The sequence below is a fragment of the Mustelus asterias genome, unplaced genomic scaffold (assembly GCF_964213995.1).
Source record: "Mustelus asterias unplaced genomic scaffold, sMusAst1.hap1.1 HAP1_SCAFFOLD_2550, whole genome shotgun sequence".
Classification (NCBI taxonomy): Eukaryota; Metazoa; Chordata; class Chondrichthyes; order Carcharhiniformes; family Triakidae; genus Mustelus; species Mustelus asterias.
The window spans coordinates 1-52,759 of record NW_027592495.1 but is presented as its reverse complement, the minus strand read 5'-3'; the positions used below and the strand labels follow the sequence as shown (position 1 = coordinate 52,759).

Genomic DNA, 52,759 nt, shown 5'->3' with positions numbered 1-52,759 from the left:
CCCAGGACAGGTACAGCACGGGGTTATGATACAGGATAAAAAGCTCCCTCTACAACTGTCCCCGGATCTAACAATCCCAGGACAGGTACAGCACGGGGTTAGATACAGAGTAAAGCTCCCTCTACACTGTCCCCATCAAACACTCCCAGGACAGGTACAGCACGGGGTTAGATACAGAGTAAAGCTCCCTCTACACTGTCCCCCATCAAACACTCCAGGACAGGTACAGCACGGGGTTAGATACAGAGTAAAGCTCCCTCTACACTGTCCCCATCAAACACTCCCAGGACAGGTACAGCACGGGGTTAGATACAGAGTAAAGCTCCCTCTACACTGTCCCCATCAAACACTCCCAGGACAGGTACAGCACGGGGTTAGATACAGAGTAAAGCTCCCTCTACACTGTCCCCATCAAACACTCCCAGGACAGGTACAGCACAGGGTTAGATACAGAGTAAAGCTCCCTCTACACTGTCCCCATCAAACACTCCCAGGACAGGTACAGCACGGGGTTAGATACAGAGTAAAGCTCCCTCTACACTGTCCCCATCAAACACTCCCAGGACAGGTACAGCACGGGGTTAGATACAGAGTAAAGCTCCCTCTACACTGTCCCCATCAAACACTCCCAGGACAGGTACAGCACGGGGTTAGATACAGAGTAAAGCTCCCTCTACACTGTCCCCCATCAAACACTCCCAGGACAGGTACAGCACGGGGTTAGATACAGAGTAAAGCTCCCTCTACACTGTCCCCCATCAAACACTCCCAGGACAGGTACAGCACGGGGTTAGATACAGAGTAAAGCTCCCTCTACACTGTCCCCCCATCAAACACTCCCAGGACAGATACAGCACGGGGTTAGATACAGAGTAAAGCTCCCTCTACACTGTCCCCCCATCAAACACTCCCAGGACAGGTACAGCACGGGGTTAGATACAGAGTAAAGCTCCCTCTACACTGTCCCCATCAAACACTCCCAGGACAGGTACAGCACGGGGTTAGATACAGAGTAAAGCTCCCTCTCCACTGTCTCCCCATCAAACACTCCCAGGACAGGTACAGCACGGGGTTAGATACAGAGTAAAGCTCCCTCTACACTGTCCCCATCAAACACTCCCAGGACAGGTACAGCACGGGATTAGATACAGAGTAAAGCTCCCTCTACACTGTCCCCATCAAACACTCCCAGGACAGGTACAGCACGGGGTTAGATACAGAGTAAAGCTCCCTCTGCACTGTCCCCCCATCAAACACTCCCAGGACAGGTACAGCACGGGGTTAGATACAGAGTAAAGCTCCCTCTACACTGTCCCCCATCAAACACTCCCAGGACAGGTACAGCACGGGGTTAGATACAGAGTAAAGCTCCCTCTACACTGTCCCCCCATCAAACACTCCCAGGACAGGTACAGCACGGGGTTAGATACAGAGTAAAGCTCCCTCTACACTGTCCCCATCAAACACTCCCAGGACAGGTACAGCACGGGGTTAGATACAGAGTAAAGCTCCCTCTACACTGTCCCCCATCAAACACTCCCAGGACAGGTACAGCACGGGGTTAGATACAGAGTAAAGCTCCCTCTACACTGTCCCCATCAAACACTCCCAGGACAGGTACAGCACGGGGTTAGATACAGAGTAAAGCTCCCTCTACACTGTCCCCATCAAACACTCCCAGGACAGGTACAGCACGGGGTTAGATACAGAGTAAAGCTCCCTCTACACTGTCCCCATCAAACACTCCCAGGACAGGTACAGCACGGGGTTAGATACAGAGTAAAGCTCCCTCTACACTGTCCCCCATCAAACACTCCCAGGACAGGTACAGCACGGGGTTAGATACAGAGTAAAGCTCCCTCTACACTGTCCCCCATCAAACACTCCTAGGACAGGTACAGCACGGGGTTAGATACAGAGTAAAGCTCCCTCTACACTGTCCCCCATCAAACACTCCCAGGACAGGTACAGCACGGGGTTAGATACAGAGTAAAGCTCCCTCTACACTGTCCCCCATCAAACACTCCCAGGACAGGTACAGCACGGGGTTAGATACAGAGTAAAGCTCCCTCTACACTGTCCCCATCAAACACTCCCAGGACAGGTACAGCACGGGGTTAGATACAGAGTAAAGCTCCCTCTACACTGTCCCCATCAAACACTCCCAGGACAGGTACAGCACGGGGGTTAGATACAGAGTAAAGCTCCCTCTCCACTGTCTCCCCATCAAACACTCCCAGGACAGGTACAGCACGGGGTTAGATACAGAGTAAAGCTCCCTCTACACTGTCCCCATCAAACACTCCCAGGACAGGTACAGCACGGGATTAGATACAGAGTAAAGCTCCCTCTACACTGTCCCCATCAAACACTCCCAGGACAGGTACAGCACGGGGTTAGATACAGAGTAAAGCTCCCTCTGCACTGTCCCCCCATCAAACACTCCCAGGACAGGTACAGCACGGGGTTAGATACAGAGTAAAGCTCCCTCTACACTGTCCCCCATCAAACACTCCCAGGACAGGTACAGCACGGGGTTAGATACAGAGTAAAGCTCCCTCTACACTGTCCCCCCATCAAACACTCCCAGGACAGGTACAGCACGGGGTTAGATACAGAGTAAAGCTCCCTCTACACTGTCCCCATCAAACACTCCCAGGACAGGTACAGCACGGGGTTAGATACAGAGTAAAGCTCCCTCTACACTGTCCCCATCAAACACTCCCAGGACAGGTACAGCACGGGGTTAGATACAGAGTAAAGCTCCCTCTACACTGTCCCCATCAAACACTCCCAGGACAGGTACAGCACGGGGTTAGATACAGAGTAAAGCTCCCTCTACACTGTCCCCCATCAAACACTCCCAGGACAGGTACAGCACGGGGTTAGATACAGAGTAAAGCTCCCTCTACACTGTCCCCCATCAAACACTCCCAGGACAGGTACAGCACGGGGTTAGATACAGAGTAAAGCTCCCTCTACACTGTCCCCCATCAAACACTCCCAGGACAGGTACAGCACGGGGTTAGATACAGAGTAAAGCTCCCTCTACACTGTCCCCCATCAAACACTCCTAGGACAGGTACAGCACGGGGTTAGATACAGAGTAAAGCTCCCTCTACACTGTCCCCCATCAAACACTCCCAGGACAGGTACAGCACGGGGTTAGATACAGAGTAAAGCTCCCTCTACACTGTCCCCCATCAAACACTCCCAGGACAGGTACAGCACGGGGTTAGATACAGAGTAAAGCTCCCTCTACACTGTCCCCATCAAACACTCCCAGGACAGGTACAGCACGGGGTTAGATACAGAGTAAAGCTCCCTCTACACTGTCCCCATCAAACACTCCCAGGACAGGTACAGCACGGGGTTAGATACAGAGTAAAGCTCCCTCTACACTGTCCCCATCAAACACTCCCAGGACAGGTACAGCACGGGGTTAGATACAGAGTAAAGCTCCCTCTACACTGTCCCCATCAAACACTCCCAGGACAGGTACAGCACGGGGTTAGATACAGAGTAAAGCTCCCTCTACACTGTCCCCATCAAACACTCCCAGGACAGGTACAGCACGGGGTTAGATACAGAGTAAAGCTCCCTCTACACTGTCCCCCATCAAACACTCCCAGGACAGGTACAGCACGGGGTTAGATACAGAGTAAAGCTCCCTCTACACTGTCCCCCATCAAACAATCCCAGGACAGGTACAGCACGGGGTTAGATACAGAGTAAAGCTCCCTCTACACTGTCCCCATCAAACACTCCCAGGACAGGTACAGCACGGGGTTAGATACAGAGTAAAGCTCCCTCTACACTGTCCCCATCAAACACTCCCAGGACAGGTACAGCACGGGGTTAGATACAGAGTAAAGCTCCCTCTACACTGTCCCCATCAAACACTCCCAGGACAGGTACAGCACGGGGTTAGATACAGAGTAAAGCTCCCTCTACACTGTCCCCATCAAACACTCCCAGGACAGGTACAGCACGGGGTTAGATACAGAGTAAAGCTCCCTCTACACTGTCCCCATCAAACACTCCCAGGACAGGTACAGCACGGGGTTAGATACAGAGTAAAGCTCCCTCTACACTGTCCCCATCAAACACTCCCAGGACAGGTACAGCACGGGGTTAGATACAGAGTAAAGCTCCCTCTACACTGTCCCCCATCAAACACTCCCAGGACAGGTACAGCACGGGGTTAGATACAGAGTAAAGCTCCCTCTACACTGTCCCCCATCAAACAATCCCAGGACAGGTACAGCACGGGCTAGATACAGAGTAAAGCTCCCTCTACACTGTCCCCATCAAACACTCCCAGGACAGGTACAGCACGGGGTTAGATACAGAGTAAAGCTCCCTCTACACTGTCCCCATCAAACACTCCCAGGACAGGTACAGCACGGGGTTAGATACAGAGTAAAGCTCCCTCTACACTGTCCCCATCAAACACTCCCAGGACAGGTACAGCACGGGGTTAGATACAGAGTAAAGCTCCCGCTGCACTGTCCCCATCAAACACTCCCAGGACAGGTACAGCACGGGGTTAGATACAGAGTAAAGCTCCCTCTACACTGTCCCCATCAAACACTCCCAGGACAGGTACAGCACGGGGTTAGATACAGAGTAAAGCTCCCGCTGCACTGTCCCCATCAAACACTCCCAGGACAGGTACAGCACGGGGTTAGATACAGAGTAAAGCTCCCGCTGCACTGTCCCCATCAAACACTCCCAGGACAGGTACAGCACGGGGTTAGATACAGAGTAAAGCTCCCTCTACACTGTCCCCCATCAAACACTCCCAGGACAGGTACAGCACGGGGTTAGATACAGAGTAAAGCTCCCTCTACACTGTCCCCATCAAACACTCCCAGGACAGGTACAGCACGGGGTTAGATACAGAGTAAAGCTCCCTCTACACTGTCCCCCATCAAACACTCCCAGGACAGGTACAGCACGGGGTTAGATACAGAGTAAAGCTCCCTCTACACTGTCCCCCATCAAACACTCCCAGGACAGGTACAGCACAGGGTTCGATACAGAGTAAAGCTCCCTCGACACTGTCCCCCATCAAACACTCCCAGGACAGGTACAGCACGGGGTTAGATACAGAGTAAAGCTCCCTCTACACTGTCCCCATCAAACACTCCCAGGACAGGTACAGCACGGGGTTAGATACAGAGTAAAGCTCCCTCTACACTGTCCCCATCAAACACTCCCAGGACAGGTACAGCACGGGGTTAGATACAGAGTAAAGCTCCCTCTACACTGTCCCCCATCAAACACTCCCAGGACAGGTACAGCACGGGGTTAGATACAGAGTAAAGCTCCCTCTACACTGTCCCCCATCAAACACTCCCAGGACAGGTACAGCACGGGGTTAGATACAGAGTAAAGCTCCCTCTACACTGTCCCCCATCAAACACTCCCAGGACAGGTACAGCACGGGGTTAGATAGAGAGTAAAGCTCCCTCTACACTGTCCCCCATCAAACACTCCCAGGACAGGTACAGCACGGGGTTAGATACAGAGTAAAGCTCCCTCGACACTGTCCCCATCAAACACTCCCAGGACAGGTACAGCACGGGGTTAGATACAGAGTAAAGCTCCCTCTACACTGTCCCCCATCAAACACTCCCAGGACAGGTACAGCACGGGGTTAGATACAGAGTAAAGCTCCCTCTACACTGTCCCCCATCAAACACTCCCAGGACAGGTACAGCACGGGGTTAGATACAGAGTAAAGCTCCCTCTACACTGTCCCCCATCAAACACTCCCAGGACAGGTACAGCACGGGGTTAGATACAGAGTAAAGCTCCCTCTACACTGTCCCCCATCAAACACTCCCAGGACAGGTACAGCACGGGGTTAGATACAGAGTAAAGCTCCCTCTACACTGTCCCCCATCAAACACTCCCAGGACAGGTACAGCACGGGGTTAGATACAGAGTAAAGCTCCCTCTACACTGTCCCCATCAAACACTCCCAGGACAGGTACAGCACGGGGTTAGATACAGAGTAAAGCTCCCTCTACACTGTCCCCCATCAAACACTCCCAGGACAGGTACAGCACGGGGTTAGATACAGAGTAAAGCTCCCTCTACACTGTCCCCATCAAACACTCCCAGGACAGGTACAGCACGGGGTTAGATACAGAGTAAAGCTCCCTCTACACTGTCCCCCATCAAACACTCCCAGGACAGGTACAGCACGGGGTTAGATACAGAGTAAAGCTCCCTCTACACTGTCCCCATCAAACACTCCCAGGACAGGTACAGCACGGGGTTAGATACAGAGTAAAGCTCCCTCTACACTGTCCCCATCAAACACTCCCAGGACAGGTACAGCACGGGGTTAGATACAGAGTAAAGCTCCCTCTACACTGTCCCCATCAAACACTCCCAGGACAGGTACAGCACGGGGTTTGATACAGAGTAAAGCTCCCTCTACACTGTCCCCATCAAACACTCCCAGGACAGGTACAGCACGGGGTTAGATACAGAGTAAAGCTCCCTCTACACTGTCCCCATCAAACACTCCCAGGACAGGTACAGCACGGTGTTAGATACAGAGTAAAGCTCCCTCTACACTGTCCCCATCAAACACTCCCAGGACAGGGACAGCACGGGGTTAGATACAGAGTAAAGCTCCCTCTACACTGTCCCCATCAAACACTCCCAGGACAGGTACAGCACGGGGTTAGATACAGAGTAAAGCTCCCTCTACACTGTCCCCCATCAAACACTCCCAGGGCAGGTACAGCACGGGGTTAGATACAGAGTAAAGCTCCCTCTACACTGTCCCCATCAAACACTCCCAGGACAGGGACAGCACGGGGTTAGATACAGAGTAAAGCTCCCTCTACACTGTCCCCCCATCAAACACTCCCAGGACAGGTACAGCACGGGGTTAGATACAGAGTAAAGCTCCCTCTACACTGTCCCCATCAAACACTCCCAGGACAGGTACAGCACGGGGTTAGATACAGAGTAAAGCTCCCTCTACACTGTCCCCCATCAAACACTCCCAGGACAGGTACAGCACGGGGTTAGATACAGAGTAAAGCTCCCTCTCCACTGTCCCCATCAAACACACCCAGGACAGGTACAGCACGGGGTTAGATACAGAGTAAAGCTCCCTCTACACTGTCCCCCCATCAAACACTCCCAGGACAGGTACAGCACGGGGTTAGATACAGAGTAAAGCTCCCTCTACACTGTCCCCATCAAACACTCCCAGGACAGGTACAGCACGGGGTTAGATACAGAGTAAAGCTCCCTCTACACTGTCCCCCATCAAACACTCCCAGGACAGGTACAGCACGGGGTTAGATACAGAGTAAAGCTCCCTCGACACTGTCCCCATCAAACACACCCAGGACAGGGACAGCACGGGGTTAGATACAGAGTAAAGCTCCCTCTACACTGTCCCCATCAAACACTCCCAGGACAGGTACAGCACGGGGTTAGATACAGAGTAAAGCTCCCTCTACACTGTCCCCCATCAAACACTCCCAGGACAGGTACAGCACGGGGTTAGATACAGAGTAAAGCTCCCTCTACACTGTCCCCATCAAACACTCCCAGGACAGGTACAGCACGGGGTTAGATACAGAGTAAAGCTCCCTCTACACTGTCCCCATCAAACACTCCCAGGACAGGTACAGCACGGGGTTAGATACAGAGTAAACCTCCCTCTACACTGTCCCCATCAAACACTCCCAGGACAGGTACAGCACGGGGTCAGATACAGAGTTCAGCTCCCTCTACACTGTCCCCCCATCAAACACTCCCAGGACAGGTACAGCACGGGGTTAGATACAGAGTAAAGCTCCCTCTACACTGTCCCCATCAAACACTCCCAGGACAGGTACAGCACAGGGTTAGATACAGAGTAAAGCTCCCTCTACACTGTCCCCATCAAACACTCCCAGGACAGGTACAGCACGGGGTTAGATACAGAGTAAAGCTCCCTCTACACTGTCCCCATCGAACACTCCCAGGACAGGTACAGCACGGGGTTAGATACAGAGTAAAGCTCCCGCTACACTGTCCCCATCAAACACTCCCAGGACAGGTACAGCACGGGGTTAGATACAGAGTAAAGCTCCCTCTACACTGTCCCCATCAAACACTCCCAGGACAGGTACAGCACGGGGGTAGATACAGAGTAAAGCTCCCTCTACACTGTCCCCATCAAACACTCCCAGGACAGGTACAGCACGGGGTTAGATACAGAGTAAAGCTCCCTCTACACTGTCCCCATCAAACACTCCCAGGACAGGTACAGCACGGGGTTAGATACAGAGTAAAGCTCCCTCTACACTGTCCCCATCAAACACTCCCAGGACAGGTACAGCACGGGGTTAGATACAGAGTAAAGCTCCCTCTACACTGTCCCCCATCAAACACTCCCAGGACAGGTGCAGCATGGGGTTAGATACAGAGTAAAGCTCCCTCTACACTGTCCCCATCAAACACTCCCAGGACAGGTACAGCACGGGGTTAGATACAGAGTAAAGCTCCCTCTGCACTGTCCCCCCATCAAACACTCCCAGGACAGGTACAGCACGGGGTTAGATACAGAGTAAAGCTCCCTCTTCACTGTCCCCCATCAAACACTCCCAGGACAGGTACAGCACGGGGTTAGATACAGAGGAAAGCTCCCTCTACACTGTCCCCATCAAACACTCCCAGGACAGGTACAGCACGGGGTTAGATACAGAGTAAAGCTCCCTCTCCACTGTCCCCATCAAACACACCCAGGACAGGGACAGCACGGGGTTAGATACAGAGTAAAGCTCCCTCTACACTGTCCCCATCAAACACTCCCAGGACAGGTACAGCACGGGGTTAGATACAGAGTAAAGCTCCCTCGACACTGTCCCCATCAAACACTCCCAGGACAGGTACAGCACGGGGTTAGATACAGAGTAAAGCTCCCTCTACACTGTCCCCATCAAACACTCCCAGGACAGGTACAGCACGGGGTTAGATACAGAGTAAACCTCCCTCTACACTGTCCCCATCAAACACTCCCAGGACAGGTACAGCACGGGGTCAGATACAGAGTAAAGCTCCCTCTACACTGTCCCCCCATCAAACACTCCCAGGACAGGTACAGCACGGGGTTAGATACAGAGTAAAGCTCCCTCTACACTGTCCCCATCAAACACTCCCAGGACAGGTACAGCACAGGGTTAGATACAGAGTAAAGCTCCCTCTACACTGTCCCCATCGAACACTCCCAGGACAGGTACAGCACGGGGTTAGATACAGAGTAAAGCTCCCGCTACACTGTCCCCATCAAACACTCCCAGGACAGGTACAGCACGGGGTTAGATACAGAGTAAAGCTCCCTCTACACTGTCCCCATCAAACACTCCCAGGACAGGTACAGCACGGGGGTAGATACAGAGTAAAGCTCCCTCTGCACTGTCCCCATCAAACACTCCCAGGACAGGTACAGCACGGGGTTAGATACAGAGTAAAGCTCCCTCTACACTGTCCCCATCAAACATTCCCAGGACAGGTCCAGCACGGGGTTAGATACAGAGTAAAGCTCCCTCTACACTGTCCCCCCATCAAACACTCCCAGGACAGGGACAGCACGGGGTTAGATACAGAGTAAAGCTCCCTCTACACTGTCCCCATCAAACACTCCCAGGACAGGTACAGCACGGGGTTAGATACAGAGTAAAGCTCCCTCTACACTGTCCCCATCAAACACTCCCAGGACAGGTACAGCACGGGGTTAGATACAGAGTAAAGCTCCCTCTACACTGTCCCCCATCAAACACTCCCAGGACAGGTGCAGCATGGGGTTAGATACAGAGTAAAGCTCCCTCTACACTGTCCCCATCAAACACTCCCAGGACAGGTACAGCACGGGGTTAGATACAGAGTAAAGCTCCCTCTGCACTGTCCCCCCATCAAACACTCCCAGGACAGGTACAGCACGGGGTTAGATACAGAGTAAAGCTCCCTCTTCACTGTCCCCCATCAAACACTCCCAGGACAGGTACAGCACGGGGTTAGATACAGAGTAAAGCTCCCTCTACACTGTCCCCATCAAACACTCCCAGGACAGGTACAGCACGGGGTTAGATACAGAGTAAAGCTCCTTCTACACTGTCCCCATCAAACACTCCCAGGACAGGTACAGCACGGGGTTAGATACAGAGTAAAGCTCCCTCTGCACTGTCCCCCCATCAAACAGTCCCAGGACAGGTACAGCACGGGGTTAGATACAGAGTAAAGCTCCCTCTACACTGTCCCCATCAAACACTCCCAGGACAGGTACAGCACAGGGTTAGATACAGAGTAAAGCTCCCTCTGCACTGTCCCCCATCAAACACTCCCAGGACAGGTACAGCACGGGGTTAGATACAGAGTAAAGCTCCCTCTACACTGTCCCCCATCAAACACTCCCAGGACAGGTACAGCACGGGGTTAGATACAGAGTAAAGCTCCCTCTACACTGTCCCCCATCAAACACTCCCAGGACAGGTACAGCACAGGGTTAGATGCATTGTAAAGCTCCCTCTACACTGTCCCCCATCAAACACTCCCAGGACAGGTACAGCACGGGGTTAGATACAGAGTAAAGCTCCCTCTACACTGTCCCCATCAAACACTCCCAGGACAGGTACAGCACAGGGTTAGATACAGAGTAAAGCTCCCTCTGCTCTGTCCCCCCATCAAACACTCCCAGGACAGGTACAGCACGGGGTTAGATACAGAGTAAAGCTCCCTCTACACTGTCCCCATCAAACACTCCCAGGACAGGTACAGCACGGGGTTAGATACAGAGTAAAGCTCCCTCTACACTGTCCCCCCATCAAACACTCCCAGGACAGGTACAACACGGGGTTAGATACAGAGAGTGACGCTCGCTGGTCGTGTTTTGAGGTACTAACCTCTGTCTCTCTCTCTCTCTCGCTCCGCCCCCCCAGGTCAGTGGGCGGACACTTCTCGCCGTCCCCAGACGAGACGACAGCTCAGCCGGCGCCCGGATCTGTCATGGCGGCTGCTCTCGGCGGAGCGCTGGTGGTCGCCTTGGCCGGGGGGGCCTTGGGGGTGGCCCTGTACCGCAAGGTTCGGGGCGGGAGGGGGCGGGTGCACGCTGGCAACTGGAGGCTGGCGTGACTCTCCCAGCTGTTCCCGCCACCCCCCCCAGACTCGGACCCCCTTCCCTCGCCAACAAGAAGCCAACAGACCACCCGGACGCCCAATCACAGAGCACAGTTATTTTATTGGCTTGAACAGAGGGAGTGGGGAATGAAGAGATTGGCCGGGTTGGAGCTCCCCCCCGCAGTCTAATATTCTGGAATGTTCCATCGGCGTTCCAAGGCACAGTGTGAATCCACCCCCCCCCCCCCACAAGTCTTCTCGCTTGGTTGAGTCTCCAAGATGGCGGCAGGTTTGACCTTGTGGAGGAGTCGGCGGGGGTCAGGGGTGAAGGGTCAGTCCTTGCCCACCGTGGCTGCCACCTCATGGTAGAAACGGGCCACGAAGTCAGGCTCCATCTCCTCCAGCCGGGCCACCAGGCTGTTACGTTCCACCTCCGTCCATCCCTCAAACCAGCGACCCCACAGACGCAGCTGGCAGTGGAAGAGTGTGGGGGGCCTCTCTCCCAGCCCCAGCCCCCCCAGGTCGTCCAGCAGCGACCACACCTTACCCGGCACCGCCCGCCTCACCAGCTGGCCCAGGAACACCTCCCGCTGGGCCGCGGTCCAACCCCCGAACCAGTGCAGCACGCAGCGGATCTCCTGCGACGTGACGTAGGAGCCGGGGCTCGGGACAGGCTCCAAGCTCGCCGCGTCGCACATCATCCGGCTGCAGAGAGAGAGGGGGAGGGGGAGAGAGAGAGGGAGAGGCGGTCAGTGTCGGGGTGACAGAGAGAGACAGACAGAGAGAGAGGGAGAGGGTCAGTGTCAGGGTCACAGAGAGAATGAGGGAGAGAGAGAGACAGAGAGAGGGTCAGTGTTGGGGTCACAGAGAGAATGAGGGAGAGAGAGAGACAGAGAGAGGGTCAGTGTTGGGGTCACAGAGAGGGGGCGACACAAAGAGAGAGAGACGCAGACACGGACAGAGATGGGGGGAACAGACAGAGGCACACAGACACACAGGCAGAGACACACACACAGGCAGAGACACACACACAGGCCGACACACACACACAGACCGACACACACACACAGACCGACACACACACACAGACCGACACACACACACAGACCGACACACACACACAGACCGACACACACACACAGACCGACACACACACCGACACACACACACACACACCGACACACACACACACACACACCGACACACACACACACACACACCGACACACACACACACACACACCGACACACACACACACACACCGACACACACACACACACACCGACACACACACACACACCGACACACACACACACACCGACACACACACACACACCGACACACACACACACACCGACACACACACACACACCGACACACACACACACACCGACACACACACACACACCGACACACACACACACACCGACACACACACACAGACCGACACACACACACAGACCGACACACACACACAGACCGACACACACACACAGACCGACACACACACACAGACCGACACACACACACAGACCGACACACACACACAGACCGACACACACACACAGACCGACACACACACACAGACCGACACACACACACAGACCGACACACACACACAGACCGACACACACACACAGACCGACACACACACACAGACCGACACACACACACAGACCGACACACACACACAGACCGACACACACACACAGACCGACACACACACACAGACCGACACACACACACAGACCGACACACACACAAAGACCGACACACACACACACCGACACACACCGACACACACACACACCGACACACACACACACCGACACACACACACACCGACACACACACACACCGACACACACACACACCGACACACACACACACCGACACACACACACACCGACACACACACACACCGACACACACACACACCGACACACACACACACCGACACACACACACACCGACACACACACACACCGACACACACACACACCGACACACACACACACCGACACACACACACACCGACACACACACACACCGACACACACACACACCGACACACAGACACACACACACACCGACACACACACACACCGACACACACACACACCGACACACACACACCGACACACACACACCGACACACACACACACAGACCGACACACACACACACAGACCGACACACACACAGACCGACACACACACACACAGACCGACACACACACACACAGACCGACACACACACACACAGACCGACACACACACACACACAGACCGACACATACACACACACAGACCGACACATACACACACACACACACAGACCGACACACACACGCACGCACACACAGACCGACACACACACACAGACCGACACACACACACAGACCGACACACACACACACAGACCGACACACACACACACAGACCGACACACACACACACAGACCGACACACACACACACAGACCGACACACACACACACAGACCGACACACACACACACAGACCGACACACACACACACAGACCGACACACACACACACAGACCGACACACACACACACAGACCGACACACACACACACAGACCGACACACACACACACAGACCGACACACACACACACAGACCGACACACACACACACAGACCGACACACACACACACAGACCGACACACACACACACACAGACCGACACACAGAGACAGAGATGCACACACACACAGAGACAGAGACGCACACACACACAGAGACAGAGACGCACACACACACAGAGACAGAGACGCACACACACACAGAGACAGAGACGCACACACACACAGAGACAGAGACGCACACACACACAGAGACAGAGACGCACACACACACAGAGACACACACACACACACAGAGACACACACACACACACAGAGACAGAGACGCACACACACACAGAGACACACACACAGAGACAGAGACGCACAAACACACACACAGGAAGCCACAGTATTTATATGGCTGGTTCCAGTTCAGTTTTTGGACAATGGTAACCCCCAGGATGTGGAATCATAAAAATCCCGACAGTGCAGGAGGCGGCCATTCGACCCATCGGAGCTGCAGCGACCACAGTCCCACCCTATCCCCATAGCCCCGTGTATTTACCCTAGCTCGTTCCCCCTGACACTGAGGGGCAATTTAGCACGGCCAGTGCACCCTAACCGGCGCGTCTTCCGGACTGTGGGAGGAAACCCACGCAGACACGGGGAGAACGTGCAGACTCCGCACAGACCGTGACCCGAGCCGGGGATCGAAGCCGGGGTCCCTGGTGCTGAGAGGCAGCAGCGCTGACCCACTGTGACACCCCAGGTGAATGTCAATGGAAGTTTCTGTTCAGGGGAATAACTGTGCTCACCATTAAATAAACAAAACTCCTGAAGCTGTCTGTCTCTCTCTCTCTCTCTTCCAATGGGGCCCCTGCACACACTGTGTGTGTGTGTGTCTCTCATTGGGGTGGCAGGGACTGATGGGGGGGGGGGGGTGGCCTGCCCCTTTAAGTGATACACACACACACACCCTGGCGGAAACAGCCGAAGGTCCACGGAAGTTGCCGAAGTCTGGGGACCGGAAGTGGGGCGAATGATGGGGAGAGCGGAAGTGGGGCGAAGCGGGACCAGACGTTGGTCGATGCGGGACCGGAAGTGGGTGGAAGCGGGGCCGGAAGTGGGGCGAAACGAGGCGACCGGAAACGTTTAAAAAACAATTATTTTGTAAACCATAAAATAAAGGATTGTTCGGCTGTGGTTAATGAATGTTGTCGGACCCGGAATAAAAGGGAGGGAGGAGGGAGGGGGCCTTGATTTATTGGGTGACTTTTATCCTTCAGGTAAACAAGCGACGGAAATTGCCGAGTGTTTCCGGAAATTGCCGAAGGAGGATCTCTGCCTCTCTCTCTCTGGGGGAAGATATAAAATCGGGGCGGGACAATTGGGGGGAGGTAAAGATTGGAAAAATAAGATGTAAACAGTCGGGCTTTCCGGAGATAGCCGAGCTCCTGATGTTTGTGGGGGGGCGGTGACCTCTGCAGCCCCTCCCGCCCCTGTCAGGGGACGGCCTACAGCCGGAAAGAGCCGAAGGCTCTCCGGAAAGAGCCGAAGGCTGGAGACGGTGATGTCACTGGCTCCGCCCCCCCACCCGCGGCGGCCCACCGCCGGAAAGAGCCGAGTTCGGAGGGGGTGTCTGTGACGTATCTCTAGCCCCGCCCCTCCTCGACGCGACCTGCGCTTGGAGCAGCCCGCTGCCAATCACCACCCTAGTCCCGCCCCCCCCCCCTCCAGCGGAAAGAGCCGAGGACCGGGGGCTCTGTGACGTCACAACGCCGTCCCTCCGGCCCCGCCCCGCCATTGGAGGAGCGGCTGTCAATCACCGGGTTCAGCAGCCTCACTCCAGGTTCAAGTCCAACAGGTTTGTTTGGGAGCGCAAGACACGAGCTTTCGGAACAGGCTGCTCCTTCTTCAGGCGAGGGAGTTGTGCTCACAAACAGGGCACACAGAGACACAAACTCAATTTATAAAATAATGGTTGGGATGCGAGTCTTTACAGCTAATCAAGTCTTAAAGGTACGGACAACGCGAGTGGCCGCTTTTAAGGTCAAACCAAATAAACAAACTCAAGTTAAATCAGGACAAAGTAAAAAGGGGGCAGCTCCCCAAAAGGAGGGGGAACAGCCCGCACAAAAATCAAAGTACAAAGGAAACTTAAAAACATCAAATCGTAATGCGATTATTAGGGTCGATCACGCACCCCAACCCCTGCGTGGAAGGCGTCAACCGCGCCCACCGCACGCTCCCTCTCCGGGGACACCTGGTCGCGAAGGTAGCCGCGGTAGAGGGGCAGACAGTCAGGGTGGACGGCCCCCCTCGATCGCCCGCTGCCTGGACTTTGTAAATGGCGCGTTTCGCCAGGAGTAGGTTCACGAGGAGGTCGCCATCCCGACCCGACCCTCTCCGCGCCGGGTGTCCGTAGATCAGGAGCGTGGGACTGAAGTGCAAACAAAACATCAATAAAAAGGTTCTTTAGGAAAACAAAAAGGGAGTGCAGCCTAAGACACACAACACAGACGTGGTCCACGGACTCCACAAGGCCACAGAAAGGGCAGTCTTCGGAGCCCGTGAACCCTACGGCTGTACAGAACTGCTGCATGCATCACCCTCCACCCCAGGTCCCCGACGTAATTGTGGGAGATCCGTCCGTAGACAGACCTCCACCGGGGCGAGAGGCTTAAGCACAGGTTAAAGAAATGTGTATTGTCTCCAGATAGGACAGTTAGTGAGATTTTGCAAGTGAGATTTCAACTCGGCCAACATTGTCTACCTGATACGCTGCAGGAAAGGATGTCCCGAGGCATGGTACATTGGGGAGACCATGCAGACGCTGCGACAACGGATGAATGAACACCGCTCGACAATCACCAGGCAAGAGTGTTCTCTTCCTGTGGGGGAGCACTTCAGCGGTCACGGACATTTGGCCTCTGATCTTCGGGGAAGCGTTCTCCAAGGCGGCCTTCATGACACACGACAGCGCAGAGTCGCTGAGCAGAGACTGATAGCCAAGTTCCGCACACATGAGGACGGCCTCAACCGGGATCTTGGGTTCATGTCACGCTATCTGTAACCCCCACGACTTGCCTGGGCTTGCAAAATCTCATTTTGGTAGATAGCTAGGTGATGCATTTTGGTAGATTGAACCAGGGCAGGATTTACTCAGTTAATGGTAGGGCGTTGGGGAGAGTTACAGAGCAAAGAGATCTCGGGGTACATGTTCATAGCTCCTTGAAAGTGGAGTCACAAGTGGACAGAGTGGTGAAGAAGGCATTCGGCATGCTTGGTTTCATCGGTCAGAACATTGAATACAGGAGTTGGGACGTCTTGTTGAAGTTGTACAAGACATTGGTAAGGCCACACTTGGAATACTGTGTACAGTTCTGGTCACCCTATTATAGAAAGGATATTATTAAACTAGAAAGAGTGCAGAAGAGATTTACTAGGATGCTACCGGGACTTGATGGTCTGAGTTATAAGGAGAGGCTGGATAGACTGGGACTTTTTTCTCTGGAGTGCTGGAGGCTGAGGGGTGATCTTATAGAGGTCTATAAAATAATGAGGGGCATAGATCAGCGAGATAGTCAATATCTTTTCCCAAAGGTAGGGGAGTCTAAAACTAGAGGGCATAGGTTTAAGGTGAGAGGGGAGAGATACAGAAGGGTCCAGAGGGGCAATATTTTCACACAGAGGGTGGTGAGTGTCTGGAACGAGCTGCCAGAGGTAGTCGTAGAGGCGGGGCGGCACGGTAGCACAGTGGTTAGCACTGCTGCTTCACAGCTCCAGGGACCTGGGTTTGATTCCCGGCTTGGGTCACTGTCTGTGCGGAGTCTGCACATTCTCCCTGTGTCTGCGTGGGTTTCCTCCGGGTGCTCCGGTTTCCTCCCACAGTCTAAAGATGTGCGGGTTAGGTTGATTGGCCATGCTAAAAATTGCCCCTTAGTCTCCTGAGATGCGTAGGTTAGAGGGATTAGCGGGTAAATGTGTAGGGACGTGGGGGTGGGGCCTGGGTGGGATTGTGGTCGGTGCAGACTCGATGGGCCGAATGGCCTCTTTCTGTACTGTAGGGTTTCTTTGATTCGATTCTATGAATTCTGTCTTTTAAAAAGCGTTACATGGGTAAGATGGGTGCAGAGGGATATGGGCCAAATGGGGGCAATTGTGAATAGCTTAGGGGTTTAAAAAAGAAAGGGCGGCATGGACAAGTTGGGCCGAAGGGCCTGTTTCCATGCTGTAAACCTCTATGACCCTGTAACCGTCCCCACGTTTGGCCTGGGACTTGCAAGTTCTCACTAACACATCTCTTTAACCTGTGCTTCACCCTCTCTCCACTCACATTGTCTGTACCTTTGGAGACTTGATTACCTGTAAAGACTCGCATCCCAACCATTATGGTGTAAATTGAGTTTGTGTCTTTGTATGGCCTGTTTTGTGAACACAACTCCCATTACCTGATGAAGGAGCAGCCTGTTCCGAAAGCTAGTGGCTTGTGCTACCAAATAAACCTGTTGGACTTGAACCTGGTGTTGTGAGGCTTCCTTCCTTACCCATCTCCAAGAACATGTCCCTCCCAGCGGAAAGAGCCGAAGGCTTTCCGGAAAGAGCCGAGGATGGGGGTCTGTGACGTCACTATCTCCGCCCCCTACCCTACTCGGCCTGCCATTGGAGAACCCTGCTGTCACTCGGCACACAAGTCCCGCCCCTCCCAGCGGAGAGAGCCGAAGGCTTTCCGGAAAGCGCCGCGGATGGGGGTCTGTGACGTCACTATCTCCGCCCCCTACCCTACTCGGACTGCCATTGGAAAGTCCGGCTGTCAGTCACCACACTAGTCCCGCCCCTTCTAACGGCTTTCGGGGGAGCGCCGAGGACGGGGTCTGTGACGTCACTATCGCCGCCCCCTACTGGACGCTGCCTGCGATTGGAGAACCCCGCTGTCAATCACCACACTAGTCCCGCCCCTCCCGGCGGAGGGAGCCGAAGGCTTTCCGGAAGGCGCCGAGGACGGGCGTCTGTGACGTCACTATCTCCGCCCCCTACCCTACGCGGCCCGCGATTGGGGAAGCCCGCTGTCAATCACCACGCTAGTCCCGCCCCTGCCAGCGGAGAGAGCCGAAGGCGACTCCGGAAAGCGCCGAGTGCAGACAGACACCGCCGCCCCTTGACGGAAAGAGCCGAGGTGGGTTCCGGAAGGAGCCGAAGGAAGCGGCCCCGCCCCCCCCCCCCTCCTCCTCTCCCTCCCCGGAGCAGCGCGAGATCAGGGAGAGGGAGGACAGGGGGTGGGTGGGGGGGGGGAGGAGAAGGCAAGATGGCGGATCTGGAAGACGTGACTCTGGACGGCCGAGAGTTGCAGAAGCTGCGGGTCACTGACCTGAAGGCGGCCCTGGAGGAGCGCGGCCTGGCCAAGAGCGGCTCCAAGAACGCGCTGATCAAGCGGCTGAAGGGGGTGAGTGACGCTGGGGGCGGGGGACACACGGTGGCCCCAGGGCCGAGGCCTCTCTCTCTCTCTCTCTCTCCCCCGGGGCTCTCAGCTGTAACGGCCGCTCCGCTTGTTTGTGTCGCGGCCCCCGCAGCGCCTGCGCACTGAGGCGCAGGCCGACCGGCCGGCGGCCGCCAACGGCGCCTGTGCCCGGCCGGCGGGCCGCTGAGCCGCCGTGCGCCTGCGCGGCGCCGGCAGCGAAGGCCCTGCGCCTGCGGGGTTGCCGGTGGCTGACGGCACTGCAGCTGCGTGCGGCTGCTCGTGGTCTGACGGCTGCGCCTGCGCACCCATGGAGGGGGAGGGAGGGAGCAGGACTGCGCCTGCGCACTGTACTCATCTTGTCTGGCAGGCTGGGGGAGGGGCTGACCAGTCATTCACCCAAGACTGACCAATCAGGGAGAGAACCCTAATGACCCTCACTGACCAATGAGAGAAAGACCACACCCCCATGGCTCAATGACCAATCAGGGAGAGACTACAGCCCCATAATCCCAGTGACTGACCAATCAGGGAGAGACCACACTCCTATGGCTCTGACTGACCAATCAGGGAGAAACCACACCCCCATGATCCCAGTGACTGACCAATCATAGAACAGTACAGGCCGTTCGGCCCTCGTTGTTGTGCCAAACCTTTTCCCAAACCAAGATCAAGCTATCCCACTCCCTACCATCCTGGTGTGCTCCATGTGCCTATCCAATAACCGCTTAAATGTTCCTAAAGTGTCTGACTCCACTATCACTGCAGGCAGTCCATTCCACACCCCAACCACTCTGAGTAAAGAACCTACCTCGTACATCGAGGATCAGAAGGACCTTGGGGTCCGGGTCCATAGGACTCTGAAATTGGCCCCGCAGGTGGAGGAGGTGGTTAAGAAGGCGTATGGTGTGCTGGCCTTTATCAATCGAGGGATTGAGTTTAGGAGTCCGGGGATAATGATGCAGCTATATAAGACCCTCGTCAGACCCCACTTGGAGTACTGTGCTCCGTTCTGGTCGCCTCACTATAGGAAGGATGTGGAAAAGATTGAAAGGGTGCAGAGGAGATTTACAAGGATGTTGCCTGGATTGAGTGGCATGCCTTATGAGGATAGGCTGAGGGAGCTCGGTCTTTTCTCCTTGGAGAGATGTAGGATGAGAGGAGACCTAATAGAGGTGTATAAGATGCTGAGAGGCATAGATCGGGTGGACTCTGAGGCTTTTTCCCAGGGTGGAAAAGTCTGCTACGAGAGGACACAGGTTTAAGGTGCTGGGGGGTAGGTACAGGGGAGATGTTAGGGGTAAGTTTTTCACAGAGGGTGGTGGGCGAGTGGAATCGGCTGCCGTCAGTGATGGTGGAGGCGAACTCAGTAGGGTCTTTTAAGAGACGCCTGGATGAGTACATGGAGCTTAATAGGATGGAGGGTTATAGGTAGGTCGAGAAGGTGGGGATATGTTCGGCACAACTTGTGGGCCGAAGGGCCTGTTTGTGCTGTAGTTTTTCTATGTTTCTATCCCTCCTATATCTCCCGCCATGAACCTTATAGTTATGCCCCCTAGTAACAGCTACATCCACCCGAGGAAATAGTCTCTGAACATCCACTCTATCTATCCCCCTCATCATCTTATAAACCTCTATTAAGTCGCCTCTCATCCTCCTCCGCTCTAAAGAGAAAAGCCCTAGCTCCCTCAACCTTTCCTCATCAGACCTACCCTCCAAACCAGGCAGCATCCTGGTAAATCTCCTCTGCACTATTTCCAGCGCTTCCACATCCTTCTTATAGTGAGGTGACCAGAACTGCACACAATATTCCAAATGTGGTCTCACCAAGGTCCTGTACAGTTGCAGCATAACCCCACAGCTCTTAAACTCAAACCCCCTGCTAATAAACACAAACACACTATAGGCCTTCTTCACAGCTCTATCCACTTGAGTGGCAACCTTCAGAGATCTGTGGATATGAACCCCAAGATCTCTCTGTTCCTCCACATTCCTCAGAACCCTACCTTTGACCCTGTAATCCACATTTAAATTTGTCCTACCAAAATGAATCACCTCGCACTTATCAGGGTTAAACTCCAGCTGCCATTTTTTGGCCCAGCTTTGCATCCTATCAATGTCTCTTTGCAGCCGACAACAGCCCTCCACCTCAGCCACCAATCAGGGAGAGACCACACCCCCATGGCTCTGACTGACCAATCAGGCAGAGACCACACCCCAAATGGCCCTCAGTGACTGACCAATCAGGGAGAGACCACATGAGACATAGGAGCAGAATGAGGCCACTCGGCCCATCGAGTCTGCCCCGCCATTCAATCATGGCTGATCCTTTTCTCACCCCCATTCTCCTGCCTTTTCCCCATAACCCCTGATCCCCTTATTAATCAAGAACCTATCTATCTCTGTCTTAAAGACACTCAATGACCCGACCTCCACAGCCTTCTGCGGCAAAGAGTTCCACACATTCACCACTCTCTGGCTGAAGAAATCCCTCCTCATCTCTGTTTTAAAGGATCGTCCCTTTAGCCTGAGGTTGTGCCCTCTGGTCCTAGTTTTTCCGACGAGTGGAAACATCCTCTCCACGTCCGCTCTATCCAGGCCTCGCAGTATCCTGTAAGTTTCAATCAGATCCCCCCTCATCCTTCTAAACTCCAACGAGTACAGACCCAGAGTCCTCAACCGTTCCTCATACGACAAGCTCTTCATTCCAGGGATCATTCTTGTGAACCTCCTCTGGACCCTTTCCAAGGCCCAGCACATCCTTCCTTAGATACGGGACCCAAAACTGCTCACAATACTCCAAATGGTGTCTGACCAGAGCCTTATACAGCCTCAGAAGTCCATCCCTGCTCTTGTATTCTAGCCCTCTCGACATGAATGCTAACATTTCATTTGCCTTCCTAACTGCCGACTGAACCTGCACGTTAACCTGAAGAGAATCTTGAACAATGACTCCCAAGTCCCTTTGTGCTTCTGATTTCCGAAGCATTTTCCCATTTAGAAAATAGTCGATGCCTCCATTCCTCCTTCCAAAGTGCACAACCTCACACTTTCCCACATTGTATTCCATCTGCCACTTCTTTGCCCACTCTCCGAACCTGTCCAAGTCCTTCAGCCCCCCCCCCGCTTCCTCAATACTACCTGTCCCCTCCGCATATCGACACTTCCCAACCCCTCCCCCGCAATACTGAATGACCAATCAGTGACAGTCCGCCCCAAGGCAGTCACTGACTGACCAAGCGGGAGAGAACAACCCACTCCCCCCCCCAAGGCCATTTGGAGGAGGCTGATCTTCAGCGACGTCCCAATTTCCAGCTCTTAGTTGTGGAGCTTGGTGACCAGGGCAGATACGATGGGCCAAAGAGTCTGACTAACTCTGAGACATTGTCTCTGTTTTGGCCATAAGACCATAAGACATAGGAGCGGAAGTAAGGCCATTCGGCCCATCGAGTCCACTCCACCATTCAATCATGGTTGATTTCAACTCCATTTACCCGCTCTCTCCCCATAGCCCTTAATTCCTCGAGAAATCAAGAATTTATCCATTTCTGTCTTGAAGACGCTCAATGTCTCGGCCTCCACAGCCCTCTGTGGCAATGAATTCCACAGACCCACCACTCTCTGGCTGAAGAAATTTCTCCTCATCTCTGTTCTAAAGTGACTCCCTTTTATTCTAAGGCTGTGCCCCCGCGTCCTAGTCTCCCCTGTTAATGGAAACAACTTCCCTACGTCCATCCTATCTAAGCCGTTCATTATCTTGTAAGTTTCTATCAGATCTCCCCTCAACCTCCTAAACTCCAATGAATATAATCCCACGATCCTCAGACGTTCATCGTATGTCAGGCCTACCATTCCCGGGATCATCCGTGTGAATCTCCGCTGGACCCGCTCCAGTGCCAGTATGTCCTTCCTGAGGTGTGGGGCCCAAAATTGCTCACAGTACTCCAAATGGGGCCTAACCAGTGCTTTATAAAGCCTCAGAAGTACATCCCTGCTTTTGTATTCCAAGCCTCTTGAGATAAATGACAACATTACATTTGCTTTCTTAATTACGGACTCAACCTGCAAGTTTACCTTTAGAGAAGCCCCTCTGTATTTCAATCAATTTTCCAGCACTCGATCTGCATTTTTGTTCACGAGGGTTTTTCAAGAGCTCCTCTAAGCACTTTTTAGAACATAGAAAAAATACAGCACAAACAGGCCCTTCGGCCCACAAGTTGCGCCAGTCATGTCCCTACCTACCTAGGCCTATATATAGGCTTACCTATAACTCTCAATCCTATGAAGTCCCATGTACTCATCCAGAAGTCTCTTAAAAGACCCTATCGAATCCGCCACCCTCTGAGTGAAAAACTTACCCCTGACATCTCTGTACCTACTCCCCAGCACCTTAAACCTGTGTCCTCTCGTAGCAGCCATTTCAGCCCTGGGAAAAAGCCTCCGAGAATCCACCCAATCTATACCTCTCAACATCTTGGAGTAGAACAAGGACAGGAATGGTTGTTGGACGTTCCGGGGTATAGATGTTTCAGTAAGTGTAGGGAAGCTGGTAAAAGAGGTGGAGGAGTGGAATTGTTAATCAAGGATAGTTTAACGGCTGCGGAAAGGCACTTCGTGGGGGATCTGCACACTGAGGTAATATGGGCTGAAGTTAGAAATAGGAAAGGAGCGGTCACGTTGCTAGGAGTTTACTATAGGCCCCCAAATAGTAATCGAGATGTGGAGGAAGAAATTGCTAAGCAGATTATGGATATGTGTGGGGGTCACAGGGTAGTTGTCATGGGGGACTTTAACTTTCCAAATATTGATTGGAACCTTTGTAGGTCAAATAGTTTGGATGGGGCAGTTTTTGTGCAGTGTGTGCGGGAGGGTTTCCTGACACAATATGTGGATGGGCCGACTAGAGGTGAGGCCACATTGGATTTGGTACTGGGAAATGAACTGGGCCAAGTGTTAGATTTGGTTGTGGGAGAGCAATTTGGAGATAGTGACCACAATTCGGTGTCTTTTGTTATTGCAATGGAGAGGGATAGGGCCGTACGGCAGGGCAAGGTTTACAATTGGGGGAGGGGTAATTATGATGCGATTAGGCAAGAATTAGGGGGCATAAGTTGGGAACAGAAACTGTCAGAGAAAGGAACTAATGAAAAGTGGAACTTTTTCAAGGAACAAATACTGGATGTCCTTGATAGGTATGTTCCTGTCAGGCAGGGAGGAAATGGCCGAGTGAGGGAACCATGGTTCACAAAAGAGCTGGAATGTCTTGTGAAAAGGAAGAGGGAAGCTTATGTAGGGATGAGGAAACAAGGTTCAGATGGCTCGATTGAGGGTTACAAGTTAGCAAGGAATGAGCTGAAAAAGGGGCTTAGGAGAGCTAGGAGGGGACATGAGAAGTCCTTGGCGGGTCGGATCAAGGAAAACCCCAAGGCTTTTTACTCTTATGTGAGGAATAAAAGAATGACCAGGGTGAGGTTAGGGCCGGTCAAGGACAGTAGTGGGAACTTGTGTATGGAGTCAGTAGAGATAGGCGAGGTGATGAATGAATACTTTTCTTCAGTGTTCACCAAGGAGAGGGGCCATGTTTTTGAGGAAGAGAAGGTGTTACAGGCTAATAGGCTGGAGGAAATAGATGTTCGGAGGGAGGATGTCTTGGCAGTTTTGAATAAACTGAAGGTCGATAAGTCCCCTGGGCCTGATGAAATGTATCCTAGGATTCTGTGGGAGGCAAGGGATGAGATTGCAGAGCCTTTGGCGTTGATCTTTGGGTCCTCGCTGTCCACGGGGATGGTGCCAGAGGACTGGAGAATGGCGAATGTTGTTCCTCTGTTTAGGAAAGGGAATAGAAATGACCCTGGTAATTATAGACCGGTTAGTCTTACTTCGGTGGTTGGTAAATTGATGGAAAGGGTCCTTAGGGATGGGATTTACGACCATTTAGAAAGATGCGGATTAATCCGAGATAGTCAGCACGGATTCGTGAAGGGCAAGTCGTGCCTCACAAATTTGATAGAATTTTTTGAGGAGGTAACTAAGTGTGTTGATGAAGGTAGGGCAGTTGATGTCATAGACATGGATTTTAGTAAGGCGTTTGATAAGGTCCCCCATGGTCGGCTTATGATGAAAGTGAGGAGGTGTGGGATAGAGGGAAAGTTGGCCGATTGGATAGGTAACTGGCTGTCTGACCGAAGACAGAGGGTGGTGGTCGATGGAAAATTTTCGGATTGGAGGCAGGTTGCTAGCGGTGTGCCGCAGGGATCAGTGCTTGGTCCTCTGCTCTTTGTGATTTTTATTAATGACTTAGAGGAGGGGGCTGAAGGGTGGATCAGTAAATTTGCTGATGACACCAAGATTGGTGGAGTAGTGGATGAGGTGGAGGGCTGTTGTAGGCTGCAAAGAGACATAGATAGGATGCAAAGCTGGGCTGAAAAATGGCAAATGGAGTTTAACCCTGATAAATGTGAGGTGATTCATTTTGGTAGGACAAATTTAAATGTGGATTACAGGGTCAAAGGTAGGGTTCTGAAGACTGTGGAGGAACAGAGAGATCTTGGGGTCCATATCCACAGATCTCTAAAGGTTGCCAGTCAAGTGGATAGAGCTGTGAAGAAGGCCTATAGTGTGTTAGCTTTTATTAACAGGGGGTTGGAGTTTAAGAGCCGTGGGGTTATGCTGCAACTGTACAGGACCTTGGTGAGACCACATTTGGAATATTGTGTGCAGTTCTGGTCACCTCACTATAAGAAGGATGTGGAAGCGCTGGAAAGAGTGCAGAGGAGATTTACCAGGATGCTGCCTGGTTTGGAGGGTAGGTCATATGAGGAAAGGTTGAGGGAGCTAGGGCTGTTCTCTCTGGAGCGGAGGAGGCTGAGGGGAGACTTAATAGAGGTGTATAAAATGATGAAGGGGATAGATAGAGTGAACGTTCAAAGACTATTTCCTCGGGTGGATGGAGCTATTACAAGGGGGCATAACTATAGGGTTCGTGGTGGGAGATACAGGAGTGGTTGGGGTGTGGAATGGACTGCCTGCAGTGATAGTGGAGTCAGACACTTTAGAAACATTTAAGCGGTTATTGGATAGGCACATGGAGCACACCAGGATGATAGGGAGTGGGATAGCTTGATCTTGGTTTCAGATAAAGCTCGGCACAACATCGTGGGCCGAAGGGCCTGTTCTGTGCTGTACTGTTCTATGTTCTATGTTCTAAGTACTGTGCTCAGTTCTGGTTGCCTCATTACAGGAAGGATGTGGAAAAGATTGAAAGGGTGCAGAGGAGATTTACAAGGACGTTGCCTGGATTGAGTGGCATGCCTTATGAGGATAGGCTGAGGGAGCTTGGTCTTTTCTCCTTGGAGAGACGAAGGATGAGAGGAGACCCAATAGAGGTGGATAAGATGTTGAGAGGCATAGATCGGGTGGACTCTCAGAGGCTTTTTCCCAGGGTGGAAATGGCTGCTACGAGAGGACACAGGTTTAAGGTGCTGGGGGGTGTAGGTACAGGGGAAATGTTAGGGGTAAGTTTTTCACACAGAGGGTGGTGGGCGAGTGGAATCGGCTGCTGTCAGTGGTGGTGGAGGCAAACTCAACAGGGTCTTTCAAGAGACTCCTGGATGAGAACATGGAGCTTAATAGGATGGAGGGTTATAGGTAGGCCTAGAAGGTAGGGATGTGTTCGGCACAACTTGTGGGCCGAAGGGCCTGTTTGTGATGTAGTTTTTCTATGTTTCTATCTTATACACCTCTATCAGGTCACCTCTCATCCTTTGTCTCTCCAAGGAGAAAAGACCGAGCTCCCTCAGCCTATCCTCATAAGGCATGCCAACCAATCCAGGCAACATCCATGTAAATCTCCTCTGCACCCTTTCAATCTTTTCCACATCCTTCCTGTAATGAGGCGACCAGAACTGAGCACAGTACTCCAAGTGGGGTCTGACGAGGGTCTTATAAAGCTGTATCATTATCATCGGACTCCTAAACTCAATCCCTCGATTGATGAAGGCCAGCACACCATTGTTGACCAAGCAGGAGAGAACAACCCACTCCCACCCCAAGGCCATTTGTAGGAGGCTGTTGAGAGAGCTCCCCGGTCTCCACCACCGTTTCAAGCAGCAAGTTCCAGATTCCCACCTCCCTCTGGGCGAAAAAGCTTCTCCTAAAATCTTCCTCCAAATCTCCTGCCCCCTTACATAGAGTCATAGAGGTTTACAGCATGGAAACAGGCCCTTCGGCCCAACTTGTCCGTGCCGCCCTTTTTTTTTTAAACCCCTAAGCGAGTCCCAATTGCCCGCATTTGGCCCATATCCCTCTGTACCCATCTTATATCCAAAGAGATGGCGGGGGAAATAGCAAATGCACTCGTGGTAATTTACCAAAATTCGCTGGACTCTGGGGTAGTTCCCGCAGATTGGAAAACAGCAAATGTGACGCTACTGTTTAAAAAAGGAGGTAGACCAAAGGCGGGTAACTATAGGCCGGTTCACTTAACTTCTGTAGGAGGGAAAATGCTTGAATCTATCATCAAGGAAGAAATAGCGAGACATCTGGATATAAATTGTCCCATTGGGAAGACGCAGCATGGGTTCATGAAGGGAAGGTCATGTTTGACTAATTTGGTGGAATTCTTTGAGAACATTCCATGTGCCGTGGACAATGGGGAACCTGTGGATGTGGTGTATCTGGATTTCCAGAAGGCATTTGACAAGGTGCCGCACCAAAGACTGCTACATAAGATAAAGGTGCACGGTGTTACGGGTAATGTATTAGCATGGATAGAGGATTGGTTAACTAACAGAAGCAAAGAGTGGGGGTAAATGGGTGTTTTTCTGGTTGGTGATCAGTGACTAGTGGTGTGCCTCAGGGATCAGTGTTGGGACCGCAATTGTTGACGATTTACACAGATGATTTGGAGTTGGGGACCAAGTGTAGTGTGTCAAAATTCGCAGATGACACTAAGATGGGTGGCAGAGCAAAGTGTGCAGAGGATGCTGAAAGTCTGCAAAGGGATATAGATAGTGTAAGTGAGTGGGCGAGGGTCTGGCAGATGGGGTACAATGTTGGTAAATGTGAGGTCATCCATTTTGGTCGGAATAACAGCAAAATGGACTATTATTTAAATGGTAAAAAATTGCAGCATGCTGCTGTGCAGAGGGACCTGGGTGTCCTTGTGCAGGAATCTCAAGGAGTTGGTTTGCAGGTAATTAAGAAGGCAAATGGAATTTTGTCCTTCATTGCGAGAGGGATGGAGTTTAAAAACAGTGAGGTTATGTTGCAGCTGTATAAGGTGCTGGTGAGGCCACACCTGGAGTACTGGGTACAGTTTTGGTCTCCATGGTGAGACCGCATTTGGAATATTGCGTGCAGTTCTGGTCACCTCACTATAAGAAGGATGTGGAAGCGCTGGAAAGAGTGCAGAGGAGATTTACCAGGATGCTGCCTGGTTTGGAGTGTCGGTCTTATGAGGAAAGGTTGAGGGAGCTGGGGCTGTTCTCTCTGGAGCGGAGGAGATTGAGGGGAGACTTAATAGAGGTTTATAAAATGATGAAGGGGATAGATCGAGTGAACGTTCAAAGACTATTTCCTCGGGTGGATGTAGCTATTACAAGGGGGCATAACTATAGGGTTCATGGTGGGAGATATAGGAAGGATATCAGAGGTAGGTTCTTCACGCAGAGAGTGGTTGGGGTGTGGAATGGACTGCCTGCAGTGATAGTGGAGTCAGACACTTTAGGAACATTGAAGCGGTTATTGGATAGGCACATGGAGCACACCAGGATGATAGGGAGTGGGATAGCTTGATCTTGGTTTCAGATGAAGGTCGGCACAACATCGTGGGCCGAAGGGCCTGTTCTGTGCTGTAATGTTCTATACTTGAGAAAGGATATACTGGCACTGGAGGGAGTGCAGAGGAGATTCACTGGGTTGATTCCGGAGTTGAGAGGGTTGGCTTATGAGGAGAGACTGAGTAGACTGGGGCTATACTCATTGGAATTTAGAAGAATGAGGGGAGATCTTATAGAAACATATAAGATTATGAAGGGAATAGATAATCATAGAATCATAGAAACCCTACAGTGCAGAAAGAGGCCATTCGGCCCATCGAGTCTGCACCGACCACAATCCCACCCAGGCCCTATCCCCATATCCCTACATATTTACCCGCTAATCCCTCTAACCTATGCATCCCGGGACACTAAGAGGCAATTTAGCATGGCCAATTAACTTAACCTGCACATCTTTGGACTGTGGGAGGAAACCGGAGCACCCGGAGGAAACCCACGCAGACACGGGGAGAATGCGCAAACTCCACACAGACAGTGACCCGAGCCAGGAATCGAACCCGGGTCCCTGGAGCTGTGAAGCAGCAGTGCTAACCCACTGTGCTACCGTGCCGCCCAAGATAGAAGCAGGGAAGTTGTTTCCACTGGCGGGTGAAACTAGAACTAGGGGGCATGGCCTCAAAATAAGGAGGAGCAGATTTAGGACTGAGTTGAGGAGGAACGTCTTCACACAAAGGGTTGTGAATCTGTGGAATTCCCTGCCCAGTGAAGCAGTTGAGGCTACCTCATTGAATGTTTTTAAGGCAAGGATGGATAGATTTTTGAACAGTGAAGGAATTAAGGGTTATGGTGAGCGGGCGGGTAAGTGGAGCTGAGTCCATGAAAAGATCAGCCAGGATCTTATTGAATGGCGGAGCAGGCTCGAGGGGCCAGATGGCCCACTCCTGCTCCTAGTTCTTATGTTCTTAACCATGTAACTGTCTAAATGCTTTTTAAAAGACAAAATTGTACCCGCCTCCACTACTACCTCTGGCAGCTCGTTCCAGACACTCACCACCCTCTGTGTGAAAAAACTGCCCCTCTGGACCCTTTTGTATCTCTCCCCTCTCACCTTAAACCTATGCCCTCTAGTTTTAGACTCCCCTACCTTTGGGAAAAGATATTGACTATCTAGCTGATCTGTGCCCCTCATTATTTTATAGACCTCTATAAGATCACCCCTCAGCCTCCTACGCTCCAGAGAAACAAGTCCCAGTCTATCCAGCCTCTCCTTATAACTCAAACATCCTGTTAGCATCCTAGTAAATCTCTTCTGCACTCTTTCTAGTTTAATAATATCCTTTCTATAATAGGGTGACCAGAACTGTGCACAGTATTCCAAGTGTGGCCTTACCAATGTCTTGTACAACTTCAACTTAAACCAATGCCCCCTGATTATCGACTCCTCGAGTAAAGGGGAAGGTTTTTCCTATCCATGTCCCTCATCGTTTGGTCTGATGAGGTCTGTCTACTCCCCCCACAACCCCCGCCTTCTCTGCTCTGAGGAAAACAACCCCAGTCTAACCAGCCTCTCTTCATAGCTGAAACACTCCAGCCCAGGCAACATCCTGGTGAATCCCCTCTGCACACTCTCTAAGTGCAATGTCATCCTTCCTGTCGTGTGGTGACCAGAACTGCACACGGTACTCTAGCTGTGGCCTAACCCACGTTTTATCCAGCCCCATCATATCCTCTCTGCTCTGATATTCTATGCCTCAGCTAATAAAGGAAAAGTATCACAGCTCGGTCTGGGGCTCCTGCTCTGCCCAAGACCGCAAGGAACTACAAAAGGGGTCGTGAATGTAGCCCAATCCATCACGCAAACCCAGCCTCCCATCCATTGACTCTGTCTACACTTCCCGCTGCCTCGGGGGGAAAAGCAGCCAGTATAATTAAGGACCCCCCCCCACGCACCCCGGACATTCTCTCTTCCACCTTCTTCCATCGGGAAAAAGATACAAAAGTCTGAGGTCACGTACCGACCGACTCAAGAACAGCTTCTTCCCTGCTGCTGCTGTCAGACTTTTGAATGGATCTGCCTCGCATTAAGTTGATCTTTCTCTACACCCGAGCTATGACTGTAACACTACATTCTGCACCCTCTCCTTTCCTTCTCTATGAGCGGTATGCTTTGTCTGTATAGCGCGCAAGAAACAATACTTTTCACTGTATCCCAATACACGTGACAATAATAAATCAAATTAAATATGCCATCATAACCACCTTATCTACCTGTCCTGCTGCCTTCAGGGATCGATGGACATGCACCCCAAGCTCCTTCTGGTCCTTTGTCCTAGCATCCTAGTGTTCATTATGCATTCCCTTGCCTTGATAATCCCCCGCCCCAAAATCATCTTGGTCCATCCCTGCGTCAGTTCCAGCACTTCAAGCATCGAATACGGAGGAAAATTGCAATATTTGCTGATGATTCGTTGGGTGGTTGATCGTAGATTACAGGAAGAACAAAGAAAATTCCAGCACAGGAACAGGCCCTTCGGCCCCCCAAACCTGCACCGACCATGCTGCCCCCGACTGAACTAAAACTCCCGACCCTTCCGGGGACCGTATCCCTCTATTCACATCCTATTCATGTATTTGTCAAGACTCACTATCGTATTTAAGAAGTCACTATCGTGCAAAACTCACTATCGTATCCACTTCCACCCCCTCCCCCGGCAGCGAGTTCCAGGCACCCACCACCCTCTGTGTAAAAAATCTGCCTCGTACATCTCCTTTAAACCTTGCCCCCTCGCACCTTAAACCTGTGCCCCCCCGTATTTGACTCTTCCACCCTGGGAAAAAGCTTCTGACTATCCACTCTGTCATAAGAACTAGGAGCAGGAGTAGGCCATCTGGACGATTATTTAAATGGTAAAAAATTGCAGCATGCTGCTGTGCAGAGGGACCTGGGTGTCCTTGTGCAGGAATCTCAAGGAGTTGGTTTGCAGGTGCAGCAGGTAATTAAGAAGGCAAATGGAATTTTGTCCTTCATTGCTAGAGGGATGGAGTTTAAAAACAGCGAGGTTATGTTGCAGCTGTATAAGGTGCTGGTGAGGCCACACCTGGAGTACCGTGTACAGTTTTGGTCTCCTTAATTGAGAAAGGATATACTGGCACTGGTGGGGGTGCAGAGGAGATTCACTAGGTTGATTCCAGAGTTGAAAGGGTTGGCTTATGAGGAGAGACTGAGTGGACTGGGGCTATACTGATTGGAATTCAGAAGAATGAGGGGAGATCTTATAGAAACATATAAGATTATGAAGGGAATAGATGAGATAGAAGCAGGGAAGTTGTTTCCACTGGTGGGTGAAACTAGAACTAGGGGGCATGGCCTCAAAATAAGGGGGAGCGGATTTAGGACTGAGTTGAGGAGGAACCTCTTCACACAAAGGGTTGTGAATCTGTGGAATTCCCTGCCCAGTGAAGCAGTTGAGGCTCCCTCATTGAATGTTTTTAAGGCAAGGATAGATAGATTTTTGAACAGTGAAGGAATTAAGGGTTATGGTGAGCGGGCGGGTAAGTGGAGCTGAGTCCAAGAAAAGATCAGCCATGACCTTATTGAATGGTGTAGCAGGCTCGAGGGGCCAGATGGCCCACTCCTGCTCCTAGTTCTTATGGTCTTACAGCGCAAACAGCAGCCTCCGGAGAGAGAGAGAGAGAGACACACACCTCTTGATTCTTTCAAGACCAGACACCAAAGTGACTTGTTTTAAAATCAGAGAAACTGTGTACGTTCCCGGCAAGCTTAGCTCCTCCAGTTAGCCCATGACTCTGTCCCTTGTCAATCAGCCTAATTAAAACCCTACTCTGAAACCCCCGGGGGAAACCTAAGTAAACACAAATGCATTAACCCTGTTCAGAGAAACACACCATTAGCTCAAATCAGTCATTAGCCTGCATTCTCAGCATGTGAGCTGCCTGGTGCGGACACATTGGCACCCAAGTAAAATAGCTGAATTTCAAACGTACCCCGTATGCACGGTGGCACAGTGCGTTCGCACTGCTGCCTCACAGCGCCAGGGACCCGGGTTCGATTCCCGGCTCGGGTCACTGTCTGTGTGGGAGTCTGCACGTTCTCCCCTGTGTCTGCGTGGGTTTCCTCCGGGTGCTCCGGTTTCCTCCCACAGTCTGAAAGACGCGCATTGACCCGAACAGGCCCCGGAGTGTGGCGACGAGGGGAATTTCACAGTAGCTTCATTGCAGTGTTGATGTAAACCTTACTTGTGACACTAATAAATAAACTTTTTTACAAGAAACACAATAAAAATACATTTCTGAAAGGCACTGTATCATCACATTAGGGGAAGAGATGGCCTAGTGGTATTATCGCTAGACGATTAATCCAGAAACTCAGCTAATGTTCTGGGGGACCCGGGTTCGAATCCCGCCCACGGCAGGTGGCGGAATTTGAATTCAATAAAAAATCATCTGGAATTAAGAATCTACTGATGACCCTGAAACCATTGTGGATTGTCGGAAAAACCCATCTGGTTCACTCATGTCCCTTTAGGGAACATAGTGTTTTAAAATCTGGTCACCACACTACCAGAAGGATGTGGAGGCTTTGGAGAGGGTACAGAAAAGATTTACCAGGATGTTGCCTGGTATGGAGGGCATTAGCTATGAGGAGAGGTTGGAGAAACTTGGTTTGTTCTCACTGGAGCGACGGAGGTTGAGGGGAGACCTGATAGAAGTCTACAAGATTATGAGGGGCATGGACAGAGTGGATAGTCAGAAGCTTTTTCCCCAGGGCGGAAGAGTCAATTACTAGGGGGCACAGGTTTAAGGTGCGAGGGGGCAAGGTTTAAAGGAGATGTACGAGACAGATTTTTTACAGAGGATGGTGGGTGCCTGGAACTCGCTGCCGGGGGAGGGAGTGGAAGCGGATACGGTAGTGAGTTTTAAGGGGCGTCTGGACAAATACAGGAATAGAACAGCACAGTACAGGCCCTTCGGCCCTCAATGTTGTGCCGAGCTTTATCCGAAACCAAGATCAAGCTATCCCACTCCCTATCATCTTGGTGTGCTCCATGTGCCTATCCAATAACCGCTTGAAAGTTCCTAAAGTGTCTGACTCCACTATCACAGCAGGCAGTCCATTCCACACCCCAACCACTCTCCGAGTAAAGAACCTACCTCGGACATCCCTCCTATATCTCCCACCATGAACCTTATAGTTATGCCCCCTCGTAACAGCTACATCCGCCCAAGGAAATAGTCTCTGAACGTCCACTCTATCTATCCCCCTCATCATCTTATAAACCTCTATTAAGTCGCCGCTCAGTCTCCTCCGCTCTAAAGAGAACAGCCCTAGCTCCCTCAACCTTTCCTCATCAGACCAACCCTCCAAACCAGGCAGCATCCTGGTAAATCTCCTCTGCACTCTTTCCAGCGCTTCAACATCCTTCTTATAGTGAGGTGACCAGAACTGCACACAATATTCCAAATGTGGTCTCACCAAGGTCCTGTACAGTTGCAGCATAACCCCACGGCTCTTAAACTCAATAAACGCTAACACACTACATGAATGGGATGGGAATAGAGGGATACGGTCCCCGGAAGGGTAGGGGGTTTTAGTTCAATTGGGGGCAGCATGGTCGGTGCAGGCTTGGAGGGGCCGAAGGGCCTGTTCCTGTGCTGGAATCTTCTTTGTTCTTTGAAAATCTGCCGTCCTTACCCCGGTCTGGCCTACATGTGAGTCCAGAGCCACAGCAATGTGGGTGACTCTGAACTGCCCTCCAAGGGCAACTAGGGATGGGCAATGAATGCTGGGCCCAGCCGGTGACGCCCGTGTCCCAGGGATTAATAAAAAACACAGTTTATGTTTTTGTGTGAACTGGACTGGCCACAGGCAAACGTGAAATACCAGCAGGACGAGGCCATTCGGCCCCTCAAGCCTGCGCTGCCATTCTTGATTTGATTTATTATTGTCACATGTATTAACATACAGCGAAAAGTATTGTTTCTCGCGCGCTATACAGACAAAGCATACCGTTCATAGAGAAGGAAAGGAGAGGGTGCAGAATGTAGTGTTACAGTCATAGCTAGGGTGTAGAGAAAGATCAACTTAATGCGAGGTCGGTCCATTCAAAAGTCTGACAGCAGCAGCAGGGAAGAAGCTGTTCTTGAGTCGGTCGGTACGTGACCTCAGACTTTTGTATCTTTTTCCCGACGGAAGAAGGTGGAAGAGAGAATGTCCGGGGCGCGTGGGGGGGGGTCCTTAATTATGCTGGCTGCTTTTCCCGAGGCAGCGGGAAGTGTAGACGGAGTCGATGGATGGGAGGCTGGAATACTCTTGCCTGGATGGGTGCGGCTTCCGACAACACTCGAGAAGCTCGACACCACCCGGGACAAAGCAGCCCCCCCACCCCCCCGCTCGATCGACACGCTAACCACAAACATTCACTGCCTCCACCACCCACGCGCAGCGGCAGCCGTGTGTACCCTCTACAAGATGCACCGCAGCGACTCACCGAGGCTCCTTCGACACCTTCCAAACCCAGCACCTTCCACCTTCGAGGCACCTCCCAGACCCACCACCTCGACCATCTGGAAGGACAAGGGGGGGGGCAGCAGATACCTGGGGAACACCCACCACCTGGAGGTTCCCCCCCCCTCTGAGTCACTCACCATCCCCGACTTGGAAATATATCGGCCGCTCCTTCACTGTGGCTGGGGTCGAAATCCAGGCACTCCCTCCCTAAAAGCGCCGTGGATGTACCTACATCGCACGGGACTGCAGGGGGTTCAAGATGGCAGCTCCCCCACCACCTCCTCAGGGGGTAATTAGGGATGGGGGATATATGCTCGGCTGTCCAGCGGTACACACAGTCCTTGCCTTCCACTGCTCCACCCCGCCAGATTCTAACCCCCTGACACCAGCCTCTTTTTACATGTTGCAGGCCCTGATGCTGGAACAGCTTCAGAAACACTCCACCTCTCACTCCGGACTGCAGCCCAACTCACAGGTAAGATCCCATTCTCTTCCCGGAGCAGGGGGGGAGGAGATAGTGTGGGACACAGGGAGAGGGGATACAGTGGGACACGGGGGAGCGGATACAGTGCGACACGCTGTGACACGGGGGAGGGGATACAGTGCGACACGGGGAGGGGATACACTGTGACACGGTGTGACATGAGGAGGGGATACAGTGCGACACAGTGTGACATGGGGAGGGGATACAGTGTGACATGGGGAGGGGATACAGTGCAACACAGTGTGACATGGGGAGGGGATACAGTGTGACATGGGGAGGGGATACAGTGCAACACAGTGTGACATGGGGAGGGGATACAGTGTGACATGGGGAAGGGATACAGTGCAACACAGTGTGACATGGGGAGGGGATACAGTGTGACATGGGGAGGGGATACAGTGCGACACAGTGTGACATGGGGAGGGGATACAGTGTGACATGGGGAGGGGATACAGTGCAACACAGTGTGACATGGGGAGGGGATACAGTGCAACACAGTGTGACATGGGGAGGGGATACAGTGCGACTCAGTGTGACATGGGGAGGGGATACAGTGTGACATGGGGAGGGGATACAGTGCGACTCAGTGTGACATGGGGAGGGGATACAGTGCGACTCAGTGTGACATGGGGAGGGGATACAGTGTGACATGGGGAGGGGATACAGTGCGACATGGTGGGACCTGGGAGGGGATACAGTGTGACACGGGGCAACGGGGAGGGGATTCAGTGTGATATGGGGAGGGGATACAGTGCAACACAGTATGACATGGGGAGGGGATACAGTGCAACACAGTATGACATGGGGAGGGGATACACTGTGACACGGTGTGACATGGGGAGGGGATACAGTGTGACATGGGGAGGGGATACAGTGTGACATGGGGAGGGGATACAGTGCAACACAGTATGACATGGGGAGGGGATACACTGTGACACGGTGTGACATGGGGAGGGGATACAGTGCAACACAGTATGACATGGGGAGGGGATACACTGTGACACGGTGTGACATGAGGAGGGGATACAGTGTGACATGGGGAGGGGATACAGTGCAACACAGTGTGACATGGGGAGGGGATACAGTGCGACACAGTGTGACATGGGGAGGGGATACAGTGCGACTCAGTGTGACATGGGGAGGGGATACAGTGCGACTCAGTGTGACATGGGGAGGGGATACAGTGCGACTCAGTGTGACATGGGAAGGGGATACAGTGTGACATGGGGAGGGGATACAGTGCGACTCAGTGTGACATGGGGAGGGGATACAGTGCGACTCAGTGTGACATGGGGAGGGGATACAGTGTGACATGGGGAGGGGATACAGTGCGACATGGTGGGACCTGGGAGGGGATACAGTGTGACACGGGGCAACGGGGAGGGGATTCAGTGTGATATGGGGAGGGGATACAGTGCAACACAGTATGACATGGGGAGGGGATACAGTGCAACACAGTATGACATGGGGAGGGGATACACTGTGACACGGTGTGACATGGGGAGGGGATACAGTGCAACACAGTATGACATGGGGAGGGGATACACTGTGACACGGTGTGACATGAGGAGGGGATACAGTGTGACATGGGGAGGGGATACAGTGCAACACAGTGTGACATGGGGAGGGGATACAGTGCGACACAGTGTGACATGGGGAGGGGATACAGTGCGACTCAGTGTGACATGGGGAGGGGATACAGTGCGACTCAGTGTGACATGGGGAGGGGATACAGTGCGACTCAGTGTGACATGGGAAGGGGATACAGTGTGACATGGGGAGGGGATACAGTGCGACATGGTGGGACCTGGGAGGGGATACAGTGTGACACGGGGCAACGGGGAGGGGATTCAGTGTGATATGGGGAGGGGATACAGTGCAACACAGTATGACATGGGGAGGGGATACAGTGCAACACAGTATGACATGGGGAGGGGATACACTGTGACACGGTGTGACATGGGGAGGGGATACAGTGCAACACAGTATGACATGGGGAGGGGATACACTGTGACACGGTGTGACATGAGGAGGGGATACAGTGTGACATGGGGAGGGGATACAGTGCAACACAGTGTGACATGGGGAGGGGATACAGTGCGACACAGTGTGACATGGGGAGGGGATACAGTGCGACTCAGTGTGACATGGGGAGGGGATACAGTGCGACTCAGTGTGACATGGGAAGGGGATACAGTGCAACACAGTGTGACATGGGGAGGGGATACAGTGCGACTCAGTGTGACATGGGGAGGGGATACAGTGCGACATGGGGAGGGGATACAGTGCGACTCAGTGTGACATGGGGAGGGGATACAGTGTGACACAGTGTGACATGGGGAGGGGATACAGTGCGACACAGTGTGACATGGGGAGGGGATACAGTGCGACTCAGTGTGACATGGGAAGGGGATACAGTGCAACACAGTGTGACATGGGGAGGGGATACAGTGCAACACAGTGTGACATGGGGAGGGGATACAGTGCAACACAGTGTGACATGGGGAGGGGATACAGTGCAACACAGTGTGACATGGGGAGGGGATACAGTGCGACACAGTGTGACATGGGGAGGGGATACAGTGCGACTCAGTGTGACATGGGGAGGGGATACAGTGCGACTCAGTGTGACATGGGGAGGGGATACAGTGCGACTCAGTGTGACATGGGGAGGGGATACAGTGTGACACAGTGTGACATGGGGAGGGGATACAGTGCGACACAGTGTGACATGGGGAGGGGATACAGTGCAACACAGTGTGACATGGGGAGGGGATACAGTGCGACTCAGTGTGACATGGGGAGGGGATACAGTGCGACATGGGGAGGGGATACAGTGCGACTCAGTGTGACATGGGGAGGGGATACAGTGCGACTCAGTGTGACATGGGGAGGGGATACAGTGCGACTCAGTGTGACATGGGGAGGGGATACAGTGCAACACAGTGTGACATGGGGAGGGGATACAGTGCAACACAGTGTGACATGGGGAGGGGATACAGTGCGACACAGTGTGACATGGGGAGGGGATACAGTGTGACATGGTGGGACCTGGGAGGGGATACAGTGCGACACAGTGTGACATGGGGAGGGGATACAGTGCGACACAGTGTGACATGGGGAGGGGATACAGTGCGACACAGTGTGACATGGGGAGGGGATACAGTGCAACACAGTGTGACATGGGGAGGGGATACAGTGCAACACAGTGTGACATGGGGAGGGGATACAGTGCGACACAGTGTGACATGGGGAGGGGATACAGTGTGACATGGTGGGACCTGGGAGGGGATACAGTGTGACACGGGGCAACGGGGAGGGGATTCAGTGTGATATGGGGAGGGGATACAGTGCAACACAGTATGACATGGGGAGGGGATACAGTGCGACACAGTGTGACATGGGGAGGGGATACAGTGCGACTCAGTGTGACATGGGGAGGGGATACAGTGCAACACAGTGTGACATGGGGAGGGGATACAGTGCGACACAGTGTGACATGGGGAGGGGATACAGTGTGACATGGTGGGACCTGGGAGGGGATACAGTGTGACACGGGGCAACGGGGAGGGGATTCAGTGTGATATGGGCAGGGGATACCATGTGACACGGGGGAGAGGAAAAAGTGTGACACAGTGGAACCCGGGAGGGGATACAGTGCGACACGGTGGGACGGGGAGGGGATACAGTGGGACACGGCGCGGTTGACGCCTTCCGCGACCGCTGGGCGCCGCAGGGGCTGGGGTGTATTATCGACCCCGATAATCACCTTTTGGTTTGACGTTTTAAGTTTCCTTTCGACTTTGATTTTGGTTCGGGCTGTTTCCCCCTTCCTTTTGGGGAGCCGCCCCTTTTACTTTGTCCCTAAGTTAATTTGAGTTCGTTTACTTGATTGGTGCCGAAAAAGCTACAGTGGGACACGGGGGAGGAGATATAGTGCGACACGGGAAGGGATACAGTGGGACACGGGAGGGGATACAGTGCATCATGGTGCAACGGGGGAGGGCATTCAGTGTGACACGGAGGGGATACAGTGTAACACAGTGGAACAGGGGTGGGATACAGTGTGACACGGGCACAGGGAGGGGATACAGTGTGACACGGTGCAACGGGGGAGGGCATTCAGTGTGACACGGAGGGGATACAGTGTGACACAATGGAACATGGGGAGGCGGTACAGTGTGATATGGGGAGGGGATACAATGCGACACGGAGTGGATGAAGTGTGACAAGGGACACGGGAGAGAATACAGTGCGACACGGAGGGGATATACTGTGGCACAGTGTGACAGGGAGGGGATACAGTCTGACACAGAGGGGCCCGGGAGGGGATACTGTGTGACACGGGATGGAGAGGGAGATACAGTGTGACATGGTGGGACACGGGGAGGGGATACAGTGTGGCACGGGGAGGGGATACAGTGTGACACGGGGGGAGGGGATACAGTGCGACACGGTGCGACGGGGGAGCGCATTCAGTGTGACACAGTGCGACCGGGAGGGGATACAGTGCGACACGGTGCGTCACGGGGGAGGGGATACAGTGTGACATGTTCGTCACGGGGGAGGGCATTCAGTGCGACACGGTGTGACATGGGGAGGGGATACAGTGGGAGACGGGGAGGGGATACAGTGTGACATGGTGGGACACGGGGAAGGGATACAGTGCGACACGATGGGACATGGGGGAGGGGATACAGTGCGACACCATGCATACACAATACAGGTGTACATCACGTGTGCACAATCATGATAGGGTCTGTGCCGGGCACTGGGAATGCGGACATGTGTGCGTACGCATAACCGCGATAGTGTGTGTACACACATGTTGACGTGACCCTGGCAGTGTGTGTAGGATTGCGTGTGTGCCCGCTGCCCTGTAACGATGCTCTCTCTCTGACTGCAGATTGGGGAAGAGATGAGTTCCAATAGCTTCATCAAGCAATACCTCGCAAAGCAACATGAACTCCTGAGACAGAGGCTGGAGAGGGAGGCTCGAGGAGCCATGGAACCAGAAGGTGAGAAACAGGTGGTGAGACCAACCACCCCCCCCCCCCCCCCGCCGTCAATCCGTGACACCAACCCCCAGGGCTGTACCAAACGAAATCTTCCTGTGTATTCACCCCGGGCTATGATGTGGAGTTGCCGGCGTTGGACTGGGGTGGGCACAGTAAGAAGTCTCACAACACCAGGTGAAAGTCCAACAGGTAGCACGAGCTTTCGGAGCGCCGCTCCTTCATCAGGTGAGTGCAGGATTTGTGTCTACATATGCCCTGTTTGTGAAACGAATCCTGCACTCACCTGATGAAGGGGCAGCGCTCCGAAAGCTCGTGATTCCAAATAAACCTGTTGGACTTTAACCTGGTGTTGTGAGACTACTTACTGCGCACACCCCGGGGATGTAATAACCGGGATGCTGTGTGTGTGTGATCCCCGAACAATGTTAAGGGTAGTGGGTTTTCCACAAAAAGAGAAAAAGATGTGGTTTGCCCGTGTGGATTCAAGCTAACAACAACAGATTTATTGAGGCGCTGTCACCTGTACAGAGTTAACAAAGGAGCCTGCGAAACAACCCAATGAGATGGCCATCAAATAATGTGACTGGTTTTAAAACCAATCATGCAACCACTTAAATAGGCTGCAGTTGGAACATAGTGTTCAATTCTGGTCGCCACACTACCAGAAGGACGTGGAGGCTTTGGAGAGGGTACAGAAAAGATTTACCAGGATGTTGCCTGGTATGGAGGGCATTAGCTATGAGGAGAGGTTGGAGAAACTTGGTTTGTTCTCACTGGAGCGACGGAGGTTGAGGGGAGACCTGATAGAAGTCTACAAGATTATGAGAGGCATGGATAGAGTGGATAGTCAGAAGCTTTTTCCCCAGGGTGGAAGAGTCAATTACTAGGGGGGCACAGGTTTAAGGTGCGAGGGGCAAGGTTTAAAGGAGATGTACGAGGCAGATTTTTTACACAGAGGGTGGTGGGTGCCTGGAACTCGCTGCCGGGGGAGGGAGTGGAAGCGGATACGGTAGTGAGTTTTAAGGGGCGTCTGGACAAATCCATGAATAGGATGGGAATAGAGGGATACGGTCCCCGGAAGGGTCGGGGGTTTTAGTTCAGACAGGGGGTAGCATGGTCGGTACAGGTTTGGAGGGCCGAGGGGCCTGTTCCTGTGCTGGAATTTTCTTTGTTCTTTATACAACATCACTCCCCCTTTACTTCTGTGGCCCTGTCAACAAATTACTATGCTGTTTTAAAAGTTATTTAAAGTTTGTTTATTTATTTATTAACGTCACGGGTAAGCTTAACACTGCAATGAAGTTACTGTGAAAATCCCCCAGTCGCCACACTCCGGCGCTGTTCAGGTAACATTGAGGCAGAATTTAGCACGGCCAATTCACCTGGGGTGATCTTATAGAGGTCTATAAAATAATGAGGGGCACAGATCAGCTAGATAGTCAATATCTTTTCCCAAAGGTAGGGGAGTCTAAAACTAGAGGGCATAGGTTTAAGGTGAGAGGGGAGAGATACAAAAGGGTCCAGAGGGGCAATTTTTTCACACAGAGGGTGGTGAGTGTCTGGAACGAGCTGCCAGAGGCAGTAGTAGAGGTGGGTACAATTTTGTCTTTTAAAAAGCATTTAGACAGTTACATGGGTACGATGGGTATAGTGGGATATGGGGCAAATGCGGGCAATTGGGACTAGCTTAGGGGTTTAAGAAAAGGGCGGCATGGACAAGTTGGGCCAAAGGGCCTGTTTCCAAACCTCTATGACTCTCTATAACAGTTGGTCAGCACAGCGTCACCAAACTACCTCGCCTTCCGTTTGAACTGCGTCAGAAATTGGACCCGATTTTGCTAAAACTCTGACTGGCTAGGGGAAGCACTGCTGCCTCACAGCGCCAGGGACCCGGGTTCGATTCCAGGCTTGGGTCACTGTCTGTGTGGAGTCTGCACCTTCTCCCCGTGTCTGCGTGGGTTTCCTCCGGGTGCTCCGGTTTCCTCCCACAGTCCAAAGATGTGTAGGTTAGGTGGATTGGCCATGCTAAATTGTCCCTTAGTGTCCAAAGATGTGTAGGTTAGGGGGATTGGCCATGCTAAATTGCCCCCGAGTGTCCAAAGATGTGTAGGTTAGGGGGATTGGCCATGCTAAATTGTCCCTTAGTGTCCAATGATGTGCAGGTTAGGGTGGATTGGCCATGCTAAATTGCCCCTTTGTGTTCAAAGATGTGTCGGTTAGTTGGATTGGCCATGCTAAATTGTCCCTTAGTGTCCAAAGATGTGTCGGTTAGGTGGATTGGCCATGCTAAATTGTCCCTTAGTGTCCAAAGATGTGTAGGTTAGGTGGATTGGCCATGCTAAATTGCCCCTTAGTGTCCAAAGATGTGCAGGTTAGGGTGGATTGGCCATGCTAAATTGCCCCTTAGTGTACAAAGATGTGTAGGTTAGGTGGATTGGCCATGCTAAATTGTCCCTTAGTGTCCAAAGATGTGTAGGTTAGGTGGATTGGCCATGCTAAATTGTCCCTTAGTGTCCAAAGATGTGTCGGTTAGGTGGATTGGCCGTGCTAAATTGTCCCTTCGTGTCCAAAGATGTGTAGGTTAGGTGGATTGGCCATGCTAAATTGACCCAAGTGTCAGGGGAATTAGCAGGGTAAATGCATGGGGTTATGGGTATTGGGCCTGGGTGGGATTGTGGTTGTGCTGACTCGATGGGCTGAATGGCCTCCTTCTGTACTGTAGGGATTCTATGATTTCTCACTCATGGCATAATTACACGCTCACACTCGATCCCCTTGTCGAAATGAGTGTTGTTTTGCCCTCACTTCTCATCCAACACCTTGAGATTGTTGATTTGATTTGATTTATGTCACGTGTATTAACATACAGCGAAAAGTATTGTTTCTTGCGCGCTATACAGACAAAGCATACCGCTCATAGAGAAGGAAAGGAGAGAGTGCAGAATGTAGTGTTACAGTCACAGCTAGGGTGTAGAGAAAGATCAACTTAATGCGAGGTAGGTCCATTCAAAAGTCTGACAGCAGCAGCAGGGAAGAAGCTGTTCTTGAGTCGGTCGGTACGTGACCTCAGACTTTTGTATCCTTTTCCCGACGGAAGAAGGTGGAAGAGAGAATGTCCGGGGTGCGTGGGGGGGGGGGTCCTTAATTATGCCGGCTGCTTTTCCCCGAGGCAGCGGGAAGTGTAGACAGAGTCAATGGATGGGAGACTGGGTTTGCGTGATGGATTGGGCTACATTCACGACCTTTTGTAGCTCCTTGCGGTCTTGGGCAGTGCAGGAGCCCCAGACCAAGCTGTGATACAAGCAGAAAGAATGCTTTCTATGGGGCATCTGTAAAAGTTGGTGAGAGTCGTAGCTGACATGCCAAATTTCCTTAGTCTCCTGAGAAAGTAGAGGCGTTGGTGGGGCTTTCTTAACTATAGTGTCGGCATGGGGGGATCAGGATAGGGCGAACATTGACCCCGATAGCTCAGGGCGTCTCTGCGGGAAGGGGTGGTGGGGAGGGGGGGGCGGTGGGGGGGGGGGGGTGGTATTCATTCACCTTGTTGTGAGACATGGGCATCGCTGGCTATCCAACATTTATTGCCCATCCCCAGTTGCCCTTGGAGGGCAGTTAAGAGTCAACCACATTGCTGAGGCTCTGGAGTCACATGTAGGCCAGACCGGGGTAAGGACGGCAGATTTCCTTCCCTAAAGGGAACCAGATGGGTTTTTCCGACAATCGACAATGGGTCATCGGTAGATGCTTAATTCCAGATATTTTTTATTGAATTCGAATTCCACCCTCTGCCGTGGCGGGATTCGAACCCCGGGTCCCCCAGAACATTAGCTGAGATTCTGGGTTAAGAGTCTCGCGATAATACCACTGGGCCATTGCCTCCCCAGTTCATGTGCTTATTCATATGCTTATCTCAACGCCCCTGTCATATCTGCCTGCACCACCAACCCTGGCAGCACTTTCCAGACATCTACCACTCTCTGTAAAAAAAAAACTTACCCCTCACATCTCCTTTAAACTGCCCCCTCTCTCGCCTTAAGTGCAAGTCCCCTAGTATTTCCCCTCCATTTCAACTCTGGGGAATAAGATTCAGACTTTCAAACCTCTCTACGCCTCCCATAATTTTATAAACTCCTATCAGCCTCCGTCGCTCCAGAGAAAACAACCCTAGTTTGTGCAGCCTCTCCTTATAGTTCATACCCTCCAATCCAGGCAGCATCCTGGTAAACAGAGATGAGGAGGAATTTCTTCAGCCAGAGAGTGGTGAATGTGTGGAACTCTTTGCCGCAGAAGGCTGTGGAGGCCGGGTCATTGAGTGTCTTTAAGACAGAGATAGATCGGTTCTTGATTAATAAGGGGATCAGGGGTTATGGGGAAAAGGCAGGAGAATGGGGATGGGAAAAGGATCAGCCATGATTGAATGGCGGAGCAGACTCGATGGGCCGAGTGGCCTCATTCTGCTCCTATGTCTTACGGTTTAAACCTCTTCTGCACCCGCTACAAAACCTCCACATCCTTCCTGTAACGTGGTGATTAGAATTGAAAGCAATTTAAGTGCGGCCTCACCAAAGTTTTATAAAGCTGCAACTTGACATCCTGACTCTTGCCCCGACCAATAAAGGCAAGCGTGCCGTACGCCGTCTTTACCACCCCATCTACTTGTGTGGCCACATTCAACATTCTCTTCAAGAGTCGTAATGCAGGTGAACTTTGGGGAGGCAATGGCCCAGTGGTATTATCGCGAGACTCTTAACCCAGAATCTCAGCTAATGTTCTGGGGGACCCGGGGTTCGAATCCCGCCACGGCAGACGGTGGAATTTGAATTCAATAAAAAATTATCTGGAATTAAGAATCTACTGATGACCCACTGTCGATTGTCGGAAAAATCCATCTGGTTCCCTTTCGGGAAGGAAATCTGCCGTCCTTACCCTGGTCTGGCCTACATGTGACTCCAGAGCCACAGCAATGTGGGTGACTCTCAACTGCCCTCCGAGGGCAACTAGAACATAGAACATTACAGCGCAGTACAGGCCCTTCGGCCCTCGATGTTGCGCCGACCTGTGGAACCAATCTAAAGCCCCTCTAATCTACACTACTCCAATATCATCCATATGTTTATCCAATGACCATTTAAATGCCCTTAATGTTGACGAGTCCACTACTGCTGCAGGCAGGGCATTCCACGCCCTTACTACTCTCTGAGTAAAGAACCTACCTCTAACATCTGTCCTATATCTCTCACCCCTCAATTTAAAGCTATGTCCCCTCGTGCTAGCCATCACCATCCGAGGAAAAAGGCTCTCACTATCCACCCTATCTAATCCTCTGATCATCCTGTATGCCTCTATTAAGTCACCTCTTAACCTTCTTCTCTCTAACAAAAACAGCCTCAGGTCCCTCAGCCTTTCCTCATAAGATCCTCCCACCATACCAGGCAACATCCTGGTAAATCTCCTCTGCACCCTTTCCAACACTTCCACATCTTTCCTATAATGCGGCGACCAGAACTGTACGCAATACTCCAAGTGCGGCCGCACCAGAGTTTTGTACAGCTGAAACATGACCTCATGGCTCCGAAACTCAATCCCTCTACCAATAAAAGCTAACACACCGTACGCCTTCTTAACAACCCTATCAACCTGGGTGCCAACTTTCAGGGATCTATGCACATGGACACCCAGATTTCTCTGCTCATCCACGAGGGATGGGCAATAAATGCTGGCCCAGCCAGCGACGCCCATGTCCCACGAATGAATTTTAGAAAATCGCATAAATATTGTTTCTACAAGATGCCAAAAAGCTAATCTCACAGCATGATAATGGTCCTTGTTAGGGGCCTGGACCCGAACCCCAATTTACAATCCGAACCCAGATTGGAGCCCAACAGTTTCTCTATTTGGCGTAAATGTGAGGATGGGTTCCTTCACTGAGTAATTCCACTGATAAGTTAGGGATCTTTTAGCAGAAAGGGTCAAGAGCTTCAAGTTTTTAGGTGCCCAGATCACCAACAACCTGTCCTGGTCCCCCCCGTGCCGACACTATAGTTAAGAAAGCCCCACCAACACCTCTACTTTCTCAGGAGACCCCAAAGGAAATTTGGCATGTCAGCTACGACTCTCACCAACTTTTACAGATGCACCATAGAAAGCATTCTTTCTGGTTGTATCACAGCTTGGTCTGGGGCTCCTGCTCTGCCCAAGACCGCAAGGAACTACAAAAGGGTCGTGAATGTAGCCCAATCCATCACGCAAACCAGCCTCCCATCCATTGACTCTGTCTACACTTCCCGCTGCCTCGGGGAAAAGCAGCCAGCATCATTAAGGACCCCCCCCCACGCATCCCGGACATTCTCTCTTCCACCTTCTTCCGTCAGGAAAAAGATACAAAAGTCTGAGGTCACGTACCGACCGACTCAAGAACAGCTTCTTCCCTGCTGCTGCTGTCAGACTTTTGAATGGACCGACCTCGCATTAAGTTGATCTTTCTCTACACCCTAGCTGTGACTGTAACACTACATTCTGCACCCTCTCCTTTCCTTCTCTATGAACGGTATGCTTTGTCTGTATAGCGCGCAAGAAACAATACTTTTCACTGTATGCTAATACACTTGACAATAATAAATCAAATCAAATCTTTTATAGTAGAACAAACTTTATTTAATAACACAGTTCAAATATCACTCTAACAATGTTTAAACATGAAAAGAAACAACTCTAATTTCTAACTTAATTATTAGAAATTAGAGAGTATTGATAGGCAGAGAGATCTGGGTGTACAGGTACACAGGTCACTGAAAGTGGCAATGCAGGTGGAGAAGGTAGTCAAGAAGGCATACGGCATGCTTGCCTTCATCGGCCGGGGCATTGAGTTTAAAAATTGGCAAGTCATGTTGCAGCTTTATAGAACCTTAGTTAGGCCGCACTTGGAATATAGTGTTCAATTCTGGTCGCCACATTACCAGAAGGATGTGGAGGCTTTGGAGAGGGTACAGGAAAGATTTACCAGGATGTTGCCTGGTATGGAGGGCATTAGCTGTGAGGAGAGGTTGGAGAAACTTGGTTTGTTCTCACTGGAGCGACGGAGGTTGAGGGGAGACCTGATAGAAGTCTACAAGATTATGAGAGGCATGGACAGAGTGGATAGTCAGAAGCTTTTTTCCCCAGGGTGGAAGAGTCAATTACTAGGGGGCACAGGTTTAAGATGCGAGGGGCAAGGTTTAAAGGAGATGTACGAGGCAGATTTTTTACACAGAGGGTGGTGGGTGCCTGGAACTCTCTGCCGGGGGAGGGAGTGGAAGCGGATACGGTAGTGACTTCTAAGGGGCGTCTTGACAAATACGTGAATAGGATGGGAATAGAGGGATACGGTCCCCGGAAGGGTAGGGGGTTTTAGTTAAGTCGGGGGCAGCACGGTCGGTGCAGGCTTGGAGGGCCGAAGGGCCTGTTCCTGTGCTGTAATTTTCTTTGTTCTTAACGCTGCTCCAGTTCCAAATAAGCAACATTCCTCTTACAGAATTAGAATTCCACTTTAAATACAGCGAGCAACCATAACTACACTTGCTATAATGAATGTAGACAGTCTCAGAAATTTTATGGAGAGAGAGAGAGAGCATTCATGGAAGTGAGTAAGATAGAGGGTTATAGGTAAGCCTAGTAGGTAGGGACATGTTCGGTGCAACTTGTGGGCCGAAGGGCCTGTTTGTACGGTAGCTTTTCTATGTTCTAAACCTCAGTCTGCAAACAAACCCCAGCCAGAACGGAAAAGCTGTGTTTTCTCTGCGACAGATCTAGCTCCCCCCACTGACCACATTATCACATGACCCTGTCAACCAACCACATTCAACGTCGAATTCAACGACCTCAGATGATGAGCTCGACCCCACCTCGACCCCTTTTGTTTTCGTTTAATTTAATTTTTTAGCCGTTCTCTACCTTGTATATCTTTACTGTCTTTCTTCCTTCCTTTCCACCCCACTCTTTCCCCCTACTTTACCCCCCCCTTTTCCTGACCTTTTCTCCCCCTTTCCTCCCCCTCCTCCCCCCGACATCTTCATCTGTCACAGCTCACCCTCTGATTTCAGCTTCTCTGCCGTTTGCCCATTCACACCTTCTATTCTCTCTATGGGCTGCCATTAGCAGCCTTTTCCCCTTGGTTTCCGTGGCTATGACTCATCTTTCATTCCCTCCCCCTGCAGTATAAATATCTCCCACTTGCTCTGCCTTTTACCTTTGACAAAGGGTCACCTGGACTCGAAACGTCAGCTCTTTTCTCTCCTCACAGATGCTGCCAGACCCGCTGAGATTTTCCAACGTTTCCTCTTTTAGTTTCCAATTCCACCATCCGCAGTGATTTAACCACATCAAATCCCTCAGGGGAAATCTCCATCTGTAAACAAAAGTCCATTCGCTGTATCCGAAGGGTTATAAATGTGAGGTGGGCCCCCTCTCTGAGAGCTACACCTAACCGCTCAAAGGGGAGTACCTCGCTTTGTAATCCGTAAATGTGAGTGTGAAGTGGTAGGATAGCGATGAGGACCATCAGAGGATACAGCAGGATATAGACCAGTAGGAGACTTGGGCGGAGAGATGGCAGATGGAGTTTAATCCGGACAAATGTGAGGTAATGCATTTTGGAAGGTCTAATACAGATAGGAAATATACAGTAAATGGCAGAACGCTTAAGAGTATTGATAGGCAGAGGGATCTGGGTGTACAGGTACACAGGTCACTGAAAGTGGCCATGCAGGTGGAGAAGGTAGTCAAGGAGGCATACGGCATGCTTGCCTTCATCGGCCGGGGTATTGAGTTTAAAAATTGGCAACTTGCAGCTTTATAGAACCTTAGTTAGGCCGCACTTGGAATATAGTGTTCAATTCTGGTCGCCACACTACCAGAAGGATGTGGAGGCTTTGGAGAGGGTACAGAAAAGATTTACCAGGATGTTGCCTGGTATGGAGGGCATTAGCTATGAGGAGAGGTTGGAGAAACTTGGTTTGTTCTCACTGGAGCGACGGAGGTTGAGGGGAGACCTGATAGAAGTCTACAAGATTATGAGGGGCATGGACAGAGTGGATAGTCAGAAGCTTTTTCCCCAGGGTGGAAGAGTCAATTACTAGGGGGGGGCACAGGTTTAAGGTGCGAGGGGCAAGGTTTAAAGGAGATGTACGAGGCAGATTTTTTACACAGAGGGTGGTGGGTGCCTGGAACTCGCTGCCGGGGGAGGGAGTGGAAGCGGATACGGTAGTGAGTTTTAAGGGGCGTCTGGACAAATCCATAAATAGGATGGGAATAGAGGGATACGGTCCCCGGAAGGGTAGGGGGTTTTAGTTCAGTCGGGGGCAGCATGGTCGGTGCAGGCTTGGAGGGGCCGAAGGGCCTGTTCCTGTGCTGGAATGTTCTTTGTTCTTGTTCTTTGTTAAACTCCATCTGCCATTCGTCAGCCCACTGGCCCAATTGATCAAGATCCCGTTGCAATCGGAGATAACTTTCTTCACTGTCCACTATGCCACCAATCTTGGTATCATCTGCAAACTCACTAACCATGCCCCCTATACAACAAAGCATCCCTTATCCCGTAGCACAGTGGTTAGCACTAGGGAGCCGGGTTCAATTCCCGGTTTGGGTCACTGTTTGTGTGGACTCTGCACGTTCTCCCCGTGTCTGCGTGGGTTTCCTCCCACGGTCCGAAAGACGCGCTGGTTAGGGTGCATTGACCCGAACAGGTGCCAGAGTGTGGGCGACTTGGGGATTTTCACAGTAACTTCATTGCAGCGTTAACGTCAGCCTTACTTGTGACTGATAAATAAACTTTACTTTTCACTTATTTTCAAATATTCCACCCTTTTATTGGCAAAACCTTCTCGTTGAAAACCGCACTGAGTTTATTTTCTAATTTGTCTTCCTGCACTGGGACTGCAGTCTTTAATCCTGTTATTGGAAAGGGTCCAGAGGAGGTTCCACAAGAATGATCCCTGGGATGAAGAGCTTGTCGTATGAGAACGGGTTGAGGACTCTGGATCTGTACTCGTTGGGAGTTTAGAAGGATGAGGGGGGGATCTTATTGAAACTTACAGGATACTGCGAGGCCTGGATAGAGTGGACGTGGAGAGGATGTTTCCACTGGTGGGAAAAACTAGAACCAGGGGGCACAACCTCAGGCTGAAGGGACGATCCTTTAAAACAGAGATGAGGAGGAATTTCTTCAGCCAGAGAGTGGCGAATGTGTGGAACTCTTTGCCGCAGAAGGCTGTGGAGGCCGGGTCATTGAGTGTCTTTAAGACAGAGATAGATAGGTTCTTGATTAATAAGGGGATCAGGGGTCGGATTTGATTTGATTTATTATTGTCACATGTATTAACATAGTGAAAAGTATTGTTTCTTGCGCGCTATACAGACAAAGCATACCGTTCATAGAGAAGGAAAGGAGAGGGTGCAGAATGTAGTGTTACAGTCACAGCTAGGGTGTAGAGAAAGATCAACTTAATGCGAGGTCGGTCCATTCAAAAGTCTGACAGCAGCAGCAGGGAAGAAGCTGTTCTTGAGTCGGTCGGTACGTGACCTCAGACTTTTGTATCTTTTTCCCCCGACGGAAGAAGGTGGAAGAGAGAATGTCCGGGGTGCGTGGAGGGGGTCCTTAATTATGCCGGCTGCTTTTCCCCGAGGCAGCGGGAAGTGTAGACAGAGTCAATGGATGGGAGGCTGGTTTGCGTGACGGATTGGGCTACATTCACGACCCTTTTGTAGTTCCTTGCGGTCTTGGGCAGAGCAGGAGCCCCAGACCGAGCTGTGATACAACCAGAAAGAATGCTTTCTATGGTGCATCTGTAAAAGTGTGAAGACAGAGATAGATCGGTTCTTGATTAATAAGGGGATCAGGGGTTATGGGGAAAAGGCAGGAGAATGGGGATGGGAAAAATATCAGCCATGATTGAATGGCGGAGCAGACTCGATGGGCCGAGTGGCCTCATTCTGCTCCTATGTCTTGCGGTCTATTGCTTCTCCCTAGCCGCCTCATACTCAAAGCGTCAGAACCCACAGTTTCTTTCCCTCAGGATCTTTCCTCGATGAAATATAACCCCAATTTGCTGCCAATTTTCTTTTTGTAATGCCCTTTGTGAGGGGAGTGTGGGTTTTTTCCACGAAAATAAACTTTGTGGTCTGCACACGTGGATTCAAAGTAGCAAGAACCGATTTATTGAAGAGCTGCTCCCCGCACTGCTCGGAATCCAAACTGAAATTAAACCAGGCAGCCTGTGGCAACACCCTCAGGACACCACCAGCAAACCATGCGGTCAACACTTAAAGCAACCTGCCACCCTTTTAAGAACACAACAGAGTCCGAAAGACCCGCTGGTTGGGCCGTGCTAAATTCTCCCTCGGTGTTACCCGAACAGGCGCCGGAGTGTGGCCACTACGGGATATTCACAGTAAACACATAACAGACTGCAAATCTCTTCTCCCCATTCCTGTCCTCCTCACTAACTCTGTCTCCCTCGAACTCACTCGCTGTCTCATTCGAACACTCTTTGTCTCTCGCTATGTAAAGGCTGCCAATTCGGGACCCTGAAACAGAAAATGCTGGGGAATCTCAGCAGGTCTGAGAGCAATGTACTCTCAGCACAGATGCCGTCTCTCTCTCTCTCTCTCCCTGTCTCTCTCTCTCTCTCTCCCCCGTCTCTCTCTCTCTCTCTCCCCCGTCTCTCTCTCTCTCTCTCCCCCGTCTCTCTCTCTCTCTCTCTCTCCCTGTCTCTCTCTCTCTCTCTCTCCCCGTCTC

At 51.8% G+C, this 52,759-nt stretch overlaps 2 protein-coding genes across 2 annotated transcripts; one reads left to right on the top strand and one right to left on the bottom strand.

Annotated features, from left to right (window-relative positions):
• Positions 1-11,237: 11,237 nt before the first annotated feature.
• On the bottom strand, positions 11,238-19,364 carry cunh14orf119 (chromosome unknown C14orf119 homolog). The gene is made up of 2 exons (XM_078207644.1): positions 19,093-19,364; positions 11,238-11,841 (listed from the first exon to the last, which is right to left on the bottom strand). The coding sequence occupies exon 2, from the start codon at positions 11,835-11,837 to the stop codon at positions 11,469-11,471; it is 369 nt and encodes a 122-aa protein (XP_078063770.1). The 5' UTR covers positions 11,838-11,841; positions 19,093-19,364; the 3' UTR covers positions 11,238-11,468.
• On the top strand, positions 18,937-40,989 carry LOC144489795 (apoptotic chromatin condensation inducer in the nucleus-like; the record flags this gene model as incomplete). The annotated part of the gene is made up of 3 exons (XM_078207645.1): positions 18,937-19,167; positions 35,897-35,962; positions 40,878-40,989. Coding segments are annotated over exons 1-3 (316 nt in total), but the record flags the coding sequence as incomplete, so codon positions are not given.
• Positions 40,990-52,759: the final 11,770 nt, after the last annotated feature.

What these genes read in the sequence shown, in the direction of transcription:
- cunh14orf119 (XM_078207644.1), bottom strand. Translation starts at nt 11,837, where the DNA reads ATGATGTGCGACGCGGCGAGCTTGGAGCCTGTCCCGAGCCCCGGCTCC.